This window comes from Triticum aestivum, chromosome 6B, assembly GCF_018294505.1.
Source record: "Triticum aestivum cultivar Chinese Spring chromosome 6B, IWGSC CS RefSeq v2.1, whole genome shotgun sequence".
In the NCBI taxonomy this organism is placed as follows: Eukaryota; Viridiplantae; Streptophyta; class Magnoliopsida; order Poales; family Poaceae; genus Triticum; species Triticum aestivum.
The window spans coordinates 390661172-390733260 of record NC_057810.1 but is presented as its reverse complement, the minus strand read 5'-3'; the positions used below and the strand labels follow the sequence as shown (position 1 = coordinate 390733260).

The 72089-nt window shown below is 45.4% G+C and overlaps 1 protein-coding gene across 6 annotated transcripts; it reads right to left on the bottom strand.

Moving 5' to 3' along the window:
- Positions 1 to 33196: 33196 nt before the first annotated feature.
- Positions 33197 to 44143, bottom strand: LOC123137235 (uncharacterized). Of its 6 annotated transcripts, none has more exons than XM_044556892.1 (6): positions 43498 to 44142; positions 43262 to 43321; positions 43069 to 43149; positions 39939 to 39984; positions 39484 to 39518; positions 33197 to 39019 (listed from the first exon to the last, which is right to left on the bottom strand). In XM_044556892.1, exon 6 carries the CDS (start codon positions 37576 to 37578, stop codon positions 34822 to 34824), a length of 2757 nt encoding a protein of 918 aa, XP_044412827.1. In that variant the 5' UTR covers positions 37579 to 39019; positions 39484 to 39518; positions 39939 to 39984; positions 43069 to 43149; positions 43262 to 43321; positions 43498 to 44142; the 3' UTR covers positions 33197 to 34821. The 6 variants fall into 6 exon arrangements, with proteins under 6 accessions (XP_044412827.1, XP_044412825.1, XP_044412828.1 ...); XM_044556890.1 differs by having other exon boundaries at positions 40671 to 43149; positions 43498 to 44138; XM_044556893.1 differs by having other exon boundaries at positions 33197 to 39518; positions 43262 to 43317; positions 43498 to 44143.
- Between the last annotated feature and the right edge of the window lie 27946 nt (positions 44144 to 72089).

Below are 72089 nucleotides of genomic sequence, written 5' to 3'. Positions count from 1 at the left end.
GGTACACCCATTAATGTTGACAGCAATATTATCCAAACTATGACACCGGAAGAACACATAAAAGAAACCTTCCAGAACACTCCAGAATAACCAAAAAGAGGAGGTACGTGATACGGTAAGTAAATGGACTCCGAAAAATCCGCAAAAAAAATCCGATAGTTTTTGAAAATATTCAAAATTAGGAAAATAAGAAACAGCCAGGAAGGTAACCCTAGTGGGCACAAGAGCCAGGGCGCGCCTGGCTGCCAACAAGCAAATAGATGTAACAGAATGAGACACAACAAGCAAATAGATGTAACAGAATGAGACACAACATAGTTGAACCTGAGTAACATGCAACAGAAAAGTTTCACAAGTAAACAACGATACTAGATGTTACAGGTGAAGATAATGATAGGGATGAATACTGATACACTGGATGAAAGCCACAGAACAAAATAAATGATCAGGTAATCTATTGGCATAGAGCACGGATAATAACTGCTGAATGAAATGTAGTAGAGAAGATGTAACCAGAGGTACTCGATGGCGACAACATATTTGGTAGACTAGTTCACCCTTCTGCCAGAGGGCTACGTCTGGTTGGAGGGGCTATGACCTAACGCGGAAGATAAACTCTCGTCACCCTATTCTCCTTCAACAAAGAGCTGATCAGACTCAGGTTGATTTCACTCTTGGTAGGTCCTTGTCGGCGATCTCGAAACCTTCATTCGACCTTCGCGAACCACAATCACTCTTAGTAGCTAAAGATGTGGCTCGTGAAGCCAACAACTCTTCAACACTTGGAGGCAAACCTATCCGTCTATAGAGTGCATCTCTCCAGAATAATAGGTACAAGAACTCTCACTCGAAATTGTTGTGATGCTAAACCACTATCTAAGTCTGGGCTCTTCGTTTGCTCTCGATGGATCCTAAACTCAAATCGCTCGGAGAGGGGTTTCTCAAATCAATCTTCTCAGAAATCTCAAGCGGAGTAGCCAACAATCAAAGTTGAAGCGGGGTGGCTATTTATAGCGGCAGCCTTCCCAGATGGGAAAAGACCGAATTGGACATCGGCCTCAACCAAAGGTCGAATGACACGATTCCAACGGTCGGATTTGAGCACAACAGTAACATTTCTTGCGGAGCAAGAAATGCTAACTCCTCAGTCTGAGGCTAATCTCTTGTAGCGAAGAAGATCATAGTCTCTTGCTGCCATGTATTCACTCGGAGCATGAAGAGATTTCTCTCGCATCTTTCATAGGCTATTGATAAGCATCATAGCTGATCTAAGCATCAAGAACCTATACCCCTCTTTATTGTACGGAGGCCCTATGACTCAAAATACTAAAAGAAGATAAAACAAAATGAATTCTACGTCTTCAGTTTGTCTTCGACTTCAATCGCAGCAGTCAATTTCTTCGGACGTCAGTACCGAGACAAAAGCTTCGCTTCAGTAGTAAATTTTTGAGGGGTCAATTTCTCCATATTAATCTTCTCGACTCTATCACTTCCACAAGTAGAGCCTGTTCTTCTATGCAAGACATATGTAATTCGGAGAAGTTCCTCAAACTCAGCACCGAAGACAACATTCTCTTCGGTTGTGTATGGACTTTTTCTCTCTGTATGCGCTAACAAACAAATCAGTCCATACCTGTTTCTATCAACAATCTCCAAAACACAAGGTAGGTAGATATTGCACCAACACTACGGTCAAAACGGGGTCCTGTTCATCAGGAGGGGTGTGGCGTACCGCGAAACGGGACTCCACGGGCTACTTTTCATCTACCGCCTACTGCCTCGCTCCAGCCTCCATGGACTATTATTCATCCACCATCGGCTTCCTCTAGCCTCCACCTGCTACTTTTCATCCACCATCGACTTCCTCCAGCCTCTACCAGCTACTGTTCATCCACGGGCTATTGTTCATCTAGCCTCCACCAGTTACTGTTCATGGAGCCTCCATGGGGTCCTGTTCATCCACCCGCAACCGGCTCGGGTGTGGCGGCCTCCTCTCGATCGGGGTCCTGTTCATCCAGCAGCAACGGCCTACTATACTACCACGGGGTCTTGGTCATCCAACCGCCACCGGGAACTATTCATCCAACCCGCAACAATAGTCACTATTCATCAAGAAGAAGTAGGTTCGATCGGCTTCAGTAGCAGCAGTAGCGAAGGAATCGCTCGGGTTCAGTTAACAGCAACATAAATCGCTCCGATTCAGTAACGTGCAGCTAGTGCAATCGCTCGGGTTCAGTAAGAGAACGTCTCACTCGGGTTCAGTTAGAGCCCAACGCCTCGCACACACGCACGTACGTGTACAAGAGAAACATGCAAATCTCCGTGCATCGCTCAGCCCCGACCACCCATCATAACCGGTAACTCCTAGGAATTTTCCTCGCCTTGCTTCTACCACGATTGTTTCTGTCATGGACGGCCCAAAGAATGTCATGCAGGTGCGTCCCCGGCCCGCCCAGGAAGAAAACCCCATTTTCTGTTATGATTTTTTGTCATAGAAGTAGAAGCCCACCACATCTATGATGGTACGTGCTTTTGTCACAACTAGCACAAATGCCCGTGCGTTGCAATGGGAGAAACATAATAATATCACAGACATCTAGCCTAATATTAATGACTCAAAGACTCTACCTCGCGCGCCCTACAAGTCCATGTCCTCTATTTTAACACGGCATCCATCTATCAGCGCTTTTCCTAATTTCCGTCCTCACTGACGGTGACCTCAGTGTCCATTTGATCATGATGCATCTAGACGTGGTCAATCTGAGCTTGATCAGATTGACCATCACATGACACATCTGTCATTGAATCACACCAGCCCAATGGATTAAACTGCCCCAATGTAAGATAAACTAATCTCTTGAGGTGGGGTTGAGGGGTGCCCTCTGTGTCCCTCGGGCGCATGCTCCATACAATGTTCCTACACAACCCTCGTGCTTTGTTATGGAGCAAACATGCGTGGCCCTATACGAAGGTTGTCCAGATCGAGGAACTGGGTTATGGTCTAGGTCGCTAATGTAAAAAACGATCGGTCGCTCTGTGGTAGGGTTCTTTAGGAAGCCAGTTCAGAACATTGGACATGATAATGTGCGGCTAACGACAATGTTGGACACTTATCCCCTACCACATTGAGTGCTAACTCGGTAGCATGCCAGCCGGTCACCGCCAAGGCAACTCGCCTACAACTCCAAGCAACTAATATCAATTGATGATTCTAGGGGATGCATGTTAGAAAACGTTTGTATCTTTTTTAATAGAAGTTTGACATCCCAAAATTTATTCATGTTCCTAAAAAAATTCATGTAATAAAAAAAGTTCACCGTGTAGAAAAAAATGTTCACCATACATTTGAAAACTCTTCAAGTATATAAGAGAAGTTCATCATGTATAGGAAATTTATTCAGTGTGCATTTAAAAGAATCGCCGCATATTTAAAAATGTTCAGTGTGTATTTGAAAAATGTGCACTATATACATCAAAAACTTCAGTGTGTATTTTTAAATTCACTTTTTTCAGACATTTCGGAATTTTGTTGCTAGTTAAAAAATTACATTTGAAAAAAATATTCACCATATACTAAAAAGGTTCAGTGTATATTTATGACCCAGCACTAATTTTTTCACCAAACTCGATCTAGTTGAGCGGCTACCACGTTCGCCTGGAAACTAAAGGCCCTATGTTCAATCCTCACTCGGGCCTCCTATTTTTGGCTGGTTTTCGAAAAAATATATATCAGGAATGTTCTATGTACATTTATAGTGTAGCGCTGCCTTTCAACAACAAATGTTATAAAGGCTAGTGGCTAGCACCTTAGCCCTCAATCCAGAGGTCTCGTGTTTGATCCTCCCTTGGGTCCCTCCCTTTTTTGTTTTTACTTTTCTCTAAAGGGAAAAACTCAGGAAGGACGTGTGGATGGTTTTCAAAAAAAAAATCAGGTCCGACGTACGAAATTTGTGATTTGACGTACGAAACCATGCTAGACCAAAAAAAGTGGAGAAACAATCCTCCCTTTCATATTAGGTAAAGATTAGTGTCATAGAAGTATCATAAGCATGACAGAAAAAATTCGTTCGGCGCAAAATGTCACGGATGTGTCTTCTTTTTTGTAGTGCACGCACGCGCCATGGTTGCCCTTGGTCAAGATTCAAGAAGATGAAGGAACTTCTCATCACGGGTTCGTTTCCCTAACTAGTGGTGGTACGCAGGTTTTCTTCTACAACTACATCAACAAACTTCTCAAGGAAGGAGCCAAGACTCCAAGGTGGCGCTTAGATCTTTGTTCAAGTATCTCCATAGATAGCATCCAAGCCTTCTTGAGGCAAGGAGTAGGCCAGATAAAACTACATGTCAACAACATCCGTTGGCCAAGACTTGGGAACGATCTCATCTGGCAACGATCGTCCCCAGCTGGCCCGCACTCAGCAAGCCTTCAATAGCAAGGTATCACCTCACCCATGTGTGACGCGGCTGTTCTGCATACGCATAGCCTTTACACCAAGAGGTAGGTGGGAAGGCGTGCCAGAAGGTATAGAAGAAGAAAGGGGTGAATCACCCCCTCACCTCGCTGCATGGCGCACACATATACAGGTGCATGTCACGACCCACACAAATGGCACAATGGGTAGTGGTGGCAAGACATGCGTTCATTTTTCGAAGCTAGAAGATGATGAGACTTCAACAAGCATTTAATACTTTCACTGACATGGTTGAACCAAGGGAGTCTTCTTAGTGGCAAAGCAATTGTGGTACCCCTTGTGATGCGGAGCATCCACAACTGCAGGATGGTCCAAACGCAACACTACAATTAGGGACCCTTCGATGAAACTGTGTGTGATGCATTAATCGCAAACATTGTTGTAAAAACTCGTCAAATAAGATACAAAATGTTTGCGATGGTGGAGACATCAAACACGATTAAGATTATAGTTGCATGTGCGATGTGTGGCATACGGTTAATCCAGAAGACATGTTTGCGATGATTCAGAACAATAGAAATGGGAGGCCATATCAAAGTGTGGGTGATATATGGCATACATTTCACTCGGATGAACTGTTTGCGATGATCGAGATGAACAAAAATGATTCGGTGTAACAAGATGTGTGAGATACCCGGCAAACAGGTCGGTAATCAGAATTGTGTGCAATCATTATAGACATCGCATACTATTTTATTGTGACTTGTGTGCTCAACAGGGCACACAATTCAAGAAACAAACATGTGGGCGATAATGTAAAAGATCTCTGTCGAATACGTATTGCTAACCATCTGCGATGAGATTGATAGGGGAAATAGAGATAACGAAATAATATGAGGGAACGGAAACATAGATATATACAATCTGCTTAATTTAGTCCTTCTTCTTGTTGTTGTTGTTGGATGGCCCCGCAACATCGTCTTGGCGAGGATGCTTCTTGCCGCCGACCGTTGGATTTTCATCGCCGCCGTTGTCATCATTGTCGTTTCTTTCATCGTCGTCCTCCTCCTCGTTCAACCATTCGTCCTCATCATCATCGTTGTCCTCTTCTTCGTCCTCCGAGGGCTCCTCGCCCATCTGGATGTCGTCTGACGACTCGGGAGGCGGCGTCCCTTCCATAATCCGGATAAAATGGAGGTCTGGTCTCGACGTCGGACTCATGGAAGGCGAGCGGGATGATTTTGATGATGACCTATCATCAGGCGCCCGACTGCTGGCGGAACTATCATCCTCACTCTCGCTCAACATGGCTATGCTACGCATACAAACCGCGAGAAAGCAAGATTTCAGAGTGTGTGCAAGTCTGTAGCGTAGCCGGTTGGGATGATGAAAATTGTGGACACTTAAGCAGGGTATGCATAGAAGAGGAATAGTCAATTGAAGCGGTGATACGTCTCCAACGTATCTATAATTTATGAAGTATTCATGCTATTATATTATCCATCTATGATGTTTTATATGCATTTATATGCCATTTTATATAATTTTTGGTACTAACCTATTAACCTAGAGCCTAGTGCCAGTTTCTCTTTTCTCCTTGTTTTTGAGTTTTACAGAAAAGGAATACCAAACGGAGTCCAATTGACGTGCCAATTTTTGACGTTTTTTATGGACCAAAAGAAGACCACAAAGCATCGGACTTGAGCCAGAAGAGTCCCGGGCTGCCCACGAGAGTGGGGGACGCGCCCACCCCCCTAGGGCGCGCCCCCCTATCTCGTGGACAGCCTGGAGACCCCCCCTGACGTGCAACCTATGCCAAAAATTCCTATAAATACAGAAACCTTCGGGAAATAACCTAGATCGGAAGTTCCGCCACCGCAAGCCTCTGTAGCCACGAGAAATCAATCTAGGCCATCTCCGGCACCCTGCCGGAGGGGGCCATCATCACCGGAGGCCATGGAGGAGGATCTCGGAGGGGCCATCATCGCCATGAAGGCCAAGGACCAGAGGGTGAAAGCCATGGAGGAGGAAGCACAAGGGGGAGAACCTCTCCTCCTCCCTCTTGGTGGCACCGGAGTGCCATCGGGAGGGGAATTATCGCTGCGGTGATCGTCTTCATCATCATCACCATCCTCATCTCTTTTACGCAGTCCACTCTCCCGCACCCCGCTGTAATCCCTACTTGAACATGGTGCTTTATGCCACATATTATGATCCAATGATGTGTTGCCATCCTATGATGTTTTGAGTAGATATCTTTTGTCTTTGGGTTGATTGATGATCTAGATAGGTATGAGTTGTATGTTTTACTTTGATGTTGTCCTATGGTGCCCTCCGTGTCACGCAAGCGTGAGGGATTCCCGCTGTAGGGTGTTGCAATACGTTCATGATTCGCTTATAGTGGGTTGGTGAATGACTGAAACACAAACCCGAGTAAGAGAGATTGTTGCGTATGGGAATAAAGAGGGCTTGATGCTTTAATGCTATGGTTGGGTTTTACCTTAATGATCTTTAGTAGTTGCGGATGCTTGCTAGAGTTCCAATCATAAGTGCATATGATCCAAGTAGAGAAAGTATGTTAGCTTATGCCTCTCCCGCATATGAAACTGCAATAGTGATCACCGGTCTTGTTAAAAATTGCCTAGGACAATTCCGCACACCGATCAACCATTATTCCACACTCGCTATTTATAATATTTTGTAATATATTCTAACTTTATGATAACAGCACCTACTTTCGTATTTTAGTTCTCCGATATCATGCAAAGTTATCCTCTTTATACCCACAACACAGTTTTATTTCGTGTTTCTAGTTGGAAGCAAATGTTCGGTGCATGCAGAGTCGTATCAGTGGCGGATAGGGCTCGAGAGAATATTGATATTACCTTTAGCTCCTTGTGGATTCGACACTCCATACTTATCACTTCCACCTTTGGAAATTGCTATGATGATTCCCTGCACATGAGGATTATCAAGCGAGCGAACCCTTCTTTGTTCAAAAAAATTCAATAGAAGTAGGGGTTTAATGTATTACCTAACCGCCTTGGCAGGTGATAACCCACAAGTGTAGGGGATCGCAACAGCTTTCGAGGGTAAAGTATTCAACCCAAATTTATTGATTCGACACAAGGGAAGCCAAAGAATATTCTTGAGTATTAGCAGTTGAGTTGTCAATTCAACGACACCTGGATAACTTAGTACCTACAGCAAAGTATTTAGTAGCAAAGTAGTATGATAATAAAGGTAACGGTGGCAAAACTAAAGATAATAGTTTTTGTGTTTTTGTAGTAGTTGTAACAATAGCAACGGAAAAGTAAATAAGCGACGAATAATATGTGAAAAGCTCATAGGCAATGGATTAGTGATGGATAATTATGCCGGATGTGATTCCTCATGTAATAGCTATAACATAGGGTGACACAGAACTAGCTCCAGTTCATCAATGTAATGTAGGCATGTATTCCGTAAATAGTCATATGTGCTTATGGAAAAGAACTTGCATGACATCTTTTGTCCTACCCTCCCGTGGTAGCGGGGTCCTAGTGGAAACTAAGGGATATTTAGGCCTCCTTTTAATAGAGAACCGGAACAAAGCATTAGCACATAGTGAATACATGAACTCCTCAAACTACGGTCATCACCGAGAAGTATCTTGATTATTGTCACTTCGGGGTTGTCGGATCATAACACATAATAGGTGACTATAGACTTGCAAGATAGGATCAAGAACACACATATATTCATGAAAACATAATAGGTTCTGATCTGAAATCATGGCACTCGGGCCCTAGTGACAAGCATTAAGCATAGCAAAGTCATAGCAACATCAATCTCATAACATAGTGGATACTAGGGAAAAAACCCTAACAAAACTAACTTGATTACATGGTAAATCTCATCCAACCCATCACCGTCCAGCAAGCCTACGATGGAATTACTCACGCAAGATGGTGAGCATCATGAAATTGGTGATGGAGGATGGTTGATGATGACGACGGTGACGAATCCCCCTCTCCGGAGCCGCGAACGGACTCCAGATCAGCCCTCCCGAGAGAGCTTAGGGCTTTGCGGCGGCTCCATGTCGTAAAACACGATGAAACTTTATCCCAGATTTTTTTTCTCCCCGAACGTGAATATATGGAGTTGGAGTTGAGGTCGGTGGAGGTCCAGGGGGCCCACGAGATAGGGGCGTGCCCTATCTCGTGGATAGGGTGTGGGCCCCCTGGTGTATTTCTTTCACCCAATAATTCTTATTAATTCCAAAAAGTGCCTCCGTGGATTTTCAGGACATTCCGAGAACTTTTCTTTTCTACCCATAAAACAACATCATGGTAGTTCTGCTGAAAACAGCATCAGTCCGGGTTAGTTTCATTCAAATCATGCAAGTTAGAGTCCAAAATAAGGGCAAAAGTGTTTGGAAAAGTAGATACGTTGGAGACGTATCAACTCCCCCAAGCTTAAACCTTTGCTTGTCCTCAAGCAATTCAGTTGATAAACTGAAAGTGATAAATAAAAACTTTTACAAACTCTATTTGCTCTTGTTGTTGTAACATGAAAAGCCAGCATTCAAGTTTCAACAAATATTATGAACTAACCATACTCACAATAACACTTAGGTCACACAATTACTCATATCAATAGCATAATCAGCTAGCGAGCCATAATAATAAAACTCGGATGACAACACTTTCTCAAAATAATCATAACATGATATAACAAAATGGTATCTCGCTAGCCCTTTCTGAGACCGCAAAACATAAATGCAGAGCACCTTTAAAGATCAAGGACTGACTAAACATTGTAATTCATGGTAAAAGAGATCCAATCAAGTCATACCCAATATAAACCAATAGTAATGAATGAAAATGATAGTGTGCTCTCCAGCGGGTGCTTTTAATAAGAAGGGTGATGACTCAACATAAAAGTAATAGATAGGCCCTTCGCAGAGGGAGGCAGGGATTTGTAGAGGTGCCAGAGCTCGATTTTAAAATAGAGATTGAATAACATTTTGAGCAGCATTCTTTCACTGTCAATGCAACAACTATGAGATGGATGTATCTTCCATAATACATGCATTATAGGCAGTTTCCAAACAGAATGGTAAAGGTTTATACTCCCCCAAACACCAACAAGCATCAATCCATGGCTTGCTCGAAACAACGAGTGCCTCCAACTAACAACAGCCCTGGGGGAGTTTTGTTTAATTATTTTGATTTGCTTTGATCTTTTTGGATCACGGGACTGGGCATCCCTGTTACCGGCCCTTTCTCGTGAATGAGGAGCGGAGTCCACTCCTCTTGAGAATAACCCACCTAGCATGGAAGATATAGGCAGCCCTAGTTGTAACATGAGTTGCTCGAGCATACAAAACAAAATTTCATTTGAAGGTTTAGAGTTTGGCATATACAAATTTACTTGGAATGGCATGTAAATACCGCATATAGGAAGGTATAGTGGACTCATATGGAACAACTTTGGGGTTTAAGGAGTTTGGATGGACAAGCAGTATTCCCACTTAGTACAGGTGAAGGCTAGCAAAAGACTGGGAAGCGACCAACTGAGAGTGCGACAACAGTCATAAACATGCATTAAAATTAATTCACACCGAGTACAAGCATGAGTAGGATATAATCCACCATGAACATAAATATCATGAAGGCTATGTTGATTTGATTCAACTACATGTGTGAACATGTGCCAAGTCGAGTCACTCGATTCATTCAAAGGAGGATACCATCCCATCATACCACATCATAACCATTCTAATAGCATGTTGGCACGCAAGGTAAATCATTATAACTCATAGCTAATCAAGCATGGCACAAGCAACTATAATCTCTAAATGTCATTGCAAATATGTTTACTTCATAATAAGCTGAATCAGAAACGATGAACTCGTCATATTTACAAAAAACAAGAGAGGTCGAGTTCACACCAGCTTTTCTCATCTCAATAAGTCCATCATATATCGTCATTATTGCCTTTCACTTGCATGACCGAATGATGTGTATAATAATAATAGTGCACGTGCATTGGACTAAGCTGGAATCTGCAAGCATTCAACTCAAAAGAGAAGGCAATTAATATGGGCTCTAAGTTAAATAAACAATCATGCATATGAGAGCCACTAAACATTTTCAATATGGTCTTCTCGACCCCCAAAGGAAAGAAAAGAAAATAAAACTATTTACATGGGAAAGCTCCCAACAAGTAAAAGAAGAACGAGAAATCTTTTTGGGTTTTCATTTTAATTTCTACTACAAGCATGGAAATTAAACTAACTAATTTTTTTTGGTTTTTCTTAAAGTTTATCAAACACACAAGAAGAAAACTAGGAAAAGAAATTTAAACTAGCATGGATAATACAGTGAAAGAGTATGAACACCAACGACTAGTGTGTGAACATGAATGTAAAGTCGGTGAGAAATACGTACTCCCCCAAGCTTAGGATTTTGGCCTAAGTTGGTCTAATACCAAGGACCGCCGCTACTCTCCCCGGTGTATTGGGTGGTGTAATCAAGATACCACTGGCTGGTCATCTCCGGATCCCACTAGACAGATGATGCACGATAAGGGTCCAGTTCAGGTTCCGGCTCAGGTTCAGGTTCTGGAGTAAAAGCTTGGGCTCGATGATTGTTCACCGCTTCCGGCGTGACAAGAAAATATTCTGCAAGCAAATCAAACAACAGAGGCACGGGCAAAATAATAATCTCAAAGTGTTTCTTATTAAATCTAAGTTTATACAAGAGCATCTTCTCTTTGTTATCATAAATAAACTTGTGTGCTACCATGCTCTTGTAATCTAAAATGTGAGGAGGCAATTTTGTCTCCTCTTTCTCATGGTGCCTAATGGGTATCTGAAAATGTCTAGCAAGACGTGCAGCATAGATACCTCCAAATATGGGGCCGTTTGTACGATTCAGGGCTAGCCGTTTAGCAACGACGGCACCCATACTAAAAGTATTGTCTCCAACCAAGGCATGTTGAAGGATGATAAAGTCAGTAACACTAAGGTTTCCACTATTTCCACGACCAATCAAGCATCTACTAGCAAATATGGCAAAGTAGCGTAAAACAGGAAAGTGTATGCTAGAGACTTTTGCCTCGGAGCCCTTCTTTGGCTCCTCTACAGCTATACTATTAACAAAGCCATCCACATATTTATGATGGGGTTCCTCTAATTTTCCCTCATAAGGTATCCTACACACCGCGCAAAAATTACGTAAAGACATTTCTCTGAATTCATCATATAAATGAAATGATACTGCAGGCGGTGACTTCTTAGGATAATAAAAAAAGTTTTGCATGAAAGTATTGGTGAGTAAGAGATACTGATCGATCCGGTCGTTGCTGAAACCTGTGAGGCCTGCAGTCCCGATTAAAGAATAAAAATCTTCATGAATTCCATCATCTTTCAAGAAATCATTGCATGGCCATTCACACGACCGCACTTCTGCTAAGCGAGGGAGATTATACTTGGCTTTTTCCTTCTCTTTGGCTTGCTTTTCCTGAGAGCCTTGGCTAGAAGAGCCCCTCAAAAATTTCCTTACCATTTTATGCAAATTTCTGAAATTTTAGTAACTTCAAAATAAAAGTAAGTAAAACTAAACAAGATTGGTAGCAACTACTCCTACAAGTGCCTAGAGCCTATATCATGCATTGGAATTGCTTGGGACCTCAAAAATTCAACATGCAAGCTCAAGACCATGGTCATCTATGCAGCAAAAATTTGCAATGAATAAAGCACTAGAACAAAAACTAATTGGACCAATGGAGGAGTCACATACCAAGCAACAATCTCCCAAAGCAGTTTTGTGAATGGAGCTTTGAGCAAGGAGATCGAAAATCGCAGCAAAATGAGCTAGAACTCGTGCTTGAGCTGGATGGGGATTTTTTTGGGTAGAAGATGAAGTGTGTGGGTGCTGGCATAAGTGGAGGGGGGCCACCAGGGGCCCACGAGACAGGGGGGCGTGCCCAGGTGGGGTGGGCATGCCCTCCACTCTCGTGGCCTGGTGCTTGCCCCTCCTGCAGTGTTTCCAGTGCCTAAAATCCTCAAATATTCCATAAAAAATCATACTAAATTTGCAGGGCATTTGGAGCACTTTTATTTTTGGGATATTTTTTAATGCACGGATAATTCAGAAACAGATAGATAATACTATTTTTGCTTTATTTAATCTAAATAACAGAAAGTAAAAAGAGGGTACAGAAGGTTGTGCCTTCTAGTTTCATCCTTCTCATGATCATCAAAATGAATCCACTAACAAGGTTGATCAAGTCTTGTTAACAAACTCATTCCGAATAACACGGAACCGGAGAAATTTCGAATAACACTAAGTTACCTCAACGGGGATATGAAAATCCCCAACAATAAGAATATCATACTTTTTCTTGACGGTAGGGAGAGGAAATTCAAAACCTCCAATAATGATAGTTGGAACTTGTCCAATAGAATTGGTACTGTGAACTTGAGATTGTTTACTCGGGAAGTGTACCGTATGCTCATTACCATTAACATGAAAAGTGACGTTGCCTTTGTTGCAATCAATAACAGCCCCTGCAGTATTAAGAAAAGGTCTACCAAGGATAATCGACATACTATCGTCCTCGGGAATATCAAGAATAACAAAGTTCGTTAAGATAGTGACATTTGCAACCACAACAGGCACATCCTCACAAATATCGACAGGTATAGCAGTTGATTTATCAGCCATTTGCAAAGATATTTCAGTAGGTGTCAACTTATTCAATTCAAGTCTACGATATAAAGAGAGAGGCATAACACTAACATCGGCTCCTAGATCACATAAAGCAGTTCTAACATAATTTCTTTTAATGGAGCAAGGTATAGTTGGTACCCCCGGATCTCCAAGTTTCTTTGGTATTCCACCCTTAAAAGTGTAATTAGCAAGCATGGTGGAAGTTTCAGCTTCCGGTATCTTTCTTTTATTTGTAATGATATCCTTCATATACTTAGCATAAGGATTTACTTTGAGCATATCAGTTAAGCGCATACGTAAGAAAATAGGTCTAATCATTTCAGCAAAGCGCTCAAATCCTCATCATCCTTTGTCTTGGATGGTTTAGGAGGAAAGGGCATGGGATTCTAAACCCATGGTTCTCTTTCTCTACCGTGCTTCTTAGCATCAAAATCTCTCTTATCATAACGTTGATTCTTTGATTGTGGGTTATCAAGATCAACAGCAGGTTCAATCTCTACATCATTGTTTTTGCTAGGTTGAGCATCAACATGAACATTATTGTGACGCCCAGATAATTAAGCTACAGTAATCCCCTTTTAATGGTGCCATGTCATCACATTACTGTTGCTAATCTTCGGTTGATCCAAATCACAATTCAAATTCAAATTAAAGTCCAATTTCAAATTTGACAAACATGCAAATAAAAATGTTCAAGGTGTGGCAAATAATCCCTGGATATTTGTCATGTTGGAACCAACCTCTTTTGAATTCCCAAAATGCCCCTGGAATTATTTTTTGGTCCAGCAACAATTAAATTGGCCTTTTCAATTTCTAAAAATGGTTAGACAACTCATTTTGACCCCATACTTTTTGTTCCATCTCAATATATTGTGTTAGAATTATGTGCCAAGTTTTGTTGATAACAAAACTTATTTGGTACAAAAAGAAAATGCAAAAGGCAAAGAGCAAATGGAAAAGAGAAAAGTAAAAGAAAGGAGAGAGAAGAAAACAGCCCCACCCCCTGGACCCTGGCCCAACTCGGCCAAGGCCCAGCCAGTCGGCCCACTCCCCCTCCCCGGTCACCCCCTCCTCTGTCTGTAAATCCGACCGGGCGCGTCCCGCTTGTCCCCGCTGCACCCGGCTCGGCGCTCCACACTGCCACATCGCCAGCGAGGGGATAAGCCTCCCCCCCGGCGCCTTGAGTCCTCCCCCCTACCCCACTCGCCCACTCCCTTCCCTCGTCCACTCCGCCTCTCCGACTCCCCTCCAGATCCACCTCGGCCGCGCCTCACCGAGCGCCACCGTCGCCATGGCTGCGCCATCGCCGCGGCCACCAGCCACCCAGCGCCTCAGCAGCATGTCCACGAGATGCGCCGGTGACCTCTACCTCGACTACGCCTTGCCGTCGAGCTCGAGAAGCACCGCAGCCGCCGTTCATCCTCGTCCCCATCTCCGGCCACCGCGACATCGCCGTTGCTCCGCCAACCCCCTACTGCTCCTAAGCCGCTGACGAGTCCTCTTGTGCTGCCTCGGTGAGATTCCCTCGCCCTCCCCCTCTCTCTTACACGCACCGCAGCCACGCCCTAACTAGCTCCGCCCTCGGCCTCTGCCTCGGCTCGCCGTCGGTGACCTTGCCGCCGCCCCCCCAGCCGATACGAGCCCCACCATTGGACGCGGGAGGCCATGCCCGTTCGAATGCAGCCAGCCGCGGCCGATTTGGCGCCATGTAGGCTTTTCCCATCACACTCTCGAACGCCGCTGCCGCCTCCGCTCGCCGCCGGTGATGCTTCGGTCGTCCCTGACGCCGGTCGTCATCACCATCGTGTGCGCGGCGCCGGGCCGCGCCCTTAGGTCCAAGCCGTGGGTCCGGAGGCCCCCTGTAGCGCGATTCTGGACAACTCCTGCGAGGCGCCACCATTGTTTTGGTCGCCGGAGCTAGCTCCGGCACCACGGCTGACCTGGCCGGCCGGGGCCACCCCCTCGATCGCTGACCCATGGGCCCCTGGGGCCCGGCTGTCCTATTGACTTCGGTCAACTGCTAACTGGGCATGCCCCAGCCACTCATGTGCGGGGCCCACTGCTTGTTCCTCTAACTAAAATGTTTTAATAATTAAAACTAATTAGTTTAGCTAAATAGTCTATGACGGGTGGGGTCGAGTAGCTAACTAACCTAGATTAGTTAGTTTAATACACTGTTAGGCTGACAGAGGCTGACATGTGGGTCCCATAGGACCCACATGCCTGTTTTGACCTGGTCAGCCGCCCTGCTGACTGCTGATGTCACTGTGACGTCATGCTGACGCAATAAACCCTTCTGTTAATTTATTTAATTCTAGAAAATGTTTAAAACTTTGAAAAATCATAGTAAATTAACCGTATCTCGGATCGAAAAACTTTGTACATGAAAGTTGCTCAGAACGACGAGATGAATTTGAATACGCCCTTCGTTCGTCTATCACACGTCCCTAGCATAGCAAACATGCAACTTTTCCCTTCCGTTGCATCTGTCCAAAAATGCCTAACTCTGGGAAAACATTCCGGGATGTTTCCCCCCTTCGCCGGAGCGTGTAGCACCGCATTAGAACACGTATAGCTCTGTCTGTTGTCCTGTTATGCACTTTCCTTCTATGTATTTACTATTTCTTCCCCCTCTTCTCTTTGGTAGACCTTGAGACTGCTGCTGGTGCCGCTGTGATCGACTACGTCGACGACGACCCTCCTTCTTGTCTGAGCAACCAGGCAAGCCCCCCTTTGATCATCCCGATATCGCCCATTCTATACTCTCATGCTTGCATTAGATTTTGCTACTATTATTGTTTGCTCCTATTCTGATGCATAGCCTGCTTTTGTACCTGCTATTGTTACATACCTGCTTATCCTAAACTGTTTAGTATAGGTTGGTTAGTGATCCATCAGTGACCCCGAGTACTTGTCCTTGTTGCCCCTGCTTCATCATCGACGACTCGATCAGCATGATCAACGACCAGATCCCGACACCTCACATCACATCATGCCCCTTTTGTTACTCGACTCTGCAGAGCTACTATCGAGTGTCGAGGGTGATCCCTCATAACGCACTCCTGATGATAATTCTGTAGTGTAGCTATTCGGTCATGGTCAACGAGGGTGATTTCCTCTTTCACCATTCCTGATACGGCTCTGTCGTTCAACACCTCAAGTGTGAACCTCGAGGGTGGTCCCTCTTACGTTCACCTTGATGATTACATTGAGTGGATCCTCCGTGGGTGATTCCTCGGGTTTTCCCCTTGATGTTTTGACACACGGTTACCATGACTTTGCTTGAGACCTTGGTGAAAGTCGGGCGGGCCCGGAGAGCACCCGCAAGATGGTTACGTGGCACGGCCGGGCATTCTAGGCCCTTGTCGTAATTCCACGAGACGGGACGACAGGGTCACTTTCGATCGTGAGTCTCTGCTCGTCTCCGCAAGCTAATAATACACTATGGTTTGGGCGTGTCCACGGTAATGGACGTTCAGACTTATATCCTGATCTTATACAACTACAAATGGATACTTAAGATATGTGGCTTCGGGGTTGCTTTCTCGCAGGGAGTCAAGGAAGGATCTCCGGGCGTTAATTCTACAACATGCTTTTTAATATTAAACTGCTATTCTTTACTCTTCTACATGCTGCAAGATGCTTGGAGCTACGTGAAGATGCTAGTCTTCGATAGGCTATGCCTTCCCCCCCCCCCCTTCTATTCTGGCGTTCTGCAGTTCAGTCCACAGATACAACCCTTCCATTTGATACCAATGCATACATAGTATAGATCTGATGCTTGCGAGTACTTTGGATGAGTACTCTCGGTTGCTTTGCTACCCCTTTTCCCCCTTCTTTCTTCTTTCCGGTTGTTGCAACCAGATGGTGGATCCCTGGAGCCAGATGCCACCGCCGATGATGCTACTACGTGGAGACCGCCGATGACCAGGAGTAGTTAGGAGGTCCCAGGCAGGAGGCCTTGCCTCTTCGATCGTTGTTGCTTTTGTGCTAGCCTTCTTAAGGCATCCTTGTTTAACTTATGTCCGTTCTTAGATATTGTTGCTTCCGCTGACTCATGTGTATAAAGATTGTATTATTTTGATTTGTGTCTAGAGTTGTGTTGTGGTATCTTCCCGTGAGTCCCTGATCTTGATTGTACACATTTGCGTGTATGATTAGTGTATGATTGAATCGGGGGCGTTACAATTATCATTAACATTATCACTAGGTTCATGTTCATCACCTGATTGTGTTTCGGCATCAGAAATAGAAATATCATTGGGATTCTCAGGTGTGTCTACAGTAGGTTCACTAGAAGCATGCAAAGTCCTATCGTTTTTCTTTTTCTTCTTTTTAGAAGAACTAGGTGCCTCTAAATTATTTCTCTGAGAATCCTGCTCGATTCTCTTAGGGTGGCCTTCAGGATACAAAGGTTCCTGAGTCATTCTACCAGTTCTAGTAGCCACTCTAACAGCAAAGTCATTTTTATTATTTAATTCATCAAGCAAATCATTTTGAGCTTTAAGTACTTGCTTAGCTTGGGTAGAAACCATAGAAGTATATTTGCTAATGAGTTTGAGTTCACCATTAACTCTAGCCATGTTATCGCTTACACGTCCTATCTCGAAAGCATTATTCTTTAACTCTCTACCAACATAAGCATTAAAACTTTCTTGTCTAGTCATAAAGTCATCAAATTCATCTAAGCATGGGCTATGAAATTTAGTAGAGGGGATTTCAACTTTATCATATCTATAGAGAGAATTTACCTTTACTACCTGTGTCGGGTTATCAGGACAATGTGGTTCTTCAACAGGCGGTATATTAAGACCATGTATTCCTTCGATAGGAGGTAAATTCTTAACATCTTCATCTTTAATACCTTTTTCTTTCATTGATTTCTTTGCCTCTTGCATATCTTCAGGACTGATAAATAAAACACCTCTCTTCTTCGGAGTGGGTTTAGGAATAGGCTCAGGAGTTGGCTTAATTGGTTCAGGAATTGCCTCAGGAAGAGTCCAATTATTTTCATTAGTCAACATATTATTCAATAATATTTCAGCTTCATCGACTGTTCTTTCCCTGTAAACACAACCAGCACAACTATCCAAGTAGTCCTTGGAAGCATCGGTTAGTCCATTATAAAAGTATTTCATTTTTCTTGAGAGGATGATCAGGCAAAGCATTAAGTAATCGGAGAAGCCTCCCCCAAGCTTGTGGGTGACTCTCTTCTTTGATTTGCACAAAATTATATATTTCCCGCAAGGCAGCTTGTTTCTTATGAGCAGGCAAACATTTAGCAGAGAAGTAATAAATCATATCCTGGGGACTGCACACACAACCAGGAGCAAGAGAATTACACCAAGTCTTAGCATCACCCTTTAATGAGAACCGAAATATCTTAAGGATATAATAATAGCGAGACTTCTCATCATTAGTAAACAGGGTGGCTATATCATTTAACTTGGTAAGATGTGCCACAACAGTTTCAGATTCAAGGCCATAAAAAGGATCAGATTCAACTAAAGTAATAATCTCAGGATCAACAGAGAATTCATAATCCTTATCAGTAACACGGATGGGTGAAGTAGCAAAAGCAGGGTCAGGATTCATTCTAGCATTAAGAGACTGCTGCTTCCATTTAGCTAATAATTTCTTAAGATCATATCTATCACTGCAAGCAAAGATAGCTCTAGCAGCTTCTTCATTCATAACATAACCCTCAGGAACAACAGGTAATTCATAATCATTGGGGGAACCTTCATCATCACTATCATCAATAATATAATCTTCAATATTTTCATTCCCCCTTACTCTAGCAAGTTATTCATCAAGAAATTCACCTAATGGCAAAGTAGTATCATGCATAGAAGTAGTTTCATCATGCATAGCAAAAGTGGCATCATCATTAACATGCGACATATCAGAATTCATAGCAGTAGCAGGTTTAGGTGTCGCAAGCTTACTAATAACGGAAGGAGAATCTAGTGCAGAGCTAGATGGCAGTTCCTTACCTCCCCTAGTAGTTGAGGGCAAAATAGTAGTTCTGTCGTCTTTCAAGTTCTTCATAGTGGTCAACAGATATAAATCCCAAGTGACTCAGAGAATAGAGCTATGCTCCCCGGCAACGGCGCCAGAAATTAGTCTTGATAACCCACAAGTCACTACTGGAATCAGGGATTTTGCCGTCTGCCAGTTCTTTGCCGTCTGCTTGCGGACGGCAAAGAAGGTCTTTGCCATCAGCTACCAAACAACAGACGGCAAAGAACTGGCAGACGGCAAAGAAGGTCTTTGCCATCTGTCATTTCTTTGCCGTCTGCTGGCAGATGGTAAAGAATCTTTGCCATCTGTCAGCGAACGGCAAAGAGGTGCCACCGGATGCCAATATACTGCAACGGTCCAACCCCACTCTTTGCCATCTGCTGGCGGACGGCAAAGATTCTTTGCCATCTGTTGGCGGACGGCAAAGAGGGGGTTATCTTTTTTTTGCGGGTAAAAAAACCATTACCCCACCTCCTCTATCTCTATCCCCTCTCTCCCCGCCCCTATCTCTCTGCCCCACCCCTCTCTCTCTCTCCCGCTCGTCTCTCCCTCTCCCTCCCGCGAGAAGCTACGCCGGCCGATTCTGGCGAGCTCCGACGGGATTCGACGACGCCCGCCCCACAGCCGAGAGCCTCCCGACCCCGCCTTCCTCGACCCCGCGCCGCTGCGCCACCTCGCCTCTGCCCGCCGGTGCATGCTGCCACCTCACCGGACCCCAGGAGCCCCACCGCCTCGCGTTGCCGCCTGCGCCGCGTCGCGCACCGCCACCTCCCCACAAGCTCGCCGCCCCACCGCGGAAGCCTCGTCGCCGGTCGCCCCGACCTCGAGATCCGCCGCCGCCATGGGAGCCGAGCACCGAGCTCCTCTGCGCCCCGCCCGCCATGGGAGATCTGAGGCCGGGCGGGAGGCGGGGATGGGGTGCCGGTGGGCCCCGGGGATCTGCGCGGTGGCGCTGCTCTGGCTCTCCGCGGCCGCAGCCGAAGATCCCGATCCCGACGAGCTCGAGCGTGCGTGAGTCCCGTGCCTGCTCGCTTGCTCTGTCTGTGGCTCAGTACTGTCGATTGCGTTGCCTGTGCTCCGCGGTTCCTGCAATGCTAATTCTGTTTGCAGTCTGGTTGTTCTTCAGTCCCCACCGTGTCTTGTATTTGGACGAGCTCATGCTAATATATGGTTGGTACACTACCTGGGCAAGATCATTTTGATACTGATACTTGTGGGCAGCAGAGGGTTCAAAGCCTGACCATCTCATGGATCCGCTGATAATATCCCAGAAGTAAATATTGTTGCTTGCTTCATCTCTACTATTTTCTGTAACTGCTTAGTGTTAAGCTCATGATCAACCTGATTACTTATGCGGCAACCTTCTTACGTAGGTAGCGTGACAACAATTCTTCTTCCTCAAAGCATATATTTTCTCCAAGCGATCAACAAAGTGTTTGGTCCATTTGGAAGGTACACAAGTTTCTGATGTTTCTGTATATTATGAGACAAAGGGAGCAGTTGTCAGATCTTCTTTTCGTTCAGTACTTGTTGAGGTTGTCATAATTTTCTTGGAAACTTGTAGGGCAGGGTCGGATGGGCGCGCGCGGCGGAGGTCGGGTGCGGGGCGTCGCTGTCGTCGTCGATGACTCGGTTCGGGATCACCGCGTGCTTCAACGCCATGTCGTTGGCCATCTCGAAGGCCGCCGCCACCAACACCGCGTTGGGCATCGTCCACGTGGTGCCGCGGACCGAGCCTGTTGTGTCCGCCGAGTGGCTGCACGCCAACCTCAGGGACCCCAATGTGAAGGTATAGCACTTGCCATTCTGCTGCGCCCGTCCTCTGAAATCTCAATGTCAGTTGCACAATTGGTATAGTCTAGATTTAAGACAGAGTACTCATATGGCTGGGGTTCTGCTGCCGTGGCAATTTGGTCAGCGCTGCTACAAGTGATAAACCTGTTTGCTTAACTAGTGATGCTAGCGAGTACGTGAATTGGTATTTTAGCTGAAAGAGGATTTTGGTGGGCTTTGTTTTAGCACCAGCAGTAATCTCAAGTTTCTTAAAAAAAATGAAGTGACTGTATTACAGTATGTGACGTAGGTCAACGCTCCTCGGATAAACCTATTTCCAAAAAGAAAATCTTGCTACTGAACTAATGCTACATTTTGGAGGCCTTTTCTTTCTGGACATTATTGGCATAGTCTCAGGCTCTCGTCACTATGAATAATAGAACGCCAAGCAGACTGCTCTCAAGGGCTTGTGCTTATCTTGTGTATCAATGTTCTTGTTCTGCTTCTAGCACTGGGTTTGTCCCTTCTATTGAGGAAGCCGGCTGGCAGACTATTGCCGTCACTAAATCCCTAACCCTGGGGCCCGTGTTAACTCCATTTGATTGTCAAATTGCTTAGATAACTCAATTTGATTGTCCTCATAGTGTTCTAACATGCTTAGAAGAGTTGGAAACACTATAAATGTTTTGGTACGGATATGTGCTCTAGAATAGTGATTCTGGCATGCTATATTTTTCATTACGGTGAATGGTATTCTCTTTTCCCACACAACATGATTTCCCCTTTTGGCGCCTCTCTGCTTCAAATTATTCCATATGATTGTAATATGCGGCCTTGAAAAACTCCTATGGTTTTCTATGATGCACTCAAACATCCTGTCGAACATATTGTATCAAGAGAGGGCATGACATTGCAACCCAGTGATTTCCCTATTTATGAGTTTTTTAGGTCCTGTGAACCAATTAGGCCCTTGGTCATTTCTTGAACTCAATCAGTAACTCATTTGTGGAAAAAACTTGACAATGTGTGTACCTATGTGTTCTGTTCTGTTTTGAAGTGGATAACATTGCCCCGTGTTTCACTTGGAAATAACTTATGTTTGTTGAATAATAGGAATTTATGCACCATTTATATCTGTTCATAACTCTTATACTAGCACTGCTCTCCTTAAAATTTCTAATCAGGCTGACTGTTGTTTTGTGCTCCATAGATACAACGGTCCGGCAAGCTGCTATGGTGGTCAAGTGTGTGCTGCCTAGGAAAATAGATATTTAGTTTTAGGTCATTTCTTGTAATTTCAGATATGGAGTGCTTGTCTTTAGTTTTTGTTTTTTACTTTGTGAAACTTGCTACCTATGGACGAAACTGTGTAATATTGATGAAACTATGTATATGTATGGATGAAACTTGCTACTATTGGTAACATTTGTTGGATATCCTATATTGGTCATATATATATATATGTGTGTGTGTGTGTGTTTGATTTTCTATGAAAATGAATGGATATAAGAAGAAACAGAATTAATGCCAATTTGGTCTCTTTGCCATCTGCTAGCAGATGGCAAAGAGCCTGCAGTCTTTGCCGTCTGCCAGCAGATGGCAAAGAGCCATGCCCTTTGCGGTCTGCCAGCAGATGGCAAAGAGCCATGCCCTTTGCCGTCAGTCGCTGATGGCAAAGGCTCCTTTGCCGTCCGCTTCAAAAAGCAGACGGCAAAGTAGCTCTTTACTGGCCCTTTCTTTGCCGTCCACTTTTGCCGTCCATGGCGGACGGCAAAGACCTTTGCCGTCTGCCATTCATGCCTTTGCCATCCACCGTGGCGGAAGGCAAAGTAGCTGATTCCTGTAGTGAGTGTAGGGGACCGCAACAGCTTTCGAGGGTAAAGTATTCAACCCAAATTTATTGATTCGACACAAGGGGAGACAAAGAATATTCTTGAGTATTAGCAGTTAAGTTGTCAATTCAACCACACCTGGATAACTTAGTATCTGTAGCAAAGTATTTCGTAGCAAAGTATTATGATAATAAAGGTAACGGTGGCAAAAGTAAAGATAATAGTTTTTGGGTTTTTGTAGTAGTTGTAACAATAGCAACGGAAAAGTAAATAAGCGAAGAACAATATGTAAAAAGCTCATAGGGAATGGATCAGTGATGGATAATTATGCCGGATGCGATTCCTCATGTAATAGCTAAAACATAGGGTGACACGAAACTAGCTCCAGTTCATCAATGTAATGTAGGCATGTATTCCGTAAATAGTCATACGTGCTTATGGAAAAGAACTTGCATGACATCTTTTGTCCTACCCTCCCGTGGCAGCGGGGTCCTAGTGGAAACTAAGGGATATTAAGGTCTCCTTTTAATAGAGAACCGGAACAAAGCATTAGCACATAGTGAATACATGAACTCCTCAAACTACGGTCATCACCGAGAAGTATCCCGATTATTGTCACTTCGGGGTTGTCGGATCATAACACATAATAGGTGACTATAGACTTGCAAGATAGGATCAAGAACACACATATATTCATGAAAACGTAATATGTTCAGATCTGAAATCATGGCACTCAGGCCCTAGTGACAAGCATTAAGCATAGCAAAGTCATAGCAACATCAATCTCAGAACATAGTGGATACTAGGGATCAAACCCTAACAAAACTAACTTGATTACATCGTAAATCTCATCCAACCCATCACCGTCCAGCAAGCCTATGATGGAATTACTCACGCACGACGGTGAGCATCATGAAATTGGTGATGCAGGATGGTTGATGATGACGACGGCGACGAATCCCCCTCTCCGGAGCCCCGAACGGACTCCAGATCAGCCCTCCCGAGAGAGATTAGGGCTTGGCGGCGACTCTGTGTCGTAAAACGCGATGAAACTTTCTCCCTGATTTTTTTTCTCCCCGAACGTGAATATATGGAGTTGGAGTTGAGGTCGGTGGAGGTCCAGGGGGCCCACGAGATAGGGGGCACGCCCTTAGGGGGGGGCCTGTCTCGTAGACAGGGTGTGGGGCCCCTGGTGTATTTCTTTCGCCCAATAATTCTTATTAATTCCAAGAAATGCCTCCGTGGATTTTCAGGACATTCCGAGAACTTTTCTTTTCTACACATAAAACAACATCATGGTAGTTCTGCTGAAAACAACGTCAGTCTGGGTTAGTTTCATTCAAATCATGCAAGTTAGAGTCCAAAACAAGGGCAAAAGTGTTTGGAAAAGTAGATACGTTGGAGACGTATCAGCAGGGTGTTAGAATACTGATATAATCAACCACAATTATTTGTAACCAGTCGCTCCGAATTCCCAGGGTTGTGCAGTTCTCATTGTGATAATTATGCACTCGCGCTGGAGCGTCCAAATATGAAACAAGCATTTTTCATACTCCCTCCATACCGGCGACCTAGGTGGGGAAAAAGTGAAAACTTGATGTTTATTTGCTAATCAATACCATTGCATGCCGAGAATTGACCAATGCATGTTATGCTAAGTAGTCTGAAGTCATTGAATGCATACAAGCCCCATGACTCCTATTGGCTAATTTCTTTTTTAGGGCAAAATACAAGGAACGAGCTTTGGGATTCTTTGGTTTCGTAACATGACAGAAGCAGGGTAGTTTGCAAGCAAAAGATTGAGCTCTTCCAATTGATGAAGCTAGTAATAATCAAACAAAAACCCTAATCATCATTGCAAACAACGCATAGAAGATAGCCTATGCAACAGCCACAACTACAGATGCAAGTTCCTTCTTGTCTCTTTCTTTCATCTGTTGCATGTGATTGATTTGCTTCATCGTACTGATCGTACAATCCAGATCAGTTAGTTTATTCTTCAGCTTTATGTTATCTTCTGCGAGCTTGGTGAAAACACTCTGAGGCCTGCTATGCCATTCTTCATCCAGCCAGTTAAGAAAAGGCACAAGCCTCATATCCCTGCCAATGTTATATAGTATTCAGGATGAGTGGTGGTAATAACTCAAATAAAATGATGAACTTAGCAGTAACCTCTAAGGGGCAACTGAGAAACCATCTAGCAATGTCGAATCCCTATGTGCATACATGTCGAGCGGGAGTGTGTCTATGCACACAACTCAGCTTTTGGTAATTCTCAATGGCGCAAAACTCAGAGTCGAACTCATGTTGCGGGAGTCTGGAGTCATACTCCAGATCCGGTGGCTAATCGCTTTCCTCGTGGGGGGGAGGTCATTCAGGATGGATTGAGTAGGGAGCTAATTTGGACATGCTGAAAGGATTAGTATAGATTGGAACCTGACAGGACGATTCAGATCTGTAGTACACCTGCCTTCTGATGACCTTAGGCAAGTGCTCTGTGATGACCGCGATCGCAGCGGCGATGCCGAGAGCGGCAATACAAGCAAGAGCAGCCGCAGCGAAACCATCAGCACCACTCGTCCGCATTCCCCCAATGTCAGCGCCACGCAAGGGAATTTGGTGGCTAGGGAATTGGAGGCTATCTAGGGATTTGGGGGGAATGTGGAAACTGTGGAGATATGCTAACGGCCAAGAGCTACTTATCGCACTATGTTGTATATGGCACACGATATATATATGTCGTTTGTGTTAGGTATTACAACTTCACACACATTTTCCGCACCAAATCGTGTGAGAAGACAACGTAGGTGAGACACGGTTGCCGTGGCATAACCATGTGTGATGTACTACCATGTACATATGGGGATGCAATAATTCAGTTATAGTAAGACTTAGGGTAAACAGTCGCTCTGCGGATACACGTCAAAAAATAAAAACATCCTCTCTGCAGATAGAGATGGCGTCGGTGGACGAGGCGGCGGCTATAGGGTAAAAGGTCAATCCTCGGTCCGTCGGCGGTGGTGCTGTCGTAGGAGGTCAATCATCGGTCTGCGACGGGAGATAGGAGGAGCTTAACCATCGAGATCGGCTTGATTGGAGCACATACATTATGGTGGATGGTGGGATAGTGGAGCTCAAACTTAAGTCAGTTGCCCCACTAAGCTTTGCTCCTCCACCATACTGTCTCGGTGTGCCGCCGCATCGCGCTTCTCTGTCTACTGGGTAGATGTCGCCGCGGGGTATTGTTGATTGGCTTAATTAAGGTATTCAATTCGAAAGGGTGGTGCTATAGTACTCTATGTGTAAATTGACTGGCCATTACATCTTGTGTCCATGCAGTCGTTGTGCCAATATAGAGTCACATGAAATTACAGTTGTCGAGTTCCACTTAGTCACCCGGGATTCATGGATAGATATACACGTTGGACCAGACACGGTGAAGAGCCGATCATGGATGAATATACCCAAGGCTGCGACATGCCAAACCCCGATCAGAGTCACATGGATGTTGAATCTAACATCAGGGCTGAGGCGTCAAGCTACCAATAGAACACTGGAAAGCCAAAAATCCTATTAGAAACCCAAGACGGCGACACACACGACGGTGACGACCTTGATATGCCAGATTTTTCTGCTATGATTGCTGATTTCCAGGGCCCAAAAAAAAGATATGGTTGGGTACAAGGATCTGCCATCCATGGATGTGGACTCCAAGAAAGACTTGTATCTAGGTTGCAAAAATAAATATTCCAAGTTTAGTGCCACACTGGTGCTTCTCGGATTTAAGCCAACAAACGGTTTATCAAACAAGGGCTTTACAGAGTTGTTAGGTCTTTTTAAAGAAATGCTTGCGGAAGATAATGTGCTCCCCAAAAGCACAAATGAAGCAAAGAAAATTGTTTGCCCATTGGAACTTGAAGTATAGAAGATACATGCTTGTGTGAATGATTGTATATTGTACCGTGGTGAGTACAAAGATTTGCGTGTGTGTCCGACATGCAAGCATGCATGATACAAGCATAGGAGAGCAAACAACAAGTACAAATTGATGACGAGATCAAGACAGAAATCCCGTGCAAGGTTGTTTGGTACTTGCCTTTCCTTCCAAGGTTGAGGCGTTTGTTTGCAAACCCTAGAGAGGCAACGAGGTTGCGGTGGCATCATGATGAGCAAACTGCGGATAAATATATGAGGCAACAGAAAGATGGGGCTCAGTGGGAATTAGTCAACAACAAGTTTGAAGACTTTTCCAAGGACCCTACAAGTATAAGGCTCGGGGAGTGTATTGCCGGGATGAATCCTTTTGGCGATATGAGCACCAAACACAACACATTGCTGGTGCTCTATGCATATATAACCTTGCTCCTTTGTTTTGTATGAAGAAAAATACATCATGATGTCAATGATTATCCCACGCATGAATCAACCTGGAAATAACATCAACATTTACTTTCAACTGCTGGTAGAAGAACAGCTGACACTATGGGTACAAAAGCCTGCTGCAAAATGTTATGATGCTTACAAAAAGGAGTTTTTTTATCTACATAAGATGTTTTTATGCACCATTCAAGATATGCCAGCATTAAGCAACACAACGGGGTAGAAAACAAAGAGGAGATGTAGGGTGTGTCACATGCATGGATAGGACAGCGAGCGGATTTCTTCCCAACTCGCACAAAATCGTGTATTTTCCTCATCGGAGGTTCCTACGGAAAGATCACCCATATCGAAAGATGAAATCCGAATTTGATGGTATGGCAGAGGTAGGTTTGGGCCCGAGTCCTTATGCCAAGGAGTAGGTCCACAACATGGCTAAACAAACTAATGTTGTGCTTGGCAAGAACCATGCTTTATTGGTGAAATAAACACCCAGGGATCAAGTGTTCAAGAAGAAATTGATGTTCTGGGAATTACCTTACTAGGAGATTTTATGTGTACGTCACCGCATCGATGTCATGCACGTAGAGAAGAACGTATGTGAAGTCATCCTTGGTACTCTGCTCAAGGTTAAACATAAAACAAACGATGGTGATGGTGCACGACTCGATATGTTTGGTGATCAATCAAAACGCAAGAGTGAAGCACAAGATGGTAACAAATTCCTCCATGCTCACCAGAGTTACAATTTCAGTATAACAAAAGCACAAGAGTTCTTCAATTATTAGTTGTCAGTTAAGATCCCATCTTCCTACTCCACAAACATCTAAAGTCTCATGGATTTGTGCTCAGGTAAGATGAAGTTGGCACACATGAAGTCACATGATTGCCATGTAATGTTGACACAAATCCTCCCGGTGGCCATCAAGAATCTGTTTGACACAGATAAAAGAAAAACACACTCATTGATGATTTGTTCACCAACTATGGTAGAAAGTGGTAGATCCTAAAGAGCTGGATTATATGGAACATGATATTGCAAGAATATTCTACAACATAGAGATGTTTTTCCCACCATCGTTCTTTGATGTCATGGTCCATCTCATTGTGCACCTTGTCGATGAGATAAAGTATGGTGGTCCTGTGTTTCTTTGCAACATGCATCCCTTTGAACAGTTCATGGCAATACTGAAGCGCTATTGGCGGAACTGGAGCCATCCAGAGGCAAGCATCCTACAAGATTATACCGCGGAGGAGGTGATTGAGTTTTGCGCCAAATACATGAAACAAAGACCTATTGGTTTGCTCCTCTCTCGCCACGAGGGAAGGCTGAAAGGTAAGCTGGTCCATACTGGCACGCAAAAGGCTGCACCAAGAGATTTGGCCGACAAAGCCCATTTGACGGTACTGCTTAACAGCCCAGTTCTCAATGCTTATGCCGAGGAACACATGGAGGAGATACGCCAAAGCTTATTACCAATGGTGCATCCATTAGATATCAAGATGGAGGACCACAATAAGTACTATGCCAGATGGCTGAACAATCATTTGGTGCACGGATCCATGGATGATATTGCTATGTGGTTGGCATAATAGCCATCACCTACGATGTTGGTGTATCAAGTCTATGACATAAATGGCTACATGTTCTACACAATGGAACGTGATGAGAAGACCTCATATTAGAACAGCTATGTTCGAATAGAATGCATGACTATGGATGAAGCTGATAAAAGTGTATACTATGGAACCATCAAAGAGATTTGGGAGCTTAACTATGTGGAAGTTCTGGCATTATTCAGGTGCACATGGATCCCTCTTAGTCATGTAAAGGTTGATGATTATAGGAAGACATATTTTAACAAGACAATGATGGCATGTCACATGGACCCATTCATTCTTGCCAGTGATGCTACCCAGATTTTCTATGTGACAGACCCCTTGCATAAGAGTTGCCATGTAGTGATGCATGGGAACAGGAGGGTGTCGATGTTCTGGGATCGGGGGTACCCAAACCTGCCTGCCTACGGCCCAGCGAGTGGCCTCGTCGACGGCCCGGTACGTCCCAACTACAAGACCCCAAGGGCAAAACCCTCGCGAGGGCCCCCCACATCTCGGGGCGGACAACATCGAGACCTCCCGAGGAGCCGCTTCCTGAGCCTGCCTCCTGAGGAGCGGAGATCTCCATGCAAGCCTCCCACTTCACGAGGCGCACGATGACGTGAGCCATGACGACCAAGGCCAGGCGGGCACAGAGGAGGACATTTTCCTCTTTGGTGCTAAGGAGGAAAGGACATACACGGGTTCTCAAGGAATCCCCCAAAGGTTTCCATTCCGGTGTAACAAGATCAAGACCACAAGCTCGGCAGGACAGATGTCATCGTCGAGCCCACGTCTGTGTCATGACCAGAAGCTTTACAGGCGAGGACCACCTTCTATCATGATAAGACGTACTCTTGTCCCCTTCCAAAATTTGTCACTGTGGTACCCCTTCCCGCCTAAGCTATGAAGGAAGGGGACCAAGGCCACTATAAATATAGGCTAGTCTCCATTGTAGAGGGGGTGGATTGATTCTCACCCTCTGAGCCCTCACAAGGCAGCTCACTCATTGTAATAATTCATCCTCATCCTCCTCGCAGGGCAATACGCCACACAGAAGGAGTAGGGTTTTACACTGCAAGGTGGCCCGAACGTGGGTAAACACATGCGTCCACTCTTTCCCCCGCTTGCACGAACTGGACGAGGGCAAGCCATGAGGTGATGAGCTTGAAGCTGTAGCTAGGCGAGATCTTTGCACACGCCCCAGAGTTCGAACTTAGTCTGGGTCCGCGGAGCTACGATTCCGACAGAGGGTACTGGGCATCGAAGATGCTGCTGATGAGGACTAGTACAATGAATTTGTTGTGTTGCTATCCAAGGGATCCCGCACCGTCCAACCAAAGAAGCGTAAAATCATCAAAAAAAACATATTTTATTTGGGGTCAACCTAATGATCCCAGTTCCCCCATGTACATGGGAATTAAGCCGTAACACTAATTTTTATGCCTATTCTGCAACTTAATTCGTTCAATTTAGAACTATCGTCTGTACTGAATTTGTGAGTTATGCCAGGTATTCTGTTGATGTAAGAACGGTTAATATGTTGACCTTGATATACTTTCAGCTCAGGTAATGAATTTTGACATACTATGATTATTATACCCTAGAGGTAGCACACTCAATTGATCTCACTCCTGTATGTATGAACAGAAGATATGCAATCTGGTTTGCGAATAACACACGGTTCATTCATGAAAGTCGTGTGCCTACCAAACCACGGGAGCATGTGAGTTGTGCATTCTGATTGGCTAGAACCCAAACCCCACGGATCGTACGTCTGCATCGTTGGATGCTCCCAGATCTAACGACAATCCTCATCCCTTTCATCAGCACATGCAGTTGCGGTTGGATTTCATTTATATGCACAAAATGCATGTTAAATTATGTATGTATATGTATATATATATATGCAAAAAATGGATCAAATATAGCAAATGAAACCTGAAATGCACCAGAAAATCAAACCTAAGGTACAATGTTGATTGCTTACCGTGAAACAAAATTTGAGGCGAAATGATGAACTCACATCTTCATTCCAATGAAAATATGTTGTTAGTTGCTGAAAATGTTTTCAAATAGCACACGATTCATTCATGAAAGCCATGTGCTTACCAAACCGTGGCCTATGCCCCCAACCCACCTACTGCGCGATGCGAGTCGTGAGTTCTGATTGGCTAGAACCCAAACCCCACAGATCATATGTCTGCACCATTCGATGCTCCCAGATCGAACGGCAATCCTCATTCCTTTCATTAGCACATGCAATTCTGGTTGCCATTTGATTTATATGCACAAAATGCATCTTTAATTCAAAAATGGCTTAAATATAGCAAACGATACCTGAAATGCGCGCAATCAAACCTATGGTACAATGGTGATTGCGTACTGTGGAAATTTTTATGAGGCCAAATGATGAAGCCACTGGCCATAGGAGTTTTTATTCCCACGTCTCCTTTTAGAACGGATGACCCTTCTTGTGAGGTGCTCCGATTTTCCAAGGAGCAATTATCAAACCTTGTGCCAAACTTTACCAAAAAAATTCCACGGGGTTGCGAGAGCATGCCACAGTCACACATAGATTTTCATGATTTTTGGACTCCATTTGAATTTCCTGTAATAAAAATAGGAACTAGGTCTACAACGGTGGCCACACCGCATAGCCGAAATGTTTGAAAAATATTCCCGCTTCTCGGACAATGGATGAAAACACGCAAAGCGACACACAAATGATTTGTGCACCTTCTTTGCTAGCACCCACATGTAGTAGTAGTAAGGTTTTGATTTTATATGCACCCAACGCACAGTAAATGCAAAAAATGGATTCAATTTAGCATACAAGACCTTAATGGGCCAGAAAACCAAACCTAGGGTATATCGGCGATTGCTTATCGTGGAAAAAAATTCGAGGCGGAATGATGAAGTCACCGATGATTGGAGTTCGAATTTTCGCGTCTCCTTTTGGAAACTATGATCCTTCTTGTGAGATACTCCGGTTTTCAAGGTGGGAGCATCAAAACTTGTGCCAAACTAAACCCATATTTTTCCATGGGATGGTGAGAGCATGCCAGACACACCGATTTTCATGATTTTTGGACTCTATATGCAATTTTTGTAATTAAAATACCAACAAGGCATACGCATGTGGTTGCACCCTGAGGCCAAAATGTTTGAAAAATGTTACGGTCTCTCAGACAATGAATGAAAACTTGCATAGCGACACGCAAATGATCTTGCTAACACCCACGTCTACTTGCGGCACGATTTTGATATATATACATGTATGTATGTATGTATGTATGTATGTATGTATGTATGTATATACAACCGGTCTATTCTGCTAATATTAGCAGAATAGTTATTCTGCTAACACTTTCGCACTGCACGCTCAACACAAGTGCATGTCATTGTTTGAAGCAAGAGCACTGCACTACTTTGGCGAGTGAACTTCCCATCGCAAAAAATTGCATGCAGTTTTTTCGGTACTGTTTTTGCTCCAGTTTTTAAAACATTGGTCGGAACGAGACGTCTAATATACCGCTGGAAAGCTATGGATTCGACGCAACATCGCCATGTAGAAAATTTTACGAGATTCCTCACGGTTTAAGAGCAATTTTGGAAACGTGTGGTATCGAGCGTATTTTTGCGTGTTTTCTAAACCGCTCGTCGGAACTAAGAAAATAATGTCATTGGGAAGATATCATCAAGGCGCTACTTTTTCATATGTATTTTTTTCACTAATTCATTACGGTTTAAGAGTAGTTTCAAATTTACTAAATCCTGGAATTCTGTTTTAAAATTTTTTGCAACTTTTCGGTACTGTTTTCGCTCCAGTTTTTGAACCTTCCATATGTAGAAATAGTTTTAAGATTACTTACGATTTTAAGTAAATTTTGAAATTAATGCGGCGGCTAATGAGTGACAGCGGCCATTTTTTGTGAAATTTTTACAATCCGCTGGTCGAAATGATTCAAATGACACGTCGTTGGAAAGATATCGACAAGACGCAACTTTTTCATGTTGAACACTCTCTCTAATTTCATACAATTTAAGAGCAGTTTTGAATTTACTGAAATGCGGACACCCTGTTTTCGCGATACCAAAATCAACTTGTGTACTGCATCAGACAGAAGAACGCACTGCTCCAGACTGAAAACACACTGCATCAGACAGTTAAGTGAACTTCATTATTTGTTTTATTTAGACATAAATTTTCTCAGTCGAGAAAGTGGACCGGACTTCACATCGAGCATAAGTGAACCGCAAAAGTATGGAGAAGTGAACCACATTACATTTTTTGTCGTTTCGGTAAGAATTTTTCCTGCACTTACAAGATGAACATCATCAGACAACCGAACGCACTACTTCAATTGGAAAACCGCACCGCATCAAATGGTCAAGTGAACTGCATTACTTTTTTTGTCGTTTGCCTAACACACATTATCATAGGTTCATCACAGGGGAAGGGCAACAAACTTCATATAAAATATGTTGATACAAATTTTGCAAAACAACTCCTCCCAAAATAATAAAAAGTGAACTCCTATGTACAACCTTTTTTACAAAGTAAACTCCTCTATACTATGCACTGCAAATCTAAACAGTTTTTTTTATGAACTTTACTAGCGGAGCCCAGTCGAACTCCATGACCCACAAGAGGACATCAATCAAACTCTGAGTGAACTACAGACGGGAGTCCACCGCGACAAAGCCAAGTGCATCTTGTGTTTCCTTTTTTATAATTGAATTTTGCTCCATTTTTTCTGCATTAGAGAACATAGTTTACTGATATGTGTCTTCGTTTGAGCTCACCGAAGTGCACACACGCACTACACATCCACAGCTAGCAGATTGCACACACGAAGGGGTCCGCACCGCCAGAGGACAAGGAGGCCACTACCGCAGTGAGGCCACGCCGACCTCAATTCGGTGGTCGCTAGAACCCTAGGAGGTGACGGTTGCTGGATCCGTCGGGAGAGGTGCCCTGTCGCACGGATCCGACGTGGGAGCTTAGTGCTATGGCGGCGCTTCTCCCTGTCCCTAGCAACGCAGCGGGAGAAAGCGCTAGTGGGGGTGAGACGGGTGGTGGCCAGCGCGGCGAGCCCCATGGCGACGAGGAAGGTGCCTGGAGGGAAGGAAGGTGGTGGTGCCATGGGCTACACAGCGTCGCTGCCTGCAGTGCCTGCCATCCGTCACCCGCGATGCCGGCTGCCTGATTTGGCCACCTGCCCGTCCCAGATCCACTCGCACGGGGGGAGTCCGGTCGTCATGAAAAAAAAAGGTACGAAGTCAGAAGGGTGAGAGAGGGGAACGTCGTCGCCGTACCGAGCGAGCTCCTCTAGATCGGTCGTCATGGATCTCACCGGGGCGATGGCTCAAGTTCATCGGCCTCCTTTTCCCCTCGATTCGGTGGAGCCTGACTGGCGATCCAGCGCCAGTGTGTTAAGAACCAACTCTCACTACTCAATCACAGTAGCCGATTACAAGAGGTAGCTAATCTGGGATACAAGTTGCAGCAGGAAATGGGGATTGAGAAGAGAGCCAAAGGAGGAAGAGGAAAGAGCCGCCGCCGGTTCGTGCCGTGATCCACTGGATAGGTTGTTCGTTGCTTTTGCCCAAGTATTTATAGCTGCAGCGGCCAGAGGATTCCCAGCCGGGCCAGGCCCATGTGATGTCCAAAGGCAAGCCCATATGATGTCCAGAGGCAAGCCCATATGGGCTAGGGGAGGGCCCTGACATCCCCCCTTCTTGAGATTCGGCTTGCCCCCAAGCCGACGCCACCAAGACCCTCCCGGATCCCATTGCACTCGATCGTCCTTGCCCCTTGAACGACGCCATTGAGAACCGCCCGGATCCCATGGCACTGGGTGTTCCTTGACTAGCTTGATGTCGTGGTGGTAGTCGAAGTCGGGGTTGACTTGAATGACGAGGTTGTAGTAGTCGTGGCCGATGGCGACCTCAACGAAGAAGATGTCGAGGAAGTAGTTGTTGTAGACGCCGATGTAGTACTTGTGGTCGACGTAGCCTTGCACCAAGCCGGCAGCAACAACGACCGCGATGACATTCCCCACTCCTTGAAAATGCTCTTCATAGCAGCATTGAGAGAACGACATACCACTCATGGCTGGTGAGCATCGACATAAGGATCTTCAACCCCCTTCTTTCAGCATGCTCTTGACCAGAGAGGGTACAAGGCACCATTCCACCCACGGCTCGTGCTTCCTTGCTAAAGACCATTGCCCCTGTAACCTTTGACGGCTGAAGATGCGAAGTTGGCATGGTAATGCTCCTGGGGTCCCATGACTTGTGCATAATTGCAATTTGTATGTTATTCATGCTTGTGTTGTCGTCAGGGTCAGGTAGTGACATTTGTTGCTCAACGAATAGATGAATGGGGTTGCCCATATGAGATACTCGTTCCACCTTTCCCACCATACCATCTAGTTCAGCAACATCTTGCGATGGGCCTCCTAGTACGCTCCACTTTCTTGTGGAAAGAAAGGAAATTAGCACAGATGACTTGTTGTCAGGTAGCACAAGAACCTCAAATTTAATCAGTGGCCAAGGGGACGTCTTGTCATGCAGAGATTCAGCTATGGCCTGCTTGCTGAACAAAGACACCTGAGCGAAAACAATGATATGAAGTGGCCTTCGGGACTTCGGCTGAAACAATGCAAAATAATTCCCAGGCAGTGTAACATGTTGCTGCAACTCAGCTCCAATAGATTTCGCTGGTAAATCGCTCAGAAGGGTTGCGATGATCTGTATCATAAGCAAGTGATAAGCATTTCCACCAAGCATTTTTGCACCAAATGGGGGGCAACAGTTAAAAGTGATCAGTAGTATAGTTAGGTGAATTCTAGCTCTGGAACCCCCAGGTATTTGTTTAGCATTGCATTTCTTAACAAGATGGCCACTCCTCTTATATTCCCTCTGAACCAAAAGTGGCCAATTTGCTGACATGCTCATGGTCTTCATGCCCCCCTGCAATTTCTCATGCCAAGGAATATTATAAGTAGTAGCTTGCTCCAGAACGTGATTTTCACATAAGTTCAGCCGCTCTTGGTTTTTACACACATGGTATTTAGTGCTCCACAATTGCTCATGGCACAAACGACTAGTCAACTTCTCATGAATAACAAGAAACTGCACTGCTCGGCAATCCCGGGAAAAATGTGGCCCTGCTAGCTTCAGCTGAATATTTTTTTGACTGAACCCAAACCTTGGATGTACATCTCGAGCCCGAAATGCAGAAAAGGCCTTCTTAGAGGGAGATAGTTTCAACTGCACACTCGAGAGATACAACACTGACATGCTCAAAACCTGTACTGCTCGGCAATTGCATGACAATGATGGCCACGAATGCTTCAGCTGGGTCGTCCCTTGACTGAACTCGAACAGTGGTTGCGCCTTTGTTTGGTGCTCACGGTCCGCACCTGGTGTGTCATAACCTTGTAGCTCAGTTGAAATAGATAACCTCCATTCCTGCTCAGGCTGACATGGTTTCTGCTGTACAATTTGTAGGTACTTCCAGGATTCTCTCGGGAGCTTTAGATCACCAGAAAAATTCTTCTGTATGCAGTGTCTACGGTGATTGCCCACAAGATCTCCAACATGACATGATTCCATTGGAAAGCTGCTACTAGTCAAACCCATGTCAAGCACTTGGGCAAACTGATATGGATGTGCCCTGAATGTCCATTTATGAAGGCTATGAACAGAAGTAGTCACCGAGAAGTTGCAATGGGCAACACTAGAATGACAAACCTCTGATGGCACACTGACTGCAAATGATGGCCATGGAGTTGGTTGAATCTCATTCCCTTCTGCAATATGATCTTCCAGAAACGATGGCCACGGTATCGGCCGTAGTAGCAGGCCCTGGTGCCTTGTGTGCGGCGAGACGTCCCAGACATGGTTCAAGAACGGTTCTCCATCTGGATGTACTGCAAAAGAAAGCTCTGTTTGATAGTCACCCGGCTGGTGGTCAGGTGGCCACCACTCATAGCCAAAATCATCAGTAAAACAGCTTTGAGGGATGTCATAGAAGAGAACAACACCCTCCTCAACAATCTGCACTTGAATAGGGGGTGGCCACGGTTGCTGCTTGATTTCCTTTTGCAATGGTGGCAGTAGTAAGCATTTGCTCCCCATCACAAGATGAACGCCATTTGGTCGATGCTCTGTGCGTGCAATTGGCTGCACCCTGGCATTGCCGTGGACGAGGACAACCGAAGGCACTGATTTCGCCGAGTGCGCGACCAACAAAATCAGGGACGCATCAGCAACGTCGTCGCAGTTGTTGTCAGGGTCATACCTCGAGAGCATGGGAGGTATAGGGGTGGCAAGTTGGACATCGATGGTGATATCGACAGCCCAGGGCGTGGTCGCAACAACCTGGTACTCCTTCTGGTCTTCCGGTTTGGCCATTGGAGGGGTGGGCGTGATGTCGTTGAGGTCGACCGCTGGCTTGAGAAGGATGGCAGTAGGGGCATCATGGCCCGTGTCGCCAAATTCGGTGGTGGCGACCTCGTCCGAGCATTTCATCGAACAGATGACGTGCGCCATCTCGATGGAGGCAGGGGCCGTGTCGTGGAGGACCTTGAGGACCTCCTGGGACTTGGTGGTGGAGCAGGAGACGTCGGGGACGGGCGCGGACGAGGCGTGCGTCGTGGTTGAAGCCGCCGGATCGATAAGCGAGGTGACCATGGGAGGGTCACCCACTCGTGCAATACCCAATGCTGAGCACATCTCGTCTGCCTGAGCGCATAACCTCTCGAGATACCACAACAACTGCTCCTTGGTGGACATGGCATCCCACTCTGGTGGTTTGTCGGCAGGCATGGCGTTGTCGCCGATGGAACGGATGAATCGGTGTGGAAGAAAAATTGGGGAAAATTTGGGTGGTGGAAAGGTGGTGGACTGGCTCTGAATACCAGATGTTAAGAACCAACTCTCACTACTCAATCACAGTAGCCGATTACAAGAGGTAGCTAATCTAGGATACAAGTTGCAGCAGGAAATGGGGATTGAGAAGAGAGCCAGAGGAGGAAGAGGAAAGAGCCGCCGCCGGTTCGTGCCGTGATCCACTGGATAGGCTGTTCGTTGCTTTTGCCCAAGTATTTGTAGCTGCAGCGGCCAGAGGATTCCCAGCCGGGCCAGACCCATGTGATGTCCAGAGGCAAGCCCATATGATGTCCAGAGGCAAGCCCATATGGGCTAGGGGAGGGCCCTGACACAGTGCAGCAAGGAGGAGGCCGAAGTCTCCGGATCAGGTCAAGCTAGGGTGCCTCGGGTGGTCGCTGGAAGATGGCCGCCCGCCCTGGATTTCATCAGCGATGTAGGAGGAAGGGAAGGGTGGAGACAGCTGGAAGGGATGGGAACGAAAGAAGGTGTGGGGGTCGTGGGCGTCGGGGTTGGAGGTGGGGGCGGGGTCAGTGCAAGTAGTGGGTTGCACGTTTAATTTACGAGGCTGCTTGCGCCGGGTGGTTGGGTGATAGCAGAATAAGGGTAGGTGTTATTAGAACTAGTGGGCCTGTTGCGCCAAATGGCGCAGAGGCACGCTAAATCCATGCGCGTGATGAAAAAAATATACATGGTTTAATCCCCTTTAATAGGAAACATGGTGGATTGTTGTTTATAATTAGATTTATATACACATTTTAATTTGATAGCACAAAATGCTTGCTACCATGTTCACAAAGGTTCATCTAAAATCATGTTAGCATTGAAAACATTTGCATTTTTGAGTGACTTTTTGTTTGAGCAAAAAATACATGGTCTTTGTTTTAAAACATATGTACCTTCAAAATCATGATTGCTTTTAAAATATTTTCATTAGTTAGAAGTTTTAGGTTTGAGAAAACATGTATGATTGAAGCTTTAGCCCTTCTGCATAAAAATAATGAAGGAATATCAAACATTGAATAGAAGATGAACAACAGTTTGAGACGTCCCCATAATAGAAATAGCTATCATCTATGACATTTGTTTTATAACTATCAAAGATGTGTAAAACATCATTTCTATTGAGTCCACATAACAAGTATTTATGGTAAGAGGCACCATTCAATAGATTAAAGAAAAAAGGGGGACTAATTAATAGTTCGACACTAAAGCATCGGCCACTTGCATGGTGGTAGGAGCAAGTGGCGGTGTGTCAAGTCTCTTAGTTGCGGTACATATCCTGAAGCCTTGCAGAGCTCCATGGTCATATTGCATCGTCAGATGCACATTTTCGCTACAACCGATACATGCACCTCAAACAACATTGTTGGTGTTTTACCTGGTAAAATAGGTAGTAATACAAATTTATTTGCCAGGTGCAAATTGCACCAGCGACTTGTACGAAAAAAATGCATTGTATCATTAAGATCACTATCCGGCTAGTTTTACAAAAAAAAAAATGAATCCAGAAAACAAATGGTGTTTTCCCCTGTAATACCTGAATTCGACATCACAAGGGATTCTATTCAGTTTTGTGAGCATGTTGAACACAAGATACTTTATTCTGTCAGTCAATAAACTATTAATGTAAACAATTCAAGATTTGCATGGGTACAAACATAGTTAAAATAAACCTCCACATTCTTTATGGTTTAGTTAAACTCTACAGAAAAATAGAGAGGACCATGGAGAGAAACATGCTGAAACTAAAACCAGAGGAGGGAGCAGCACACATCATCCATCATCTTTAGAAAATCCACATTAGGAAAATAAAATGTAAGTGATAGAGGGATAGAGAAGCACCTAATTTCCTTGGTCCTATCTCTTCTTTCTTGGATCTGGACCGTCATGATTAGAAAATCCACATATTAGTAATTTCATAGATGTACATTAGAGAAATTGTTCAGCAAACAATCAATTTAGATATACAAGCAGCTATGTATACAACAGAGAAGTAGAATGCAGAACGTACATACACGGCAATATATGAGACTTTTATACTAAGTGCGACCAAAGGCAGCTAGATGATACTCCATCAGACAGTATATCTACAAATATGACAATGTAAAAAAAATGCGATCATAGCCAACATTGATCTGCTAGTTAGGGGATCTCTATTTTGCTTAAGTGAACAATGCGCATGCAAAATTCTACATAGTTTCAAGAGTATAGAATGTAATCCCACCTTCACATGTGCTTGCTACACTAATACACAAATACATTGTAGGATACCAATCCTAAGTTAATTTGGCACCAACCTAGATTGCAAGCTATGTCGCGGACTGGCGGGAGACACACGGCGACCTGCAAGCCAAGATGATGGGAGGGGGTGGTTAGAGAAAGATGACATAATGACTTGCAAGCATGTGATTTATAGTCTAATAAATATCTCATGGAATTGGGAGGAAAACAAAAAATAAAGGTGCTGACAATTAGTAGAACCCAATACCCAGATATTGAATAAAGTGTGACGCTAAAGTTAGCCCAAGCATCTCCCCGTCAGAACATCCACAACATTTCACCTCTAAAATTTACCTCTACATAATTTTTACTAAACAATGTTTTGCCAGAATGTCATACACCTTTTCATCACAACAATCCCTTTCTTATATACAGAGCAATGTGAACAAAAACTAATCTTAGTGAACTAAAAGTTAGTCTACATGCTAATAAAAAGAGTCAATCTGACAGCATAGAAGAGCATATTGCCACCATAAGCAATTTCCCCTTGTGGTGATAGCAAGAGGAATCTGGTAAAAATGTTCTATGATGGCTATGATCTGGATATGATTCATGATTGAAAGTTAGTGTTCACAAATGGTTGATCGGACAAAACACCAGATGTTCAATCACGCAAGCAGCAAGCATGAGCCAAAACAGAACACAACTGTGCCAAATCCTGAATATTAACACAATCTAAACTAATGACCATGACAACACATACCAAAGAAAACAATGCAGCAGCTAGATAGAAAAGGAAGTGAACAAACCTTCGCTAGCAGAACAAATAAGCAGCAACCTCAGACCGAGATTATGTAATGGCGTGGAGGCCCATTTGAGACCATGTGCGCTTTGAAAATATTTCCATTTTTCCATTAGCTTTGTGTGAGAAAGCACACAGACAGCCCAAACCATACCTGGACTCATATCACTCTAATAATTTCAGACAAGTTTTTGAACAAGCAATAGGAAACAACCATTTATTCTAGACCAAATTCGAGTGGAACCCCCAAAATTCTCTTTGTTCAGGCTTTACATAATCTCACAACACGGTAACAACAGTAGCTTTCCTATATGTCGTTCCTCGTCATCTGGTTTTCTAATGTTCAAGGCATATAACAACTACTCACTCTACACATGTTCACAAGGAAATATGCATATCCTATAACACCTAGAATCAATACTCCCAGCACATACACACAAAATCATACAAGAACCAGCTGCAGTTATTGCTTGGCACGAAGCCCTGAATCATTCTTTCTTCACGGATTTCGCCTTGTCAGCGCCACTGTACGGAGCGACATGGTACACATATTGCTAGAGGACCAAGAAGATAACCCTTTCTACGATAATCAAGACATTCTGGATTGCATCCTGTATGCGCTCGACGTCCAGCTAGAAATGGCGAGTCTGAATAACCCCTACAGCAGCCAAAATGTCCAGTACACAACCCTATAGACAGATAACCATATTCAAGAAGCAGGAGTTTGATCAGATTTGAATTGATAAAAAGAAATTGTGTCACAAAATGGAACGGGTGTCGTATTTACCTATTTAGTTTCCTACCGCTAAGGATTGCAAGTTAGAATGTTAGTCTCAAGCACCCATAGACAATAGGGTGGTTCACTAACAGCAACAGTCCACTGGGAATGTCTACAGCAGCAAAGTTGTGTGTTGAAAGGTGAAATAATTTAACTGATTTATGCTCATAAACTCGTTTCAAACTTATCTCTAGCTTTATTTTTCACCGTGCATAGTTGTTTCTTTGCGACCTTTATTTTTATTTTCTTTCTGAATTTGAATATTTACATGGCAATGCATGGAAAATTAAACTGCAGATAAAGCTCCTAGACTGATAACCTTAGCCATAATAACAAAATAAGGTAATTAAATATCATGCTGAACAAATCCAAAGAGTGAGTGAGAGGAGGGCTTCATGCAAAATCATAGCAGATAACATGGCAAGAATAAAAGGCCTTAACTATCAACATTACTAAACCAATATCGCCACCTTAACTAAATGTCCGATGCAACCACGAAGACAAACTTGCGTACAATTACATCAATAACATTCAGACACACAGGAAAAAAACTAACCCCAATGATAATTACAATAATTTTCAGAAGTCTTTACGCCAGGAGAGGAAGTGGTTTACCAGCGAGAAAGACAAGACAATCCCTTTCATGCACAAAAACATAGCAAGAGGCTTGTGAGCTACCAACTCCTTGGCAAACAAGTGATAGAATATGACCAAGGCATATAATGCCATGGAGACTGAAAAATTTCAGTATAAATGTGAATGTCCAGCTGACCCTACTGGTGTACAGCCCAACAAGCCGAAGTGTAATAATCAGAATGGAGCATACAGGCCTAAAAACAAGAAATTGCCAGGTCTAGTACTTCAGAAGCTTTAATCTCTTGTGCTCCAACAGAACATTGCGGGGCTACCAAAGCACAGATCCAGAAGCATATTGGTTACTTTCAGTACGCACAAAGTAAAACTAATGAACAGGGTGAAAAGCCTTAACTAACAGTACTGCTAGTAGCTTCCTGACTACATATGCAGGACACCATCGTTTAAATGCATATAGGCAAATATAGTGAACAACACATGAAGAATCGTAAGTTACAATCATAACTCAAGCAATGACTACTATGTGCATGCTTCGGTGAAACAATTCGTATGGACAAAACACATACCAAAAATGGAGCAAAAGAAAAGAAATGTAAATCTATTTATGCTACAGAACTGACATATGTTTTTGGTATTCGCTCGGATCTGAGACAATGTCGGGGCCACCCAATCTAATCTGAAAATACTCATTCATCAGAGTTAATATGCAGTTTATTGAGAGTAAGATCAAACAAAAAAAATCATAGGAAATGGCAAGAGTGTCCAACATTGCAAATAAACAATAGACCAGACAAAATATTCAAAAGCTTGTAGACACAAACACAAATAGTTGGTAGCCAGACCTACGATCAAAAATTACTTGAATGTTTATTTTTCTTAGATTGCAAGGAGCGGATCATTAGATTACTTAGTACTGGCTACAAAAAGCATATGTAGCCTTCTCTTCAACTTGTGAGCAGGTTGAATTCGATGTTCCAGTGCATGGTCCCCTGCTGTGCACACACAATTGGGCGATCCAAGTGCGAGTACTCACACAATGGAAGGCAGACTGTGCACGATGACACACGACCCGCTCTATTTCCTTCCTGCTGTTTCGCTTCATTCCACACAAAGACTGAAACCAGCAAGCACCAAGATAGTGATTAGAACTCTGAATTTCACACACAGATTAAGGAGTGACACACACAAATTAAGCTTCGGTAAGAAGTTCAGTTAGAGTTCGTCACCTCCCACGGTCGACCTCCTCTCTGAGGAAAAGGCGGGCCCTCCTCCCTGTCATCGTCTTCCTTCAAGAAATTGCATAAACTGGGACTTAGAATTAAGAAATCGCCACACATGTATGAAGCATCAAGAAATTTATACTATTGGATTAAGGCACAAACAAATTGAAAATACATAGCATGAGAAGGAGGGGGAGGAGCAGGAAGAGAAACAACACAAGAGATTGGAGGAAGGAGCTCACGTAGGGAGGGGCCACCAGAAGGGGAAAGGGAGACGGCGGAGCAGGTCAACCGAGACAGACGCCTTGAGCAGCTCACAGTGGTGGACTTCGAAGCCGTTGTTGCCATCAACCATCTCCATCAACTAGCCAATGAAGGGAGGCACAGACTGGGTTCGCCTTACCTCCTCCATGTAGCAGGCAAGCAACTCGTGTTTCATGTTCTTCTTCGCATCCTTGTGTAGCCTCTTGGATCAGGCGGTCGTCATCCTCGGCGGCGACGCGGGAAGAGGAAGGGGCAGAGGTGCCCTCTCCCCTCCGCCGCTGGACCTCCCTTTCCTCTTTCCTCTCTCTCTCTCATTCTCATCTTCTCAGGGACGGATCCATGGGGTCGCCGCCGCAGAAGATCGCCTCGCGTTGGATCCAACGAGATGAATGAGATGCGGGAGGGGGAGACCAGCATGGGAGGATGGAGGAGGAGGAAGCGAGCATGGAGGCGGCTGGGAGGAGCGAGGGTGGCGGATGGCAATTGCTAGGGTTCGTGCGGAAGGAGGGAGGGTGCCGCGACTATGGAAATTGGAGGGGAAAGGGGCTGGGCGTGGGATTGGGCAAGGACTGGATGCGGCGCGCGAGTTGCAGATTGGACAAAATCTCGCGCACATGAGCGCGGTTGACCCAGCCAATACATAGTCGAGATGAGCCCACCAGTCCTTGGACGAGAAAAGAACTGCATGGTGAAAACGAGATTTACCGCAAGGTGAAAATCCAATGGCACAAGAGAGAAAAAGATCAGATCCAACGGCCCAAAGTGCAAGAAATCGAGGGAGCTCCATGGAGGAGGGTCCGCTAGCAGCCTTATAGGTTACAGTAAGGTCTTAAAGGGGTGTGTGTGCACTGAATGCATGGTAAGTGCAAAATATGGCTCAAATAAATCAAACGGACATGAAGTGCACCAGAAAACCGAACCTAGGGTACAATGGTGATTGCTTACACTTGAAAAAAATTAGAGGCCAAACGATGACCTCATGTCTTGATGAGGGCATCCCAGTACCTCATGTTGTCCCTATGAAGGAGGGGGTGAAGCCCAACTTCAGGACTCCTCCAAGTTAGAGGCGTGCCAAAGGAGGTGACCAAACCATGTACTTGGTCTCTTCCAGTTATATATAATATATATATATATATATATATATATATAATATATATATATATATATATATATATATATATATATATATATATTTCTAGGTCATGTTATGGGCCACTTAGGATTTTTATTGTGTTTCGGTGTGGGCCTGTCCAACCGACTAGTTTTCTAGATGCCTATATAAGGAGGCCAATGGCTAGGTTTAGAGGGGGGATTTAGATTGAGTTTGAAACATTGTCTTCACGTGGTGAATCATCCCTCCGGGGACGGCGCTACTGGTTATCAAATAAAGTGATGGTTGCGTGAGGGTTCTTGTGTGATCAAGGATTATCGTGCCAAGGTTAGAGGCGTGTTGCTCATCTCCGCGTTGCTGGCTGGATTCGTTTCCTCGCCTTCAGGTTGCGTGGATTGCTCCCGTGTTTAGAAGGTTTGCTATCTAGTTTGTCTTGCGGTGAAAGATCGGGCAAAAACTATAGGATCATCACGTTGATCCTTATTATGTGGTATCAGATTACTGGGTTCCTCACCGCGAGTTCGTCCTGTTGAGATTGCATCGTTGCCGCCAGTCTGTTCTGCGGAGAGTTCTCATGGATCACGGTGCAATTTGCTGTTCGGCAAGGAGATTAGTGGCGGCAAATTCGCGAGGGCCGAGCACGCTTGGATCTGTGTCTCGGCGGGGAGTTTGTCTTCCAGTCAGATCAAACTGAGGGCGTCGGTGCTATCAATTTTCCTTGCGATCTCGACGAGGTTTGGTCGCTCAGATAGGAAGGACGGCGCTGTTTTCGGCTGCCTCCGGATTTTCAGGAAGCAGAGCGGTTTGGTTGGTACGTGATGGAGTACTAGTTAGTTTTGGAGTTTTGCGATCAGCTTGCCGTATTTTTAAATTAGTTAAATCATATAATTAGTTAAGGCAGGAGAGAGTAGATTCTCTTGTTTCAGTCCGTTTGGAAATCAACTCACGGTAGAGTCGGGTTCGTGGTACAAAAATATCTGCGATTTTATTTTCTGTTGGCCGGATCAGGAAGATGGCTTCGACATGGTTTTCTCGGCTAGATGAGAGTTCTAAGGAACGTGCTTGGGCTGAGATAGCTGATATACAAAAGATTACTAAGAGATGCGGGCAGAATTAAAAAAGCCTACTACAGTTTTGCCGTGCATACTGTGCAGCACTCTACGAAGGTAATTTCCAAGGACATAACCGTGGTGAAGATAGATGATGTTAACGACGACAACGAGGCAAAGACAACACGTACTGGTTCTAAGGAGGACAAGGCTGATGTTGACACGATTTCGGTGGATGATGTTGTACCGTTGATTGGGCTGAATGTGCAACTCAAGCGGGTACATGGCGATGCATGCATGATAGTTGATAGAGGTCAGCGTTGGAATTTATTTCAGACGCAGTGCATGATCAAGGACAAAGCGTGCAAGTTGATGATTGATGGTGGTAGTTGTACCAGTGGCATAAGCAAGACAATGGTGGCATCTTTGGGGTTGTCCACCTGGCGTATTCCTGAACCTAAGCATCTACAGTGGTTGAATAGTTGCGGTATGCTGAAGGTTACACACAAGGTGCGTGTTCCGTTCACAGTTGGTGAGTATGCTGATGAGGTGGAGTGCGATGTATTGCCATTGGAGGTGTGTGGATTGTTACTTGGGCGTCCATGGCAGTATGATCACAATGCTACTCATGCTGGGAGAGCAAATATGTATACATTTTTGCATGATGGCAAACAGCGAATGTTGAAGCCGATGATAGATGATCATATCAAGTCTGATGTGGTGTTGGTGGTGCACAAGGAGAAAGTGCACAAGGCCAAGCCACAACAGAGGATAGTTTAGCTTCCGACAGAGGAGCATGATGCGAGGAGTGTCAATACTGATATTATTTCCGCCATGTCTGTCGATGACAAGCAAGTTGTGCCTGTTGGTGACAAGCAGGTTGATGTCAAGCCTCTTAGTGATGAGATGATGATGATTGCAGCTAGTCCTACACTTCCAATTTGTGTCGACCAAGGCATTCAGATAGATGATAATGGTGTTGCTCGTGTCTCAGTGCATATGGAGGAGCGGGTAGTAGACCGCAGGTTTGTTGGACCCGTTGTGCGGAGACTTGTTGGAGCAGCTATGCATATGCATAGAGGCAAAGATGGATGAGTTCGTCAATTGTGTGGCCCAGGCATTGCTCCTATTTTGCAGGGTTGTACAAAGAAGGTCCATGTTCAGTGACAACGAGCTCCGTCGACAATGAAGAAGAAGAAGGTGGTGGCGCCTAAGTCCAAGATTATGTGGCGACGGAAGGTGGTGCCACCTGTTGTGGCAAGTTCAACTAGCCGAGAGGGAGGAGGTGGTGTGGCAGGTCAGCAAGACTTGTAGATGGCGGCGAAGCGTGCCAATGTACCTGATTTGATGCCACTCATTAGAGAAGACCCTCCAGCGTTGAGGACAACACCTTTTCAAGTGGGGGAGGATGATGAGGGCATCCCAGTACCTCATGTTGTCCCCGTGAAGGAGGAGGTGAAGCCCAAGTTCAGGACTCCTCCAAGTAAGAGGCGTGCCAAAGGAGGTGACCAAACCATGTATTGGTCGGTTCCAGTTTTATCTATATTTATTTCTAGGTCATGTTATGGGCCACTTAGGATTTTTATTTTGTGTGTTTAGGTGTGGGCATGTCCAACCGACTAGTTTTCTAGATGCCTATATAAGGAGGCCAATGGCTAGGTTTAAAGGGGGAATTTAGATTGAGTTTGAAACATTGTGCTCACGTGGTGAATCATCCCTCCGGGGACGGCGCTGTTGGTTATCAAATAAAGTGATGGTTGCGTGAGGGTTCTTGTGTGATCAAGGATTATCGTGCCATGGTTAGAGTCGTATTGCTCATCTCCATGTTCCTTGCTGGATTCGTTTCCTCGCCTTCAGGTTGCGTGGATTGCTCCCGTGTTTAGAAGGTTTGCTATCTAGTTTGTCTTGCGGTGAAAGATCGGGTAAAAACTATAGGATCATCACATTGATCCTTATTATGTCTTCATTCAAACAAGAATATGATCTTAGTTGATGTAAATGTTTTCAAATAGCACATGGTTCATTCATGAAAGCTGTGTGCCTACCAAAACGTGGCCGATGACCCCCTATTGTGTGCAATGTGAGTCGTGCGTTTTGATTGGCCGGAACCCAAACCCCACGGATTGTACTTCTGAACCGTTGGATGCCCCTAGATCAAATGACAATCCTTACCCCTTTCATTAGCACATGCAGTTGCAGTTGAGCTTTTATTTATATGCACAAAATGCACATTTAATTCAAAACATGGCTTAAATATAGCAAATGATACATGAAATGCGCCAGAAAGTCAAACCTATGGTATAGTGTTGATTATTTGTCGTGTAAATTTTTTGAGGCCAAATGATGAAGCCACCGGCCATTGGAGTTTTAATTGCCATGTCTCCTATTCGAACCCATGATGCTTGTTGGCAGGCATTCTGGTTTCCAAGGAGCGATTATCAAAACATGCGCTAGACTTTACCAAAAAAAATTCCACGGGGTCATTAGAGCACGCCGCTGTCACACACGGACTCCATCTGAATTTCCTGTAATTAAAATACGAACTAGGCCTACGATGGTGGCCGCACCACGTAACCAAAATGTTTGCAAAATCTCCCCGCTTACTGGACAAACGATGAAAACTCGCAAAGCGACACACAAATAATTTGTACACCTTCTTTGTTAACACCCACATGTAGTAGTAGGCTTTTGATTTTAGATGCACTAAATGCACAGTAAATGCAAAAAAATTGATTAAATATAGCAGACGAGAACTGAATGGGCCAAAAAATCAAACCTAGAGTATATCAGTGATTGCTTATCGTGGAAAAAATTTCAAGGCGGAACGATAAAGTCACCGATGATTGGAGTCCGAATTGTCGCATCTCCTTTGGGATACTATGATCCTTCTTATGAGATACTCCGGTTTCTACGGTGCGAGCATCAAAACTTGTGCCAAACTCTACCAAGATTTTTCCATGGGGTGGTGAGAGCATGAGAGACACACCGTTTTTTGAACTATATATACATTTCTTGTAATTAAAATACCAACAAGGCCTACGCATGTGGCTGCACCTTAAGGCCGAAATGTTTGAAAATTGTTCCGGTTTCTCGGACAATGAAAGAAAACTCGCAAAGCGGCATGCAAATGATCTTGCTAACACCAACATGTTCTTGCGGCACGGTCTATATACATATATATATGTATGTATGTATGTATGTATGTATGTATGTATGTATATATGTATGTATGTATGTATATATAGGATGTGTCTATTCTACAACTGATTGTAGAATAATATTCTACAATAGGCAAGCCCCTATATAAGGTAGTTTTCAATCGGAGACCGACCCGACCAGGCAACACCTGCCCGGATCCCGAAAACAGATCCCCCGATCCCGCCGCCACCTCCCCACCGCCGATCACGTACTCTCCCTCCCCCGCCGCGCGCACCTCTCCCTCCCCGGCGAGCCATCCCACCCCCGCCGCGCACCTCTCCCTCCCACGGCGAGCCATCCCACCCTGCCGCGTGCACCTTCCTCCACGGTTAACCACATTCTTCCCTCTGTGAGGCTGCCCCTGGTTCCCCTCCGGCGGCAAGGACAGAGCAGGACGCGGTGGCGGTGCTGGGCACGGACCCGGCGCCGCTGACGGTGCTGCTGGGGGACCTGGCGTCGCCAGCTAACGAGGGGCGGTCGCGGGCGGAGCGGACGTTCCACGCCCTCCGCGCCTCCCACCCATACGCCCTTGCGCTGCGCCTCGCGCACCTGCTGCTCTCCCCGGTGCACCCCGCGGCGCCCATGGCCGCCGTGCTTGTAACACCCCGGTGTAATGATGCTACAGTAACCCCTGGGGTTAAGTTAATCTTTTTGCTAAACATGTGCCTGATCATTATTGTCTCATGTTCTTTCACATTCCAGTTGAATTCAAATTCAAATTTTGTCTGAAATTCAAAATGCTCAGACATGAAAACAAAAATGTTCATCATGTGCAGAATAATCCACAACTAATTTTGGTGGTGAACCAACAATTTTGCAAAAGGGTTTGAGTGGCCTAAGCTACTTCAAACAGTGGCCTAAGAAATAAATTAAATGCCTTTTTAATTTATGGAAATGGCAAACTATTTCTAAAGCCTCACAATCTATTTGGGCAGTGCCTAATAATTCTTTGAGATTATTTTGGCCAATGGCATAATTTTTGCAAAGTCTTTATTGGCTAAAAGAAAAAGAAAAGAAAAGGCTAAAGCTGCTTAAAAAAAAGGGAAAAGAAGAGGGGGAGGGAGAGCCCCTGGCCTCCCCTTGGGCTTCGGCCCATCCCAGCAGGCCGACCCACCTCACCAGCCTGGCCGGCCCAGCTCCCCGAAGCGCGCCCCCCTTCCTGTTCCCCTGGTGCGCGCCGCTACAGGGGCGCGACGCCGCCCGACCACCTCGCCGGCAACGCCGCGGGTGGGTAAGGGCCCCTCCCCTCGACGCCTCGACCCCCTCCCCACCTACCTCCACCCACTCCCCTGCTCGCCCCCTCCGCCTCTCCCACTCCCCTCCGGATTCCCCCTCGAGCTTTCCCCTCTCTCGGACCCGAGCGTGCTCGCCGCCGCGCCTCGACTGTCCTCGCGGCCACCGAGCCCCATTCGCCTCGCCATCGAGCCCATCGTCTCCGCCGCCGTCGTCTACCCAGTCCCCGTCCGTGAGCGCGAGCCGGGAGCCACTACGGGGAGCGGATCGAGCAGCCCCCTTTCTCCTCTGTCGCCGGTGACCGCCGTCATCTCCGGCCACCTCTGCGCTCCTAAGCTGTCGCAGGCTTTTCGTAGCCGCCCGGTGAGCTCCTCCCTCCCTCCTTTCTTCTCCTCGCACCGCTTCGCCCTCCCTAGCTCACTCGCCGCAGCTGCAGTAGCTCACCGCCGCCTAGACCCGCAGTCGTCGTGGCCACGCTCACCGTCGAGCTCAACCGAGCACTGCACCGTGCCCAGCACGCTCCGAGCAGCCTGACACACATGCCAGTTGCCCCTGTCGTGCCCTACTTCGACGAGCTCGAGCTCGCCCGAGCTCCAGCGTCCGCCGCGGTCGACGCCACCGTCGACACCGTCCATCCCAGCCTCGGCTGAGACCTCGAATGGGTGCGCCCGACCCCCTGCTTTTGAACGCGCTGCCCCACGCTGCTTTTGAGCGCCCGTAGCCCCGTCCCCGATGATGCCCGAAGCCAACCGCCGCCCACGCTCACCGCTGGCGCCGATTCCGGCCAAGTCCGGTGATGCTACGACCACCACTGGACGCGGCGCGGAGAGCTCGTTCGTATGAGCCTAGCCCCGCTCCTCCCCGAGCCCTGTACGCGTTTTCCGGCGAGGTCCGGCGCCCCTCCGCCGCAGGAACGCTCACCGGAGCTCCCCAACGCCGGCGCCGACGTGGACGTCCGGGTCCACCTCGCCAGGTCACTGCCCCGTGGCCCCAATGGCCCGGCAAGCCCTGTTGACCTAGTCAATGGCTGACTAGGCATGGCCCAGTCACTGCCAGCGGGCCCCTCGTGGACCCTGTTGACTAGTCAACTAGTCTGTTGACCGCTGATGCAACAGTGACGCCCTGATGATGTCATATTTCCTTTTCTGTTAATATAAATAATTCCAGAATATTGTTTAAACTTTAAAAATTCATAGAAATAAACCGTAACTCCGATGAAAATGTTTTCTATATGAAAGTTGCTCAGAAAAATCCAACGAATCCGAATACGCGGTCCGTTCATCTGTCACATGCCCCTAGCATGCTGAACATGGAACTTTCCCCTTCATCTATAACGTCTAGGACCGCGTTAGAGCACGCTTAGCGCTACGTATCGTCATGTCTTGCTTAGTGTTCCCTCTGTTTGCTATGTATTTACTGTTTCTTCCCCCTCTTCTCTCCGGTAGGCCCGAGGCCGCTGATGCCCCGGTGATCGACTACGTCGTTGACAACGACCCCTCCTTGCCAGAGCAACCAGGCAAGCCCCCCCCTTTGATCATCCCGATATCGCCCATTCCATTCTCTCATGCTTGCATTAGATTTTGCTACTGTTATTGTTTGCACCTATTCTGATGCATAGCCTGCTTTTGTACCTACTGTTGTACCTTACCTGCTTATCCTAAACTGCTTAGTATAGGTTGGTTAGTGATCCATCAGTGACCCCCACCTTGTCCTTGTTGCCCCTGCTTCATCATTGAAGACCCGATCAACGGGATCGAAGACCAGGCCCCGACACCGCACATCACTTTCCCCTTAGTTGCTCGACACTGCTGGGTTACTATCGAGTGCCGAGGGTGAGACCTCTACAGCACTTCTGATGTTAACCTGTAGTGTAGCTATTCGGTCGTGGTCATCGAGGGTGATTTCCTCCTTAACCACTTCCGATACGGCTCTGTCGTGCAACCCCTCAAGTGTGAACCTCGAGGGTGATTCCTCTACGTTCACCTTGATGATTACATTGAGTGGAACCCACCGGGGTGATTCCTTGGGTTTTCCTCTTGATGTTTGGACACACGGATACTTGGACTTTACAACTGTTACTTGGAAAGTGATGTGGAGACGGGTTGACCTGGAAGGTGCCCGTGAGATAATTACGAGGCGTGGCCGGGCATTCTTAGCCCTTGCCGCAAGTCCTCGAGACGGGGCAACGGGGTCACCTCTTTCGTGAGGCTCTGCTTGTTACCGCGCGTTCCTAATCCACTACGATTTGGATATTTGATCCGAGGGGCCTCTGGCCTGATAGCACTAACCATCACGTGGGCATAGTATGGGCGTTCTGCGTCGTATACATCAGCCAAAGCTTAATAGACGTCAGCGATGGAGCGGCGCGCGCCGGGTTGGACTGGTAAGCTCCTGCCTTTTTAGGGAGGTAGCTAGGTCTGCTCACCGGCCGCGTACGCAACATGCAGGAGTTTCCGGGGAGATGGCCCATGACCCCTGGGGGCATAGGTTTAGTCGGGCGTGCTGGCCTCTCTATTAAGCCTAGGTCGGGTTGCAGCGTATTGTTTGGCCGAGGCCGGGCATGACCCTGGAAAGTGTGTCCGGCCGGAGTCAATCGAGCGTGGTGGGTAAGTTGGTGCACCCCTGCAGGGAAGAAAAACATCTATCGATAGCCTGTCCTACGGTAACGGACACTTGGAGTTGTATCCCGATCGATACAACTAGAACTGGATACTTGTGATGAGAACTGGATGGTGATGAGGATTTGATTGTGATGATAACTGGATAGTATGGCTCTGGGATTGCTTTCTCGCAGGGAGTCGAGAAAGGATCTCTGGCCGAGGTTGATAACACTACTACCACTTTACTTTATGCTACTCTACACCCTCCTGTTTGCTGCAAGATGGTGGTTTCCAGAAGATACTAGTCTTCGATAGGACTAGACCTTCTCTTTATTCTGGCATTTCTGCAGCCCAGTCCACATATACAGCCTTCCTTTGATAATGTTGCATATGTAGTGTAGATCCTTGCTTGCGAGTACTTTGGATGAGTACTCACGGTTGCTTTGCTCCCCCTTTTCCCCCTTCTTTCTTCTTTCTGGTTGTTGCAACCAGATGGTGGAGTCCAGGAGCCAGATGCCACCTTTGACGACTGCTGCTACCCCGAGGGTGCCTACTACCACGTGACGGACGCCGATGACCAAGAGTAGTTAGGAGGCTCCCAGGCAGGAGGCCTTGCCTTTTCGATCGTTGTTGTTTTGTGCTAGCCTTCTTAAGGCAAAATTTGTCTAACTCATATCTGTACTCAGATATTGTTGCTTCCGCTGACTCTTTTGTTTTCAAGCTTATGTATTCGAGCCCTCGAGGCCCCTGGCTTGTAATATAAAGCTTGTATTATTTTAATTTGTGTCTAGAGTTGTGTTGTGATATCTTCCCGTGAGTCCTTGATCTTGATCGTACACATTTGCGTGTATGATTAGTGTACGATTGAATCGAGGGCGTCACAAGTTGGTATCAGAGCCGACTGCCTGTAGGTAGCCCCCTTTCCAACTCCTTGGCCGAAGTTGAGTCTAGTCATTGAAAAACTTTTTCTAACATTGGCTGTGTGGCTTACGGGCCCACGTCGCCATTGGGTGGTATTAGGATCTTTTACTCCTCGTCTATACTCTGGGACTCTGAACTCTCTTCTACTCGGGTTAAATGAATTTACTAACATTAGGATCCCGTGACCACATTCACCCCGAAGTTGGATGAAGCCATAGTTATCCCTTAGAATAGCTTTTTGAGTAGTGCACACCCTGTCGTGTTGACTACGGAGTGGAATCCATCGTACCTCCTTCATTATGTATGTTTTCATCATGAATGATCCTTATCTTTGCAAATGCTCAATGCCGAACTACCCCTGTTACATGTTAGCAGGATGGTTAGACCCGCTGGTCGTGGCTGTGGTGCCAACGACCCACCACCGCCTGAATTCTTTACTGGAATGAGGCAACAGTTTGAGTTAACTCGCCAGTTCATGGAAGGAATGATGGCTCAGTTTCCTCGTCCGAACATGAATCAACATCCAACCCGAGTAACTCTGCAGGACTTCATGCGCCTCAACCCATCTATCTACCGCAGCTCAACTCAACCCCTTGATGCTGATGACTGGCTCCGCGACATCACATATGAAATGGAGTCTGCTAGTGTTGCCCCTGCCAGCTATGTCACCTTCGCATCTTTCTTTCTGAAGGGTCCTGCTGCTCAATGGTGGGACAGCCACCGGCGTACCCTACCTGCTAGAACGGTCATTACTTGGCCGGATTTCCAAGCTGCCTTCCGTGCCCGTTTCATTCCTCAGGGAACCATGGACAGGAAGAAGCGAGAGTTCCGCAACCTCACCCAAGGCAACAAGACTGTAGATGCTTATCAGCGGGAATTCTTGGAATTGTCCCGTTACGCTGAAGAAGACATTGCTACTGATGCTCGTAGACAAGAGAAGTTTCGTGATGGACTTCACCCTGATATCAAGCTAGCATTGCTCGTTCATGACTTTGCCGACTTCGCCACCTTGGTGAACAAGGCTATTCAGGTTGAGACTGGTCTTCAGGAACACCAGGGATCCCTCAGGCGTAGCCGTGACGCTGGCCCATCTTCGGGCCCGTCAGCGCAGAAGCGTCGGATATGGATTCCCCACAGCATGTATCGTCCAACCGCACCTACACCAAGACAGTCCTATGCTGCACCTCGTCTGCCTCCTCCACCAGAGAGGCAGCCTCTTCGAGATGTACCATCCCAAGCTCCTGCTCCCGATCCCAATGATGGTCTGTGCTTCAGATGTGGCCGCCCCGGCCACCTTGCTAAAGAGTGCACTCAGAAAAAGAGCCAGCTGGCTCTATCTTCAACTGACCGTAACAATCAGCCCCATAACAACAATGCCAGACCTTATGGTCGTGGTCAGGCTAATCATATTGATCTGAATGAAGCTCAAGACCAGCCTGCCACTGTGATGGGTACTCTCCTTGTTAATTCAGTACCAGCTTCTGTTTTGTTTGATTCAGGAGCATCACATTCATTCATGTCAGAAAATTTTGCTTACGCACATGACATTCGATGCGAGCCCATGAACACTCCGATAGTGGTACGCACCCCTGCGGGCCGATGTCAAACTACCATGATTGGTCGCGACGTTCCTGTTGAAATTGAAGGGTTGGAATTCCTTGTTTCTCCCATTATTCTGGAGTCTTCCAATATTGACCTCATTCTGGGAATGGAATGGTTGAAAGCGCATACTACCTCTATCGTTTGCGCTACCAAGGTCGTTCACCTCCTACATCATTCAGATGAGATTGTAACCTACCATGCTCAGCTTGTTCAAAACGCTGAAGCACGACTTTATGCTTTGAATGCGTTGAACGCGACACCTCTTGAGGGAATTGAAAAGATTCCAGTCGTTCGCAACTTCCAAGACGTATTTCCAGAAGAACTTCCAGGAATACCCCCTGCCCGGGCTGTCGAGTTCGTCATCGACTTGAAACCAGGCACCGTTCCTATTGCAAAACGACCCTACAAGATGCCACCTCATGAACTCCTTGAGCTTAAGGAGGAAATCGACAAATCTCTTCACAAGGGTTTCATTCGTCCAAGTTCCTCTGCTTGGGGAGCACCTTCTCTCTTCGTCAAGAAGAAGGACGGTACGAACCGTTTGGTCCAAGACTATCGTCCTATCAACCAAGCTACAATTCAAAACAAATATCCCCTTCCTCGGATCAATGATCTGTATGATCAACTGGCTGGTTCATCGATATTCTCTAAACTCGACTTGAGGTTGGGTTACCACCAGATCCGTGTTCGTGAAGAGGATATTCCAAAGACCGCATTTGTGACTCGTTATGGTTCTTACGAGTACACCGTCATGTCATTCGGTTTAACCAATGCTCCAGCTACATTCTCTCGTCTGATGAACTATATATTCATGGATTACCTCGACAAGTTCGTCGTAGTCTATCTGGATGATATACTGGTATATTCGAAGAATAAAGAAGAACATGCTGAACATCTTCGTCTTGTTCTGGAGAAGCTTCGAGAGCATCAACTTTATGCCAAGTATTCCAAATGTGAATTCTGGTTACCCGAAGTCACCTACCTTGGTCATGTTATCTCCAAGGATGGCATTGCCGTCAACCCAGAGCGCGTTCAGGCTATTCTTGACTGGACCCCTCCAAAGACTGTCAAGCAAGTCAGAAGCTTTCTCGGACTGGCCAGCTATTGTCGCCGCTTTGTCGAGAACTTCTCCAAGATCGCCAAGCCACTGACTAATCTGCTTCACAAAGGCGTTAAGTTCGATTGGACAGACAAATGTCAGGAAAGTTTCCAGGCACTCAAGGATAAACTGACTTCTGCCCCAGTGCTTGCTCCCCCTGATTCTCGCAAGGACTTTGTCATCTATTGTGACGCTTCACGTCAAGGATTAGGCTGTGTTCTAATGCAAGAGCGCAGGGTGATTGCCTATGCCTCCCGTCAAGTGCGTCCTCACGAAGAAAACTACCCGGTTCATGACCTTGAGCTTGCAGCGGTTATCTTTGCATTGAAGCTATGGCGACAATACCTTCTCGGTAATCGTTGTGAGATCTTCACTGATCATCAGAGTCTGAAGTACCTGTTTACTCAGCCAGATCTGAACCTCCGTCAGTAGCGATGGATGGAAGCTATTGCTGACTACAACTGCGGTATATCTTATACACCTGGCAAGGCTAATGTAATGGCCGATGCCCTAAGCCGAAAGTCTTATTGCAATAATCACCAGGTCTACAAAGCTCAACCCCGCCTTTATGAAGAGTTATGCAAGCTGAACCTTCAACTAGTTCCACAGGGTTCTCTGAATAACCTTGTTTTGGAACCAACTTTTCTGAAAGCAATCAAGTCTGCTCAAGCCAAAGATGCTCATGTTGATCTGATGAAAAAGGATCTGGCCTTAGAGAAATCCAGAGATTTCTCACTTGGTGAAGATGGAACCTTATACTTCAGAGATCGCATTGTCGTACCCCGGTTCGAGCTTATGACAGAGAAGGTGATGAAAGAAGCGCATGACACCCCTCTCTCTATTCATCCGGGAAGTACCAAAATGTATCTAGACATCCGTCAGAAGTACTGGTGGTCTAAAATGAAGCAAGACATTGCCCGATATATCGAAGAATGTGACGTTTGCCGTCGCGTCAAAGCAGAACATCAAAAACCGGCTGGACTTCTACAACCGCTTCCGATTCCTGAATGGAAGTGGGATAAGATCCAAATGGACTTCGTCACTGGCCTTCCCAAGTCTCAGAAAGGTAACGATGCTATCTTTGTCATCATCGACCAATTCTCGAAGGTTGCTCACTTTCTGCCAGTCAAGGAGACTATCACTGCTAGTCAATTGGCAACCTTGTATATCTCCTGAATTGTGTCACTCCACGGCATTCCGAAGGAGATCAGTTCAGACCGCGGCAGTATTTTCACTTCTAAGTTCTGGGATAGTTTCCAAGAGGCAATGGGAACTCATATTACCTGGAGCACTGCTTATCATCCCCAATCCCAAGGCCAAGTCGAGCGAGTCAATCAAATTCTTGAAGACATGCTTCGAGCTTGTGTTATTTCTTTCGGCAAGAAGTGGGAAGAATCTCTCCCTTATGCGGAGTTCTCTTATAACAACAGCTATCAAGCCAGCTTGAAGATGGCACCCTTTGAAGTGCTTTATGGACGTAAGTGCCGAACCCCTCTGAATTGGTCAGAAACTGGGGAACGAGCACTCATTGGTCCGGACATTATTCAACAAGCTGAAGAGCAGGTTCGCATTGTCTGGGATAATCTCAAGGCGGCCCAATCCCGCCAGAAGAGCAACTATGACCGGAAACACTGGGGTTCAACTTATCAACCTGGTGAACAAGCTTATCTGCGTGTCACTCCTTTGAGAGGCACTCATCGGTTCGGAGTCAAGGGAAAGTTAGCTCCTCGCTACATTGGTCCCTTCCGTATTCTCGCCCGTCGTGGACTGGTGGCTTATCAACTGGAGTTGCCACCTCAGTTCTCTCACGTTCATGACGTCTTCCATGTGTCGCAACTTCGTCGATGCTTCAACGATCCGGAACGTGAAGTGGATCCGGAATTGATTGAAATTCAAGATGATCTCACATACAAGGAGCATCCGATCTGCATTCTTGAAGAAGCTGAACGTCGAACCCGCCAGAAGGTTACTAAGTTCCTCAAGGTGCAATGGTCGAATCATACTAAAGAGGAAGCCACTTGGGAACGCGAAGATAACCTCCGGGCTGAATACCCCGATCTTTTCCCTTCTACCTCTTAATTCTCGGGACGAGAATTTCTTTTAGAGGAGGAGAGTTGTAACACCCCGGTGTAATGATGCTACAGTAACCCCTGGGGTTAAGTTAATCTTTTTGCTAAACATGTGCCTGATCATTATTGTCTCATGTTCTTTCACATTCCAGTTGAATTCAAATTCAAATTTTGTCTGAAATTCAAAATGCTCAGACATGAAAACAAAAATGTTCATCATGTGCAGAATAATCCACAACTAATTTTGGTGGTGAACCAACAATTTTGCAAAAGGGTTTGAGTGGCCTAAGCTACTTCAAACAGTGGCCTAAGAAATAAATTAAATGCCTTTTTAATTTATGGAAATGGCAAACTATTTCTAAAGCCTCACAATCTATTTGGGCAGTGCCTAATAATTCTTTGAGATTATTTTGGCCAATGGCATAATTTTTGCAAAGTCTTTATTGGCTAAAAGAAAAAGAAAAGAAAAGGCTAAAGCTGTTTAAAAAAAAAGGGAAAAGAAGAGGGGGAGGGAGAGCCCCTGGCCTCCCCTTGGGCTTCGGCCCATCCCAGCAGGCCGACCCACCTCACCAGCCTGGCCGGCCCAGCTCCCCGAAGCGCGCCCCCCCTTCCTGTTCCCCTGGTGCGCGCCGCTACAGGGGCGCGACGCCGCCCGACCACCTCGCCGGCAACGCCGCGGGTGGGTAAGGGCCCCTCCCCTCGACGCCTCGACCCCCTCCCCACCTACCTCCACCCACTCCCCTGCTCGCCCCCTCCGCCTCTCCCACTCCCCTCCGGATTCCCCCTCGAGCTTTCCCCTCTCTCGGGCCCGAGCGTGCTCGCCGCCGCGCCTCGACTGTCCTCGCGGCCACCGAGCCCCATTCGCCTCGCCATCGAGCCCATCATCTCCGCCGCCGTCGTCTACCCAGTCCCCGTCCGTGAGCGCGAGCCGGGAGCCACTACGGGGAGCGGATCGAGCAGCCCCCTTTCTCCTCTGTCGCCGGTGACCGCCGTCATCTCCGGCCACCTCTGCGCTCCTAAGCTGTCGCAGGCTTTTCGTAGCCGCCCGGTGAGCTCCTCCCTCCCTCCTTTCTTCTCCTCGCACCGCTTCGCCCTCCCTAGCTCACTCGCCGCAGCTGCAGTAGCTCACCGCCGCCTAGACCCGCAGTCGTCGTGGCCACGCTCACCGTCGAGCTCAACCGAGCACTGCACCGTGCCCAGCACGCTCCGAGCAGCCTGACACACATGCCAGTTGCCCCTGTCGTGCCCTACTTCGACGAGCTCGAGCTCGCCCGAGCTCCGGCGTCCGCCGCGGTCGACGCCACCGTCGACACCGTCCATCCCAGCCTCGGCTGAGACCTCGAATGGGTGCGCCCGACCCCCTGCTTTTGAACGCGCTGCCCCACGCTGCTTTTGAGCGCCCGTAGCCCCGTCCCCGATGATGCCCGAAGCCAACCGCCGCCCACGCTCACCGCTGGCGCCGATTCCGGCCAAGTCCGGTGATGCTACGGCCACCACTGGACGCGGCGCGGAGAGCTCGTTCGTATGAGCCTAGCCCCGCTCCTCCCCGAGCCCTGTACGCGTTTTCCGGCGAGGTCCGGCGCCCCTCCGCCGCAGGAACGCTCACCGGAGCTCCCCAACGCCGGCGCCGACGTGGACGTCCGGGTCCACCTCGCCAGGTCACTGCCCCGTGGCCCCAATGGCCCGGCAAGCCCTGTTGACCTAGTCAATGGCTGACTAGGCATGGCCCAGTCACTGCCAGCGGGCCCCTCGTGGACCCTGTTGACTAGTCAACTAGTCTGTTGACCGCTGATGCAACAATGACGCCCTGATGATGTCATATTTCCTTTTCTGTTAATATAAATAATTCCAGAATATTGTTTAAACTTTAAAAATTCATAGAAAATAAACCGTAACTCCGATGAAAATGTTTTCTATATGAAAGTTGCTCAGAAAAATCCAACGAATCCGAATACGCGGTCCGTTCATCTGTCACATGCCCCTAGCATGCTGAACATGGAACTTTCCCCCTCCGGTCATCTGTCTGACACAGGTCCGGAACCGGGAACACCTTCCCGGTTGTTTTTCCCCTTCATCTATAACGTCTAGGACCGCGTTAGAGCACGCTTAGCGCTACGTATCGTCATGTCTTGCTTAGTGTTCCCTCTGTTTGCTATGTATTTACTGTTTCTTCCCCCTCTTCTCTCCGGTAGGCCCCGAGGCCGCTGATGCCCCGGTGATCGACTACGTCGTTGACAACGACCCCTCCTTGCCAGAGAAACCAGGCAAGCCCCCCCTTTGATCATCCCGATATCGCCCATTCCATTCTCTCATGCTTGCATTAGATTTTGCTACTGTTATTGTTTGCACCTATTCTGATGCATAGCCTGCTTTTGTACCTACTGTTGTACCTTACCTGCTTATCCTAAACTGCTTAGTATAGGTTGGTTAGTGATCCATCAGTGACCCCCACCTTGTCCTTGTTGCCCCTGCTTCATCATTGAAGACCCGATCAACGGGATCGAAGACCAGGCCCCGACACCGCACATCACTTTCCCCTTAGTTGCTCGACACTGCTGGGTTACTATCGAGTGCCGAGGGTGAGACCTCTACAGCACTTCTGATGTTAACCTGTAGTGTAGCTATTCGGTCGTGGTCATCGAGGGTGATTTCCTCCTTAACCACTTCCGATACGGCTCTGTCGTGCAACCCCTCAAGTGTGAACCTCGAGGGTGATTCCTCTACGTTCACCTTGATGATTACATTGAGTGGAACCCACCGGGGTGATTCCTTGGGTTTTCCTCTTGATGTTTGGACACACGGATACTTGGACTTTACAACTGTTACTTGGAAAGTGATGTGGAGACGGGTTGACCTGGAAGGTGCCCGTGAGATAATTACGAGGCGTGGTCGGGCATTCTTAGCCCTTGCCGCAAGTCCTCGAGACGGGGCAACGGGGTCACCTCTTTCGTGAGGCTCTACTTGTTACCGCGCGTTCCTAATCCACTACGATTTGGATATTTGATCCGAGGGGCCTCTGGCCTGATAGCACTAACCATCACGTGGGCATAGTATGGGCGTTCTGCGTCGTATACATCAGCCAAAGCTTAATAGACGTCAGCGACGGAGCAGCGCGCGCCGGGTTGGACTGGTAAGCTCCTGCCTTTTTAGGGAGGTAGCTAGGTCTGCTCACCGGCCGCGTACGCAACGTGCAGGAGTTTCCGGGGAGATGGCCCATGACCCCTGGGGGCATAGGTTTAGTCCGGCGTGCTGGCCTCTCTATTAAGCCTAGGTCGGGTTGCGGCGTATTGTTTGGCCGAGGCCGGGCATGACCCTGGAAAGTGTGTCCGGCCGGAGTCAATCGAGCGTGGTGGGTAAGTTGGTGCACCCCTGCAGGGAAGAAAAACATCTATCGATAGCCTGTCCTACGGTAACGGACACTTGGAGTTGTATCCCGATCGATACAACTAGAACTGGATACTTGTGATGAGAACTGGATGGTGATGAGGATTTGATTGTGATGATAACTGGATAGTATGGCTCTAGGATTGCTTTCTCGCAGGGAGTCGAGAAAGGATCTCTGGCCGAGGTTGATAACACTACTACCACTTTACTTTATGCTACTCTACACCCTCCTGTTTGCTGCAAGATGGTGGTTTCCAGAAGATGCTAGTCTTCGATAGGACTAGACCTTCTCTTTATTCTGGCATTTCTGCAGCCCAGTCCACATATACAGCCTTCCTTTGATAATGTTGCATATGTAGTGTAGATCCTTGCTTGCGAGTACTTTGGATGAGTACTCACGGTTGCTTTGCTCCCCCTTTTCCCCCTTCTTTCTTCTTTCTGGTTGTTGCAACCAGATGGTGGAGTCCAGGAGCCAGATGCCACCTTTGACGACTGCTGCTACCCCGAGGGTGCCTACTACCACGTGACGGACGCCGATGACCAAGAGTAGTTAGGAGGCTCCCAGGCAGGAGGCCTTGCCTTTTCGATCGTTGTTGTTTTGTGCTAGCCTTCTTAAGGCAAAATTTGTCTAACTCATGTCTGTACTCAGATATTGTTGCTTCCGCTGACTCTTTTGTTTTCGAGCTTATGTATTCGAGCCCTCGAGGCCCCTGGCTTGTAATATAAAGCTTGTATTATTTTAATTTGTGTCTAGAGTTGTGTTGTGATATCTTCCCGTGAGTCCTTGATCTTGATCGTACACATTTGCGTGTATGATTAGTGTACGATTGAATCGAGGGCGTCACAGTGCTCCTCCTCTGCTTCATCTTCCCAGGCTCCCAGGCCTTCGTCTACCCGGCGCTCGCCCCGGCCACGCAGTCCTCGCTCCGCGTGCTCCTCCTCTCCGCTGACTCCGCGCCCGGTCTCTCCAAGTTGTATTATTCTCCTCTCGCTGTCGAGGAGATTGAATGAAATTTTGACCTGCTGAGTGGAGAATTACGGGAAGTACAAGGGTAGCAGTAATGAGAAGTACATACAATATTTAGGTAGAAGTACAGAGCAGTACAGCATGCGAGCGAGGAAGTACCTGCTGAGAATTATTCCCGCTGGGGAGGCAGTACCATAGTTACAGTGAGAGAAGTACCGAGTAGTTTGAAGTAGCAGTACAGGGTGTCCTTTATGCTAATTTGGTACTCATCTTTTGCAGCTACTACTTGGAGCTGTGGAATCAACAAAGCTTATGGAAGTGCAAAAAGGTTCTCTGTAGTGAAGAGTAGTAGTACAGAATATCTTGAAGTAGTAGTGCAGATAAAAATGCAAAACTAGCCTTAATAAAAATTGTGTAATTGAGAAGTACAAACCCTATAAGATCAAGAAGTACGAAAACTGATATTCCCAAGAAGTACAAGATACATGTCGAAGGAAACTGACGTATGTAAAATAATTTACGAGCAATACAAATTAATCATTTTGAGTAATACAAAAAATATATTATTGCAGAGCAGTACGAAACTCGTATTCTATGGGTGCGGGGTTATTACGGGTTCCAACGTCGAGCACAAGCATGAGATCCTTCTCCAGCGAGAGGTGCGAGGGTAAAATGTACTTCTCTTCATCGTGGCATTTTGTTTACTCCGGCGGGCGGTGAGGAGATTGAATGAAATTTTGACCTGCTGAGTGGAGAATTACGGGAAGTACAAAGATAGCAGTAATGGGAAGTACATACAATATTTAGGTAGAAGTTCATAGCAGTACAACATGCGAGCAAGGAAGTACCTGCTGAGAATTATTCCTGCTAGGGAGGCAGTACCATAGTTACACTGAGAGAAGTACCGAGTAGTTTGAAGTAGCAGTACAGGGTGTCCTTTATGCTAATTTGGTACTCATGCTTTGCAGCTGCTACTTGGAGCTGTGGAATTAGCAAGCTTAGGGAAGTGCAAAAAGTATCTCTATAGTGAAGAGTTGTAGTACATAATATCTTGAAGAAGCAGTGCAGATAAAAATGCAAAACTAGCCTTAATGAAAATTGTGTAAATGAGAAGTACAAACTCTATAAGATCAAGAAGTACGGAACTGATATTCCCAAGAAGTACAAGATACATGTCGAAGAAAACTGACTTATGTAAAATAATTTACGAGCAATACAATTTAATCGTTTTGAGTAATACAAAAAAATGATTGCAGAGCTGTACGAAACTTGTATTCCACAGAAGTACAAGGCAAAGCTGTGTTCTCTTAAAAAATCCAAGCAGTACAATTTATTTATTTCGAGCAGTACAATTATTATTATTATTAACGAGCAGTACGAAACTCATATTCCACAGAAGTACAAGGTACATGTGGAGGGAATTTGAGTTCTCTGGAAAAAAAATTATTGGCAGTACAATTTAATCACTTTGAGACGTATAGAAACTTCTTTATTGTCGGGCAGTACGAAACTCATATTCCACAGAAGTACAATACTATGTTTCCTTGTAACATGAAAAATCTTGGTATTTTGAATATTGTTCAAAAACCGTGAAGAATTAGAAAATGTTAAAACACAAAAATTTGCTAAATTTCAATACCTTTCCAACGCCATATCATTTGCATCATTCTGAGATCCAAAGAACATCAATGATCGTATTTTAGTAGATCTAAAATTTAGTATTTTGAAAACTGTTTCAAAACTATGCATAATTTGAAAAAACTTAAAAAAGAAACGTTTGTAAATTTCAGTAGCTTTCCAACGGTATATCATTTGCGCTATTCCGAGAAGTGGTTAAAAAAATAATATATAATTACTGTTTGTCTATTTTGAATGAATCTCAATATTTTCAAAACTGCTCAAAAATTATGTAAAATTTGAAAAACATTAATACATGAAAAAGATGGGAATTTTAGTACCTTTCCAACGGCAAATCATTTGCATCATTTCGATATCCAAAAATGATCCATGATCATCTTTTAATAAAAACAGATTTTTAGTATTTTCAAAACTGTTCCAAAACTGTGCAAAATTTGAAAAAACTTAAAACATGAAAATGTTTGTAAATTTCAGTAGCTTTTCAATGGTATATAATTTGCTATATTTCGATAAGTGGTTAAAGAATTTCGTTCAAAACACTTTTCATTCAGCTTGTGATGATTTCTGTTTTTTGAAAATTCATAAAAAAATAAAAAAAGTGAAGCAAGTTACAATATATAAGAATTGAGAATTTTCTGTAGCTTTCCAACGGTATATCATTTGCGCTATTCCGATTAACGGTTTAGAATCTATTAGTGAATTACTATGCAAGTACAGAAGAGCAGTACCGACTTTACGAAAAAGAAGTACGGTTGTGTTATGCAGAAGGAGTACCAGATCTTTATTCCGGGCAGTACGAGATTATTGCAAAATATTATTCTATCATCGATTGTAGAATAGACGGCATGTATAAAGGGATTGGATATTCTTCACCCCCTCTATTTCATAATCAATGCACCGTAATTTTATGTTCCGTAAATTTTGTCTTATTTCATAAGTAAAAGGCGAACGTAAGAAAATTTATAATCGCCGTACAAAGTATTTTATGTTATGTAAAGTTAAGAACGTAAAAACATAATGTAAAATATACAGAAAATGTAATTTGTCTTGCCTTATGACCTATATTTTTGTTTTTTATGCCAAATTTTCACTACTAGGAAAAGGCTTATACATAGAAGTTTACCAGTAGCGTGTGTTTTGGCGCCCACGCTACTGATAATTACCAGTAGCGTGTGTTACAAACAGCACTACTGGTACGACTTAGCAGCAAGGTTGGTTTCTAGAGAGCACGCTACTGGTATGTTAGCCACACCACACCCCCCGGCCAAAACATAGTAGCAGCGTTGGTACCCTAACTAGCGCTACTGTTAATAAAATAGTAGTAGCGCCGGACAACAAAGAAGCGCTACTGCTACTTCTTCTATGTGTAATCTTTTACCAGTAGCGTGTTTTTTGGGCAAGTGCTATAGCTAGTTTTATGTACGAGTAGATATTTTGGCTGGCACACATAGCAGTAGCGCGCTTTGGTGCCCCACGCTATTGCTATGGTCGCCAGCCAAAATATCTGCCACCTTTCCCCCCCTCTTCTTCCTACCCCTTTCTTTCTCCCCCTTCCCTCTTGCACTTGCTTGTTCTTCAATGCTTCCCCCTCTTCTTTGCCCCTCCTCCCCCCTCCATTAATGCCCTCCCTCCTTTCTCTTCCTTGTTTTTGCCCTCCTCCCCTTCTCTTCATTGCCCCTCCACCATCCCCTCCATTAATGCCCTCCCTCCTCCCTCTTCCTTTCTTTTGCCCCTTCTCCCCTTCTCTTCTTTGCCCCTCCACCACCCCCTCCATTAATGCCCTCCCTCCTCCCTCTCATAGCTCTCTCCTCTCCCTAGCTAGTTGGAGCTATATTTATTATAAGAAGGTGCTCGATATCCCTCTCGACAAATAGGTGAGCAAAAAAAGAGTTGTGCAAGAATGGAAATATGTGTGTTTGCGATTAGGACCGAAACTATGTGCGATATGAATATACCGAATTGTGTGTGGCATGTGAGTGACATGAGTTGCCTATGCTTTGCTGAAATGTCGATTCAATTCCGTTCGGTGAATTTTGGGCAAACTCAATATGTCCTATGTTTAGGGAAGGTCATGCCAAAATTTTGTATGAATTTGATCCATGCATGCATATATACGTGGTTATAATATTTGCTCTGTGCGCAGGTGATCATGAAGGTCAATGGAAGGATGGTGGAAAGATACTGGCAATCCGCTGTGGATGACATGTATGGAAAAAGACTGAAGGATGTTTTATGTCCGTGTCGAAAATGCAAAGGAAGAGTCAGGCTCGACCCCTTTCAGGGTGGTAAATTCAAGGCGCACCTGCTCATGCATGGTTTCATGCATGGCCATACTCGGTGGATAAGTGAAGAAGATGATGATGATGAGGAGGAGGAGGAGGAGGTCGACGGGGCAGGAAATAACGACATGGGGCCACCAGATGAAGAGATGACCGATTATGTGACCGAAGAGGAAGACGGCCTTGGAAATGTCGATGGCGAAGAGGCAGTTCAAGGTGGAGAAGACGCGGACACGCCGCCGTCTTCGTCGCTACTAGGTTCAGCCATGTGGGACCCACATGTTCGAGACCTGCTTCACAAGAAGACGACTAGCTACAGAGCTGCTTCAAGAGAGGAGGCCAAACTGGCGCAACTGGAGGTAGACTCGATGACTCCTTTGTATGATGGTTGCAATCCCGAGGTGACCCGCTTGAGTTTCACACTATAACTTCTAAAGACGAAGGCAAAAAACAAATGGACAGATACAAGCCTAGATGAGTTTCTGAAGTATCTAAAGAAGGTTCTTCTCGCGGGAAGGATGTGTCCTACTAGTGTCGAGGAGGCAAAGAAAATCGTGTGCCCTCTTAATCTGCCACATATTAGATATCACACATGCCTCAATGGTTACAGAGTATTAAATGCTGAATTTGAATTTTTCGCAAATGATCCAAGGAAGATCATGCTTGGCGCTAGTAGTGATGGCATGAATGCATTTGGCAACTAGAACAACAATCATAACACTGATACGTCTCCAACGTATCTATAATTTTTGATTGTTCCATGCTATTATATTAACCCTTTTGGATGTTTATGGGCTTTATTTTACACATTTATATCATTTTTTGGACTAACCTACTAACCGGAGGCCCAGCCCGTATTGCTGGTTTTTTTTTGCCTATTTTAGTATTTCAAAGAAAAGGAATATCAAACTGAGTCCAAATGGAATGAAACCTTCGGGAGCGTGATTTTTTGGAACGAACGTGATCCAAAGGACTTGGAGTCCAAGTCAAGAAGCTTGCGAGGCGGCCAAGAGATAGGAGGGCGCGCCCACCCCCTCTGGGTGTGCCCCCTGTCTCCTGGGTCCCACGAGTAGCCATCGACCTACTTCTTCCTCCTATATATACCCACGTACCCCGAAAACATCCAGGGAGCCAACAAAAAACAATTTCCACCGCCATAGCCTTCTGTATTCGTGAGATCTCATCTTGGAGCCTTCACCGGCGCTCCACCGGAGATGGAATCGACCACAGAGGGCTTCTACATCAACACCATAGCCCCTCCGATGAGTTGTGAGTAGTTTACCACACACCTTCGGGTCCATAGTTATTAGCTAGATGGCTTCTTCTCTCTTTTTGGATCTCAGTACAATGTTCTCCCCTCTCTTGTGGAGATCTGTTCGATGTAAACTCTTTTTGCAGTGTGTTTGTCGAGATCTGATGAATTGTGGGTTTATGATCAAGTTTATCTATGAGAAATATTTGAATCTTCTCTGAATTATTTTATGTATGATTGAGTTATCTTTGCAAGTCTCTTCGAATTATCAGTTTGGTTTGGCCTACTAGATTGATCTTTCTTGCCATGGGGGAAGTGCTTAGCTTTTTGTTCAATCTTGCGGTGTCCTTTCCTAGTGACAGCAGGGGCAACAAGGCACGTATTGTATTGTTGCCATTGAGTATAAAAAGATGGGGTTTATATCATATTGCTTGAGTTTATCCCTCTACATCATGTCATCTTTCTTAATGCGTTACTCTGTTCTTATGAACTTAATACTCTAGATGCATGCTGGATAGTGGTCGATGTGTGGAGTAATAGTAGTAGATGCAGGAGGAGTCGGTCTACTTGTCGCGGACGTGATTCCTATATACATGATCATGCCTAGATAATCTCATAATTATTCGTTTTTTCTATCAATTGGTCGACAGTAATTTGTTCACCCACCGTAATACTTATGCTATCTTGGGGATGCCCCGGAAGGCATCCCCTCTTTCGTCTTTGTTCATTGGTAACTTTACTTGGAGCTATATTTTTATTCACCACATGTTATGTGTTTTGCTTGGAGTGTCATTTCATTTTGTTTTGTTTTGCTTGCTGTTTAAATAAAATACCAAGATCTGAAATTCATAAATGTTAGAGATTCTTCACATAGTTACATAATTATTCAACTACTCTTTGATCTTCACTTATATCTTCGGGAGTAGTTTGTCATTAGCTCTAGTGCTTCACTTATATCTTTTTAGAGCACGGTGGTGGCTTTATTTTGAAGAAATAGATGAACTCTCATGCTTCACTTATATTATTTTGAGTGTCTTTTAGAACAGCAGAGTAATTTGCTTTGGTTATAAAAAGTATCATATAGAATGCATTAAACGCTATGATCAATTTGACGCTTGATGATTGTTTTGAGACATGAGGATGGTGATATTAGAGTCATGCTAGTTGAGTAATAGTGAATTTGAGAAATACTTGTGTTGGAGTCTGCAAGTCCCATAGCATGCACGTATGGTAACCGTTGTGTAACAAATTTGAAGCATGAGGTATTTCTTTGATTGTCATCCTTTGTGTGGAGGTCGGGATCGCGCGATGGTTAACTCCTACCAACCCTTCCCCTAGGAGCATGCGTGTAGTGCTTGGTTTTTACAACTTGTAGATTTTTGCAATAAGTATGTGAGTTCTTTATGACTAATGTTGAGTCCATGGATTATATGCACTCTCACCTTTCGATCATTGCTAGCCCCTTTGGTACCGTGCATTGCCCTTTCTCACCTTGAGAGTTGGTACAAACTTCGCTGGTGCATCCAAACCCCGTGATATGATACGCTCTATCACACATAAACCTCCTTATATCTTCCACAAAACAGCCACCATACCTACCTATTATGGCATTTCCATAGCCATTCCGAGATATATTGCCATGCAACTTTCCACCGTTTCGTTCATCATCATGACATACATTACTTTTGTCATATTGCCATTGTATGATCATGTAGTTGACATCGTATTTGTGGCAAAGCCACCATGCATAATTTTTCATACATGTCACTCTTGATTCATTGCACCATCCCGGTACACCGCCGGAGGCATTCATATAGAGTCATATCTTGTTCTAGTTTTGAGTTGTAATTCATATGTTGTAATCAATAAAAGTGTGATGATCATCATTATTAGAGCATTGCCAAAAAAAGAAAAAAAGGCCAAAAAAGAAAAAAAAGGAAAGGCCAAAGAAAAAAAAGGAAAAGAAAAGAAAAAAAGAAGAAAAAGAAGAAAAAGAAAAAAAGGAAGAAAAAAATAAATAAAAAGGGGCAATGTTACTATCTCTTTTTCCACACTTGTGCTTCAAAGTAGCACCATGTTCTTCATATAGCGAGTCTCATATATTGTGATTCAAAGTAGCACCATGTTCTTCATATAGTGAGTCTCATATGTTGTCACTTTCATATACTAGTGGGAATTTTTCATTATAGAACTTGGCTTGTATATTCCTACGATGGGCTTCCTCAAATACCCTAGGTCTTCGTGAGCAAGAAAGTTGGATGCACACCCACTAGTTTTCTTTTGTTGAGCTTTCATTCATTTATAGCTCTAGTGCATCCGTTGCATGGCAATCCCTACTCCTCATGTTGACATCAATTGATGGGCACCTCCATAGCCCGTTGATTATCCTTGTCAATGTGAGACTTTCTCCCTTTTTGTCTTCTCCACACAATCCCCATCATCCTATTCTATTCCACCCATAGTGCTATATCCATGGCTCACGCTCATGTATTGCGTGAAAGTTGAAAAAGTTTGAGATTATTTAAGTATGAAACAATTGCTTGGCTTGTCATCGGGGGTGTAGAATTTAGGAACATTTTTGTGTGACAAAAATGAAGCAAAGCCTAACTATATGATTTTGTAGGGATGAACTTTCTTTAGCCATGTTATTTTGAGAAGACATGATTGCTTTGATTACTTTGCTTGAAGTATTACTATTTCTTTTGTCAATATGAACTTTTATTTTGAATCATTTGGATCTGAACATTCATGCCACAATAAAGAAAATTACATTGAGAATTATGCTAGGTAGCATTCCACATCAAAAATTCTATTTTTATCATTTACCTACTCGAGGACGAGCAGGAACTAAGCTTGGGGATGCTTGATACGTCTCCAACGTATCTATAATTTTTGATTGTTCTAGGCTATTATATTACCCCTTTTGGATGTTTATGGGCTTTATTTTACACATTTATATCATTTTTGGGACTAACCTACTAACCGGAGGCCCAACCCGTATTACTGTTTTTTTGCCTATTTTAGTATTTCGAAGAAAAGGAATATCAAACAGAGTCCAAACGGAATGAAACCTTCGGGAGCGTGATTTTTGGAACGAACGTGATCCAGAGGACTTGGAGTGCAAGTCAAGAAGCTTGCGAGGCGGCCAGGAGAGAGGAGGGCGCGCCCCCTGTCTCCTGGGCCCCATGAGCGGCCACCGACCTGCTTCTTCCTCCTATATATACCCACGTACCCCGAAAAACATCCAGGGAGCCAACGAAAAACAATTTCCACCGCCGTAACCTTCTGTATCCGCGAGATCCCATCTTGGAGCCTTCGTCGGTGCTCCACCGGAGGGGGAATCGACCATGGAGGGCTTCTACATCAACACCATAGCCCCTCCGATGAGTTGTGAGTAGTTTACCACAGACCTTCGGGTCAATAGTTATTAGCTAGATGGTCCTCTCTCTTTTTGGATCTCAATATAATGTTCTCCCCCTCTCTTGTGGAGATCTATTCGATGTAAACTCTTTTTGCGGTGTGTTTGTCGAGATCCGATGAATTGTGGGTTTATGATCAAGTTTATCTATGAGAAATATTTGAATCTTCTCTGAATTATTTTATGTATGATTGAGTTATCTTTGCAGGTCTCTTCGAATTATCAGTTTGGTTTGGCCTACTAGATTGATCTTTCTTGCCATGGGAGAAGTGCTTAGCTTTGGGTTCAATCTTGCGGTGTCCTTTCCCAGTGACAGCAGGGGCAGCAAGGCATGTATTATATTGTTGCCATCGAGGATAAAAAGATGGGGTTTATACCATATTGCTTGTGTATATCCCTCTACATCATGTCATCTTTCTTAATGCGTTACTCTGTTCTTATGGACTTAATGCTCTAGATGCATGCTGGATAGCGGTCGATGTGTGGAGTAATAGTAGTAGATGCAGGCAGGAGTCGGTCTACTTGTCGCGGACGTGATGCCTATATACATGATCATGCTTAGATAATCTCATAATTATTCGCTTTTTCTGTCAGTTGCTCGACAGTAATTTGTTCACCCACCGTAATACTTATGCTATCTTGAGAGAAGCCACTAGTGAAACATATGGCCCCCGGGTCTATCTTTTATCATATAAGCTTTCAATCTACTTTTATTTGCATCTTTACTTTTTGCATCTATATTATAAAATA

Coding starts and splice junctions, on each gene's coding strand:
- LOC123137235 (XM_044556893.1), bottom strand. CDS start 37,578: ATGCCTGCCGACAAACCACCAGAGTGGGATGCCATGTCCACCAAGGAG.